We start from the raw sequence: 72,089 nt of genomic DNA on the forward strand, positions 1-72,089 counted from the left end.
TATTACATTGTTCGCATTTCGTTATGATTGTCGCTATCGGTTCTTACACATAGTAAGTCTTACCACGGTTTCTTGTGCACTGAACTTCGTAATTATGTATGCATCCATAATTACGTAATTCCTTGCATAGTCACGTAGTGCATCTTAGAATGTGTAGGGGAGGAAGACAATGAACGAGCCTGTGATGCTTGTGATTTGACCACACTGGGGTCCTTTTTAATTGAGTCAATAATTGATCTCCAGACCGCCAAGAAGTCTTTTCAGCTTATATCATCACATGTCATTCTCAACCAGATCTTGAATCAAACCTTTGACTAAACCACTCAAAGGGTCTCTTTTTGAATCATGGAATGGTACTATATAATCCAAGGGTCTTGACTATCACGTAGAAGCCCAATAAGGAATTAAGGTAGTACCTTTTGAATATCCTACTACGAATCCCTCATATGAAGATATGGAAGGTTCTATGAGGATTTGGATAACGAGTATCCAGAGTATTCAAAAACACAAAAATTGCATAAAAGAAAACATAAATTGCATAAACACATAATCACATAACCATAAAATTGTTTATCTTGATTTTATATTTGTCATGATTTAATTTGTTCTGCTAACTGAGCACATGCATTTAAAGCACACCAGGTATCCAATCAGTGGATTTTGATTGGTGCTTTAAACATTATCAAGAATCCAACTATGAAGATAGAAAGATCTTAAATAGGAAATTCGATTTCGATTGGAAGGAACCGAAATGTTCGAATTAAGATACACAAGAAATCCAATTAAGGACTCTGATTTGAATGATAATTAACCACAAGGGTCTAATTGTAAAGATAAAAAGATCACATATGGATTTTAGAAGTTGAATATGTTTTGAAACCTTGCACTGGATGTGCTTTAAGTCAAAACATGAAGTAAAATGCTTATGAAGTTGAGATGCTGGATATGTCATGGCGACATATGAAGCAGAATTTGAAGGTTAAGTCAATGAATGAAGAAAATATTTTTGAAAACTATGCATGAGGTTCAAAAAATGTGTTCAATGTTTTTGAAACCTTATATATAATACTTTTGAAATCCTAAAGTAGGTGTATTAGGTAGGTATATTTATAAAAATGTTTAAAAATCATGCGGGATGAATTTTGAAATTATGTGTAAGGTCTTTGAAAACATGAGTGATGCTTTTGAAATCATGCACTTGATATAAGTAATTATATTGTATTAATAATAGTTTGAAATCATGAAGGTCGTTTTTGAAAACATAGGCATTGTTTTTGAAATCATGGAGGTTGTTTTGAAAACTTATGTTATGCATGTTGAAAAATCAGAACGTAATGAGTATGAGATTTGAAAATACCCTTAGTTATCTAACCAAGGATTTGGGGGCACAAATGTGCAGAAGCACGATTACTCAAAATTTCGCTTTATTTCTTGTACTTTGTCTCATAGAATGAAACGAGTAATTAAAATTTTTTGAGGAAATCATGAGCGATCACTTGAAAGGGAGAATCACAAGAGTAGTTTGTAAGGAACATAGTTCCTTGATGTAGGTATCATAGGAAAATGCCATACACACATGTAACTACATTTGTACATCAGAATTGCAAATAGCAACTTTTATTTATGAACAAGGCAGATTGTTTCATAGTACAAGAAAACAAAAGAAACAAAGGCATAAGACAGCAACATCTTTTACTCAGCCAAATGCTCATCCAAGGGTCAGATTTGCATTAGCATGCTTTGGGCAATCCCCTCGGAAATGGCCCATCTCGCCACAGTTGTAGCAAGTACCAGATGGAAAATGAGCTTGAGTAGGGTTGACTTGGAGTTGGGTAGCAACAAGATTTGCAACAGCTTTGTTCTGGATAGCAAAGCGGCATATGTTAATCAAATGTCCCAACCGTCCACAGTAGGTACATTTAGAGCAGGGTATGAGGTTTGAATGATGACGGTTGCATCGTTTGCACCATGGGGCAGTTCCTATGTACGGTTTCCTAGCTGGTGGCGCTGCCACTTGGCTAGGTCCCGCTTGATTAGGTGTAACTGCTGCGGGTTTCCTTGAAGCCTTACGCTTCCTTGATTTTGGTGCAGGCTTGACTTCTGCTTCCTTTGGTGACGCTTGAGTGGCTGCATTTTTGAGACGAGACATGGCAATGCCTAAATCCACAGACTTCAGTATCACTTCGCCTATTTGCTAGGCAAATTTGGCTGTTTGCTCGGACATTTGACCGTTGCCGAGTTAAAGAGATATTCCAGAAGAAAATGAAAGACATAGGAAGAAACAAGTGAAAGGTTATCGGGTGATCAAAACAAAATGACAACGCATAGAAATTGTGATCATTTGTTTGTTACCTAAGGCAAACAAATGAGATGGTGAAGAATCAAAGTAAGCGGGTCATAATAATGCATCGCTGAAGACATGCTCGCCTATAAGTGAACACTCACCCCAAGAGTTCCCAGGTAAGAGTGATTGGTCCAATACTGCGGATTTGTACGAACACTCTAGCCTTAGGCAGAAAACTCAGAGTACAGGCATTCACTCTTCCAGTTTGCACGTGTTCACCTCATTTAGACCCAAACTTTGACGGGATTTTGAAAACTCGAAAGGCACTAAGCCAAATATGAGTTAAACTGGAAGGGTTCAAAACCTTATAACAAAGGGTTCAAAACCTAGTAATCAATCATCCTAGAACAGATGATTAGTCTTTTAAAGCGGATCAAATTTATGTTCTTGTTGTGGTTGTCACCTAAGGACAAGTGACGGTGTTGTTTTATGACTAAACGCAAGTAAACTCGCGTTAGGGTCCTAGGAAGGTTATAGACTAGGTCAAAGCATTACTAATAACCTAATTCCCTATAACCATGAGCTCTGATACCAACTTTTCTGTCACACCCCGACCACGTAAAACAACAAAACGTGGCAGAATCGTCGGGGAGCGTTGTAACAGAATCATTGTTTCATAACACATGGAAAATTGAAATATTGTTTTATTGATTAAAAGAGTTACAATGTCTTAACAAACAAATAAGTATAACATAATTAACTAGTCTTGCATCCTTTATTGTCACTAAGGCCCAAGTCCGCCTATGTGTATCTTGATCAATCCTATGCATCATCTCCTGAAACACATGTGAAAATAGGTACGTCAGCATAAAATGCCGGCGAGTACATAGGTTTTATTGATTTAGGATTCATGACTTATAGGTTTAGAAACAGTTGTTTAACAAAAAGTTAGTCATGATCCTTGTAAAATGTTTTGTTTTATAAATCATTTGAAAAGCGATGATAGATATGTATATTTAAAAGAATAATGTAAGGTTAAATGAATAACCAAGTAAAATGAATTTGTATAAAACAAACTGTTTTGTAAAACAATGTCTTGTGAAAAATATGTTATTTGTATAAAATGTATAGGTCCAAATTGAATGATTTAAATAACGCTACAACATGTAATATAATACAAGCACTTATATATAGGAAGTACCAGCGGCGTATCCACCATGCTTGTATCACATTACACACGTCTCGTTACTCAAATCACTTACCCAAACAAACCACCAATGTAAATTGCCCATGTCTAAACCATTTGTCAAATGTCTTTGTGAAAACCATGTCAAAATGTTTATGTCAGAGTGTTTATGAAATGTATATGTCAAATGTCAGTCATGTAATGTGTAAACAAAATGTCATGTATGGCAAGTGATATATGTATTAACTAAACCATAGGTAAAAATGCACAAAACAATGTATTGAAGTAAAACGTGGTTTAAATCAATGTTATGTTTTGTGGAAATGCATGCTATACTGAATACGGACATTTTTGGGGTATTGTGAAAATGCATACATTCAAGCCTTGCAACTGTGGTGATAAACCTTTAAACAAATTAAAGGTCTATCTGTCTAAATGTTTTAATCGAATTCGGTCATTCCTTCCATCCAAACATACCCAGGATGTCAGGAACGGGAGTTGTCAATTCCTATGGTACCATTACCTACTAACGAGCGGCGTGATCAATGTTAATGAATGTATATGGTCCCACTTAAACAAACCAAATGTCATACCCAAGATGTAAGCATGTAAAACAATGCACTAAGTATGATGAACATACATAGCGTGAAATGTCATGTAAAACAAATGCACTAAGTATGATGAACATACATAGCGTAAAGATGTCAGGTAAAATAAATGCACTAAGTATGATGAACATACATAGCGTGAAATGTCATGTAAAACAAATGTACTAAGTATGCGCTAAACGAACATACGTAGCATAAAATGTCATGTAAATCGATGTATTAATGAACATAGCAAGTGTATGATATGAAAGCATGAAATCATGAAAGTAACAAGTAGGCACATGTGTTTCACCCCAAAACAGTTTGAAAAAAGTAAAAGAGGGGACTATGTACTCACAGTAGTGCGTCTTGAATCGAATCTCAAACCCTGTCCGCTACACGACAACCTACAACGTACTAATGTCTATTAGACGAGCGGGTCGTGCCTTGGCTTAGAGTTTAGTGTTTTGATTTGCGTTACTTAGGTATTATTTTGTTAAAACAATAATAATTATTTTAACTTAACTATCGATATTAGAAAAATAGTTAGACAACTATTTCGTACCTACTTTCTCTAATATTTTACTAAGTGTTCGGATTCTCGGAAAATTTCGGTAGGGTATCCTCTGTAAATAGAGGTGTCCATGCTTTAATAGCATATCATTTTCTTTTATATAAAACCAATAGTTCATTTTCAATCACCAAATCGACATATTGACAAACAAAACGTTGCATACTTCATTTCAGCTTTATAACTCGAAACCAGACTGTTTTCAAGGATTTTTATAAAATAGTTAACCTTTTCTAAAAATCTCCAATTTTTTACAGAATATGACATATGTTCCAAAATTTATTGTGTAAAAATATCAAAGTCCAATTTGTTACCCATATTTTATAAAAAATCATTTTCTCGACTGCAATCAGATTTGTTACCATTCTGATCGCAGTTTACGGAAATATTCACTAAAAATCAACCGTAAGTCCGTTTGACGAAATTCCAGTTGAAGGGCCGTCCTGACAACGGTGTCCATCTACTGTAAAAATTTCATGGGTTGATTTTATTCAGGTTTTAAGTTGTGACTCCGAAAATGTCCTACTTTTTTCTGCAATAAAAATGCAGCTTGAGCTGCTGTCCAAAAATAACCTTTTAAAAATAGTAAACGGTCTCGAAAAATTATGATTCCAGTGCCATTTGCTTAGTTATTCCAAAACACTCATTTTAGGCTTTAGAAATTCCGTTTTTCGACTTAAAATGACCCCGTTACAGCCTGTTGAAGTTGGCTGGAAATCCAACTCAGCAAGCTGTTTGAGTTTTTGTGTGTGAAAAACAATCAACAATCGAACAAGAATCGAAGTGAGACAAGAGTATGAATGGACTTACTACTAGCACAAGGCTAGGGTAGAAATTCTAGTGAAGATGATGGTGAGAAAGATGATGAACAAGACTAGAACAAGGCTCCTTTGAATGCCCTTCAACTTGCAATCTCCATGGATCACCTTCAAAGCTTTGAATGAAGAACAAGTCTTGAAGATTTGAAGGTAGAGAGAGAGAGAGATGGGGGACGATTTTGAGGAGAGAGGGAGAGTTAGGGTTGAGATGAATGTGGTTTGAAGGAGGTGGAGTGTTATATTTATTATCCATACAAGATCTAACTCAATCTTCCATATCTTATAATATCTAGACAAAATTAAATTAAATCTAAGTAATATCATTATAGATCTTTGTAGGATTTTAGAAATATTGGTGGGGCCATCATAGATATGACCGTAAATTGAGAGGGGGGAGGGGGTCCATGCGTAATTTTTTATATAAACATGCTATATGTAGGCTAAAACGGGTGTTTAATTGGATACCGGGTATTTTATCTAGCGTTTAAATCCCGGTTTATGGCGTTCTAAATTATTTTTATTTTTCTATATAAAAAAAAATAAACTCGCCAAAATATTACTGAAATAAATTTCAGTTGCTGAGACTGGCTGCGTTGTCCGCGTTTTGCAGTATAAGCACTGTGTTGCGCAGAAACACGCGGTACGCGCTTAAACTAGAAAAGAACGTTCTTAATCGTTTTAATTTATTTTTCAAAATGAACCTGATTAAAAATAAAATTTCAATCATAACAGAATATCTTCTGGATTTAATTATTATCCGGGCGGTCACCAACGTTCGTTTCGCAGTTTTGTCGTAATTAGTTCTTTAGTTCAAATAGTCATGTTTTTGCCATACCGAATCCTTCAAAACTTATTTCTAAGTTATGTAAAGGATATTTAGGGTATGTTTAGCTTATGTCACAGTTCCGGAGTGTACGTTGCGTTAAACTGATTGCATTTAAGCACCAGTTTGCGTATAACCTTCCAGAAGGTGATCTAAAGCTTGAAATCGGAATCGAATCAAATTGTAAAATTGTCAAACACTAATACACATATATTAACACTAAAACACATAATAACACCAAAGCGTATTGTTTTATTGATAACCAACATTGTTTTACATTATACGGTGCTTACAGAACACAGTTGTCACAGGTGTTTAGGCGTCGACTGCCCAAGGTAACTCAACTATACCCAACAAGTTCTTGCACGCACGTTGCCTTAGAAGACTCACGCTTCCACTGGGAGGCAGCTCATGGCATTCATCTTCCCAGTCATCGCGTGGCTCAAGGTATCGTTATAGTCGAGTCCTTGGTGAGAGCTTTTGAAAACCATTTTATAGAGAGTGGAACGGTGTATTAAGATATGGGTTTCACCCATGACTTAATTACTTCGCTCCTAGCTGTGGTTGTGCTCTTCGAATAAATTCGGGAGCTCCACTGGATTTTGAGATGGAGACTTTCGTTGAGATTCGAATGTCACTCCTTGCTTATCAGAAAGTTCTCGTGCTAGAAAAATGCGTTGAGTGAGTAATCCTATCGAGAGTTCTTGGTTTTCACACCTGGTCTCGACTGGATCACTCTGTTGTGTTATGCGAGTATTTTTGAAAACGTGTGTATTGTGTTGGTCTTATGAAAGGCTAAGTAGTATTCTAGCCTTAGGAAAGGCTCTTCGTGTGAATTTGTAGTATTCGGTGTTCACACGAAGTAGTAGTTTTTAGCGAATTCGATCGAGAGTATCAATTAGGCCCGTACAATTACCTACTAAGTTCGTACGAGTCAGCCCGTTGGTACTTAGACTATTGACTAGGTCGTTTCTAAGACATTGACCCGGACTAGGTCATGTCTTTCCTAATTCCCTATAGTTATGGCTCTGATACGAATCTTTCACACCCCAACCGATGGCGGAATCATCAGGGCGCGACACTAGGCGGATCAGATTGCTCAAAGGAATCCATAACAACTATATTGCGACAGTATTTAATGCGTTCATTATCCCATACTAATAAACAATACATTCACATAAGTTATCACAGATTTCTTGTTCTTTCGAACAATACAAATCCGACAACATAGATTTTAGGTGAGTTTCTAGACTTCCTAGCTTGATTTGATATGGACATCGACTAAACCTGCAAGATACGTTAAAACAACATCAATACAAAAGTATTGGCGAGTATACAAGTTTTGACAGAGTAGCGAAAGTAGTTAAAAGTGCTGCGAATTACCAAATACATAAACGAGATACCTCAACATACATGCACATAAGACAGATACTACCAGCTAAGTCACTCGAGCTGCGATTGCGATTGCTACTCATCCTAACTAGACCCCGTCGGGTTCTATAGTACTATACTAGTTAAGGCGAGACCTCGTGAGTATAAGTCCTAACACATATATAACTAGCATCACGTGTAAATATGCATATCAGTTATTCGCAAGTAATAAACAGTTTAATTGAATAATTCATTTGATAAGTTTGATTTGATAAAAACATATGTTACACCCAAAATGCGATTATAAAGGGGTTCGAGTATACTCACAGTCGGTGTTCGGCAAGCAAACACAACTTGGTTGAATTGAAGGGGGCGCGTATGAGATTATCCTGATTACAGATCGATAGCGTAAGCGTTGAATAGTGCGTTAAACGGTGTAGGGTGAACCGAGTGTCGGATGGTAATCCGATCGGATGGCCAGTCGTTCGGGTGGCAATCTGTTTGGATGGCCATTCGATTGGACTGTCACCTTGCTTGGTGAAGATGTGTTTGTGTATGATGGCTTTGAACTTTGAAGTTTTCGTTGTAGCATTTTGAAAACAGAGAAGTATCTCTACCTTTCAGGTCGGTGACGACAATCCGATTGGTAGGACACTTTAGTAAGCACAAATTCACAACAGTTTGTCACTCGATCGGGTGGCAATCATGTTGAGAATCATTTAAGTGTTTGAAGTTCAAAACATCACAGGGTCGGATGGCCGTTCGATCGGGTGGCAATCCGATTGGACGGCAATTCATTTTGATGTTTAAAACCTTGAAAATTTGAAAATAATGTTTAGTGGTGGAACCAAGTGCAATTCGCTCGGATGGCTGTCCGATCGGATGGTAGTCCGATCGAATGGCACTCCGATCGGACGGCAATCCGTCCCAACGATCCGATCATCTTTGGCACTTGATTATTGTGAAGGTTTTGCGGTTTTGATCGAGACTGTGCTATGACGTGCTAAACAACAGAAACCCCGTCTCGAACCAAGTGACCCGATCGGACATGAATCACCCAAATCTGTCCGGTTTACTGGTTTGTGACGGTCGTTCTTGGTTAACCTGAAATCGGTTGTCTCTTTGATAGAAACCATATCTTGAACCGACTCGACACTGAGAATGAGTAGAAGGTCGGTAGAAGCTCCGATTCTATCGGTTTTGAGTGCATTGAGTGTAAAAGAGTTGAAAGAAAATTTGGAAAACCATCTTTCAATCCTTTTAACCATGAATAGGTGTAGATTTATGCGAAAACATTGTTTAATCTTGTGGAAATCCTTCAGATCTGAGTTTTTCTTGGTGGAATGAGGCCAAAGCTTGAAGTTCATAAGAACTCCATGATGACATCATCCTAGAACACCCCAAATCCACTGATTTCACAGTTAGAAGTTAAGATTCAAAGGTGAAAAAGATGAAGAAGTGTGCGTAGATCATAGAAGTACAAGATTTAGATTGAAAACTTACAAGAATCGCGAGAAATCGAGAGAAAATGGCCCCAAAGCGTGCTGGTCGAGTGAGAGCTCCACATCAGGGTAAATGATATGAGAGTGGGGGTATTTATAGGCAAGAGAGGAGAGGAGGCGGTGCAGTGAATCAGATCGGATGGCTATTCGACCGAATTGTCATTCGATCAAATGCCTCCGGCGAGTTGAGTTTTGGCGTTTCATTTCGATCGTTAAGCGTTACGATAGTTTGGGTACTCATTTTCATCCACATTTTCATATATTTGTAATTAGTCACATCGGGTCATATATACATATCCATATTCCAATCTTACGATAATCGAGTTACGGGTGCCTGCGAGTGCGTTTTTGAGTGCTGTGCTACATTGCGACACATCACGACTATCAAGGAGGGTAGAATTGGTCCTCACTCGACATCATCGTGGTTGTCAGCAAGTGTAATGTGTTGTGATAGCGATAAACTATGCGAAAAATACGGTGAAATAGCGATATACGCGATATAGTTACATTATGATCCGAATCTTTGGTGCTAGGCGTAACGAGTAAAACTAGTAGTAACAACGCACGAACATGCGGGTTGTTACAACGGTCCATGCGAGCAAGGCTTGGATTGCCAAGAAGATAAAGTTAAATGTTATTTTGTAATTCGAAATAGTTTGTAATTATGTAGTAAGGTAGTTAGGTAATTAATTATGGCTATTCGAGTAGGAAGAAGTTATATAATCTTATATATACTTAATGTAATTAGTTTTTGTGGTAAGATTTTCTGATTAGTGAGAATTGGGAGTTAAGCCAATATAAATTGTGTAAATCATTTATCAATTTATAAGTTTATTTGGTATCATAGCTTTGAGAAGGGACCAAAAAGGAGCTGCAAACTTGTCTTGACAAAGGATCAAGTAGCAACCTGTCGAAACTGATAATCACCAAATCACCGATAGGAACCGGAGAATAAATCCAGTCGAGTTCAAAGGTTCAAGTCCTCTACTACCACAACATATAGCCGCAAGAAAGGTAAATCGAGGATGGTGGAGACGTCAACACAACCTGCGACAGCCAAGGAAACTAATCCAACATTGTTCCAATATCTAATGCTTTTGTCTACAAACCACACAATTTGGGCCATTTGTATGCACATGATATTTAATGTCCATGGAGCCTTGGAGGCTAATAAACAAAGTAACAAAGACGCCACGAAAACAACATTGCAACCACGTTGTTATTCCAATCAATTTCGAATATTAGATTTTGCATATTGGTAATTGAACAAGCATTGAAGATCTGACATCCGGGAGCCAATCGGTGAAGGAAAGTAGGTTGTGTACCTTGATGACCGGGTTTAAAGGGATAAGGAATTTTTTGTTTTTATTTCTTAAAAACATAATACATATATATTAGATTATCGACCTACAAGTGTCCTAATTGTGATGTTATATAAAGCGGCGTATAAGACCGAATCCGTAAACTCGCACAACATTTTTTATGATAATAATAATTGAAATAAGTATTTATTTCAAGTAAATACTTATTTCAATTATTATTATCATAAAAAATGTTGTGCGAGTTTACGGATTCGGTCTTATAGTAATACTTATTGTTAACAACTTCAACTACAATAATTTTCTGTAGTATCTGCATTTTGTATTTTTTATGTCATCTAAAATATGATGTTTAAAAAAATGAACATTATTGTTTGGTTCGTACATGGATTCCTCGCTGCAACACATGGTGGGAAAAATCCTAGTTAACATAAAATTTAACATCGGTTAATTTCAATAACTAAACGTGTTACCAGGGATGTTCGTGTTTTGGTTTGACCACTTTTGATGAAGATTCAGGGCTGAACAACCCGCTATGGTTTGGAAAAATAACAAACTAAACTGACTGAGGTGATGAATCATACATACTACAATTAGTTTCTATTAGATGTTTTAGAATGGTAATCTTGGCTCACAAATCACAATTACAATACATATATAACTACATTTGAAGAAAACATTTATTTAAATTTAATTTAATTTAATTTAAATTATTAAATTAATTAATTAATTAATTAAATAAATAATAAAACACATCTTGCTGCTACAATAGATAGACAACTCTTCATATCAAATTAAATTACAACAATGCCATTACATTTGTGAATGAGGATTTGTGTGAAGTAAGGATAAACTAGGATTTGGCCCGCCGCGCGTTGCGGCGGTGCACAACAGGTGGAAACATATAGTAAGACACAACATGATTCGTAAAACGCAGTGCGTAAAAGACAATTAAAAAAAGTGTAAATGACAAAGGAAGACACAAAGCGTACAACACAATGCCAAAGACATTTCAAAAAACACAATGCATTTGCAAAAGTAGGAGTTGTAGTCTAGGGGTTACAATTGCAATTTCTTTTAAGTTTGGCAGGTGTAAAAATGGAGTAATAGTGCAAGGGGCAAAAAAGCAAAGTCTAAAAAAGACAAAGTATAAAAGTATAGAGGTGGTGGCGGAAATGTGTAAGAGCTAAGGGGTGTTGGTGGAAATTTAAAAGAAGAGGGTTGGAGGCATAACTGTGTAAGAGCTAAGGGGGTGATGGTGGAAAACCAAAGTAGACGGTTGGGGCTGACAAAGTTTGAAAGATGAGGTTGTAGTTTTGGAAATCCAAAGTAGAAGGTTTAGGGGCTAAATTTGTCATTTTATGAAACTTTGAAGATACCAAAGTCAAGGAGCTAAAATTGCAACATCGTGAAAGTATGGGGGCAGGGAGGCAAAGCCGGTGGGAAACTCGCGTGCGTTGCAGCGCGAGTACATTGCAAACATCGAATAGATTAGTCGAAGCGTTATGTAATGCGTTAAACATGTGAAAACGCACATTTTGACGTATCTGTAACATCTGTCAAAAACGGATATCCAAAATTCGACCCATTTTGAAAATCCGAATTCTAACCGTTGAAACCTCAGAATTTTTTCGCGAAATGAATAATCGTTGAAAGATTTTTTTTATCCTAATTTAATTCGTTTATAAATATGGCTATTTATTTATTTGTTTAAATAATTAGACTAATTAATTTTTTTTACCATTAAAAGTTTTTTTACCTTTATAAAAAAAAATAAACTAGTTAATAATTTAAAATAACATAAACTAACCAAGTTAGTGTTAGATTGAGCTAGGTTAGTTAATTAATAAAGTGAGGGACTATTTGTGTATTTACTTAAAAGTATAAAAGAAACTTGGTTAAAAAAAATAAAACATAAACATGAAGGACTGTTTTTGCATTTCTCTACAAATTATAGTTAATGTTCCTTTGAAAACCAATTGCCGCCAAACCGAACACATCGAGCATGCAAGCTGTGTTTCCTTATTTCTTTGATTGAAGTTTCTCTTTTTGGTTCACGCTCATTTCTCGAAATGAAGACTTTCCGCGTTTCCTTTTTAATACAAATCACGAACCTAGACTCATTGTAGAACGCATACGATTCAATCACGATCTGTTTCCATAACTTGCGGGTCGTGCGAAGACTATAAAAACCGAACTCTTCACCACGGTTTTACCCACACACTTCGACACACCACCCCTAGACCTCCTAATCACGACTGCGACTTACCGGAGAGACACGGAGATCGACGGAAGCCATTTCGCTTTGTTGAAGTAAGACCTACCGCAGAACCGTAGACGCCGCCGGAGCTCGGGAAGATAACCGGAGAAACCCGCGGCGGTTCTTTACGTGTTCGGTATAACTCCTTATTCTTTCTTTTTGGTTGACTCTTCGTTCAATCCAGATGCTACACATCTCAGGCTAATGTTCAAACAAATAAAATTTTTGAAATCATAATCAATGAAACAAATGGTAACATGTTCCTTTCGTTGGCTGTTATGAAAGTATATGTTACTGTTTGTTTGTTTTATTTTTCCTACCTATATATATAACATAACTAAAACAAGGAAAAAAAAAGATTTTAAATCTATGCAACAATTTACGTATGGTACTTTTACGAAGAAGATTACATTCTGTTAAGTGTTTCATTTTTAATTCTCTCTTTTATAATTCAACCCTTACATCCATATTTAACTATTAGGTAGGTTTGTTTATTTTCTTTTTAAAATTTAATAATAACACAAATAGTTAATAATTTATTTGTGTCAATAAAGGTTACGAAATAAATTATAAGATGCAAATAATCATTATGTAAACAATATCACCTAGGAATTTTATCTAACTACAACTATTAATGAGTTCGTTTGTGTTATTCTAAATCTCTAGGATAACCATCTTGTTCGTTCTTTGGAATTCCCGATTTTACTCGTGCGTTTTACAAGAAATCGCAACGCAATCACCGTGAGTATACTCGATCCCATTTTCGTTTTAAACACATTTGGGTGCAACATGTATTCCATATTCAAATTACACAACACTTGAGTCTTGTTTTTAATCACACTCTATCCACATTTAAACATGAAACAATTTGATGCTTCTTAATCTCTTATGCTATGCAAGTTGAACGTGTTAATCTCAATGCCCTTGAGTCTTGGGGTATTGCGATGTTGAACGATATTTGAACGATGTTGAGCGATGTTGAACGATGTTGAACGATATTGAACGATATTGAACGATGTTGAACGATATTGAATGGCAAAGTAGTAACATGTATCATTTTATTCATGTTGGATATGAGCACATTTAAACATTTTATTCTACTATGCTATGTATCAAACTTGTATACTCGCCAACGTTTTTGTTGATTGTACTTTAATACATGTTGCAGGTTGATAGATGAAGAATTCAAGAATCAAGTTAGGGTGGACTAGAAACTCACCTAGGAAATAAACTATGGTTGAAAGATGATTTATGTTTTAATCATGTTGAAACAATGTATTGTTCTTTAGTTTTAATAAAATGATTTAATCTATATTGTCACAATTAGTGTTATGTTGTTTTGAGCAATTTGTTCGTCACATCCCGATGTTTTCGCCATCGGTTGGGGTGTGACAGATTGGTATCAGAGCCATAACTATAGGGAATTAGGTAGGATTGCCTTACTTTTGCCTAGCCTATAGTAGGAGTACTCTGATACCAGATTGGTATCAGAGCCATAACTATAGGGAATTAGGAATGCCTTGCCTAGTCTATAGTTTAAGAGCTTATTCACTATGTGTTGCTTAAAACAACTTCCTTTCTATCTTCTTTGTTTCCCTCTACTTTCTTGGACTCTTAATATATATGCCTTTCCTAAGGCTAACACAATACACTTGGAGGCTTTGAAGACACTCATGTAAAACAATCGAAATGACTCACCAAAATAGGGGTGATTCCCACATTTGGTGAAGACTTTCACTCAGCTATACTTTGAATTTTGCATGAAATCTACCCTCAAGTTAGGAGTGATGTCCAAATCTTGAAGGGAGTTTTCCATTTCATATTCTAGTGGACCCTTATCTTTTGACAAGTACCAACCACACTAGGGTACGATGTTATCAAGTTAGAGGTGAAACTCGCATCTTGTTCAACTAGTCTCACTCCTCGATTTTCAATCTCGTCAAAGTTTCGATTTTCCTAATCGATTAAGGACGTGTAGTAACTGGAAGGACAAATATCGTTAGTCGCTTCTCGATGAGAGTATTTGTCTATTAGGCCAAAGCACGTTTCCTTAATTCGAAATGGACTTCGATTTACTTTGGAGTAGTCGTATGTTACGTTCCGTGACAATCCATTTTTTTATGTTAATCTCTTTTATGCTATCTCAATTTTCATGTGTATGATATATCATTTCAATTTAATACATGCATGCTACTATGTTATATTGGATTCGTGATTACTGGGTTATTCTTATGTGATGAACTTGTCTTTTAACCCACACCTTAACATGTATAGCACTATGCGTAGTGCTATAGGAGTAGCGCCCGCCCGTATTCTAGTGGTCATGTTAAATTAACAACATTACACCCTCTTCGTTGCGACGATGTTGGGTAGTCAACATTGCGGTACACGATGGGTCCATGCCAGTGATACGTTAATCTTGTTAACTAAGTATGTCATGTGGATTGTTCTATTTTTTATGCTTATACTCATATTCCTAAAAATGGACGCTTATCATTAAGATAGGAGTGATTTCCTTACCTTGACGATTAACTCCGCTCACCTTTCAACTTCACCAATGAGCTAGGGGTGATTTCCTTACCTCAGGGGTAGTTGCCAACTCTTTTTCGTTCTCAATGAAATTTTATATTTGAACGTTACTTTCATTTCAAGCTTGGAGACACGAATCACACTACCTTCGCAATCTAAAACAAATAATAATAAGCTCTCATGAAGGAACTATATTTACGATGCTTTTATTATCTATGTTACACTACGTGAAATTCATAATTATGCTATGTGAAACTAGTTGAACCTTTTACATGCTATGTGAAACTATCTGTTATGTGAAATTATTTGAAAACTCTATGCTATGTGACACATTCATGAAAACAATTTCCTAAAACAAAACATTGGGATCAAAACTCATCTATTCTCTCTTTTGAATCTTTAGATATCATCTTTTCTAAAGTCTTCCTCTTAGATTTCGAGGACGAAATCTCCTAAAGTAGGGGAGACTTTAACATCTGTCAAAAACGGATATCCAAAATTCGACCCATTTTGAAAATCCGAATTCTAACCGTTGAAACCTCAGAATTTTTTCGCGAAATGAATAATCGCTGAAAGATTTTTTTTATCCTAATTCAATTCGTTTATAAATATGGCTATTTATTTATTTGTTTAAATAATTAGACTAATTAATTTTTTTTACCATTAAAAGTTTTTTTACCTTTATAAAAAAAAATAAACTAGTTAATAATTTAAAATAACATAAACTAACCAAGTTAGTGTTAGATTGAGCTAAGTTAGTTAATTAATAAAGTGAGGGACTATTTGTGTATTTACTTAAAAGTATAAAAGAAACTTGGTTCAAAAAAAAATAAAACATAAACATGAAGGACTGTTTTTGCATTTCTCTACAAATTATAGTTAATGTTCCTTTGAAAACCAATTGCCGCCAAACCGAACACATCGAGCATGCAAGCTGTGTTTCCTTATTTCTTTGATTGAAGTTTCTCTTTTTGGTTCACGCTCATTTCTCGAAATGAAGACTTTCCGCGTTTCCTTTTTAATACAAATCACGAACCTAGACTCATTGTAGAACGCATACGATTCAATCACGATCTGTTTCCATAACTTGCGGGTCGTGCGAAGACTATAAAAACCGAACTCTTCACCACGGTTTTACCCACACACTTCGACACACCACCCCTAGACCTCCTAATCACGACTGCGACTTACCGGAGAGACACGGAGATCGACGGAAGCCATTTCGCTTTGTTGAAGTAAGACCTACCGGAGAACCGTAGACGCCGCCGGAGCTCGGGAAGATAACCGGAGAAACCCGCGGCGGTTCTTTAGGTGTTCGGTATAACTCCTTATTCTTTCTTTTTGGTTGACTCTTCGTTCAATCCAGATGCTACACATCTCAGGCTAATGTTCAAACAAATAAAATTTTTGAAATCATAATCAATGAAACAAATGGTAACATGTTCCTTTCGTTGGCTGTTATGAAAGTATATGTTACTGTTTGTTTGTTTTATTTTTCCTACCTATATATATAACATAACTAAAACAAGAAAAAAAAAAGATTTTAAATCTATGCAACAATTTACGTATGGTACTTTTACGAAGAAGATTACATTTTGTTAAGTGTTTCATTTTTAATTCTCTTTCTTTTATAATTCAACCCTTACATCCATATTTAACTATTAGGTAGGTTTGTTTATTTTCTTTTTAAAATTTAATAATAACACAAATAGTTAATAATTTATTTGTGTCAATAAAGGTTACGAAATAAATTATAAGATGCAAATAATCATTATGTAAACAATATCACCTTGTTGTGTAATAACTAGAACCTATTTGCAATGTATAGAAGAGAATGGGAGTACAAGAGATGAATTTCTTATTGATATCACATACAAAATACACGAGCCACTATATATAGGCTATAACATTAATACAAACATAAATATGACATGGAGGTTGGAATGTGGATAGTTACTAATAATGGATGCATTCATAACACTCCCCCTTGACTATCGACATGATGATATACTATTCTTTAATATGCTTGGTGATGCTGCCTCGTTAAAAACCTTGCTAGGAAAACCCAGTGGGACAAAACCTCAGCTAAGGGAAAAAGAGTGCAGCGCGTATTGTCTCCCCCTGATACTTCTGGATCAGGTATGTTGCCTCATTAAGGAAAAAGAGTACATACACTGTGTATATTATGGGTACATTACTCCCCCTCAATTTTACTTGTATATCTTGATGATGTTGAATCCAATCTTCTGTGACAATTGCTTGACTTGATATTTGGCGTAGTGTTCTTTGATTTAAGTGTTGTTGTCTACATTGTCTTCATACAGTATGGCTTGAGCTTCTCTTGATCAACTCTAATCTACATACTTCTTAAATATGCTGAAATCTTCGACCTTCATACCTTGTATCTGGATTGAGATCGAACTCTATGCAAGTCTAATATATATCAATCATAACCCAGGACGCCATATTGTTCTTGTGGAACTATCCCGTGTCTCGAGATTGTAAATATGTCAAATAATTATTTAATGCGCTTTATAATTCTGCCTCGTTAAAAACCATGCCAGGAAAACCCAATGGGACAAAACCGTAGCTAAGGGAAAAGAGTGCACTACGCATTATACATAATTAACAACATGATTTATGATGATGTTAAATTAGTACTTCGGGACCTATGAGATAAACTGATACTACTGGATCAGTTATGTTGTCTTGTTAAAAACCTTACCAAGAAAAACCCAATGGGAAAAACTTAGTGAAGGGAAAAAGAGTGCAACATTTGAGATTAGAACTGTAATCTTACCAATACAACGTAATATCAGATCGCAATTAAGTATGGTACTTCTTGACTAAGTAGTTCAACATCCTTTTCTTGGGGTTGATAAGAATAATTTTTCTATGTCAATCGATCAGACAATCGTTCATGTTCTCAACGAATGAGCTTTTTCTATATAACATCTTCTAGATGTAGTCAAATTGATGAGCAAAAATAGTGCATATATACTCGAAACTACAGGTCGAGGATAACTACACTTTGTAAAGGTCATTCAAAATTTTCCTCTTTAGTTTGAGAGTTCCCTCTCGATAATGTTTACATTATCACTGTAAGGGTGAAATCTTGTTAAATAGATCTAGCTCATTTTATCAAAATTATACCTCTTTTTTCAGAGTATAGTCGAATGTACCATATATATAACACATATGGGGTTATTGTTTCATAATGCTTTGAGCATTTTTAATCCTTCAGGGGTTTTCATACAGATGCCATTTGCAATTGTCTCGTACATGTATACGGTGATGACATCCATAAGTTGTTTTATCTGAAGTCATTATGAGATTGCGAGGCCGCTTAAACATCTAAAGATTATCGCATCCACTACAGGGGTATACGTTTCCTCATAATCAACTGCTGGGATTTGGGAAAATCTTTATGTTAAAATGCGTGCCTTACATCGCAAAAACTCATTATTTACGTTTCCTTTTATTTAAAGACACCCATTTATAACCTACTGGTTTGACGTCTATGGGTGTTCGAACTGCTGGTTCGAAAACGTTTAGTTTGTCGAGCAAATTTAGTTCAACCTTAAGTCATGTAGCCATTTTGACTATTTGTGTGTGTACACTCTTGCACACTTTCTATATATGTAATCCTTTTCTTCATTGATTACATCTATTGCTATAGCATAATCAAATATATCATTTTACACGTGTTTCATTACGGTTCCATAGTGTACTTATTTTGTACATAATTCATCGCGATCTCATATTTGTTTGGTACTAGAGTTTCTTTTAGAACTCCATTAGCCTCTTTTGGGGTTTTGATAACAACCCTTTTTAAGGTTTAGTATGCAACCACTTCTGGGGTTTTGTATGCAACCACTTATGGTGTTTTGTGTGTCACCTCTTTTGGGGTTACACCAACTGCGTTACTCTGCTCTTTTTGTGTTTGTGGGTTTTATCTTTTTGGAACCGATTTATCTCTCACAATTTATTAATATGATAATCATTTTGTGAGTACTTCCATTCGAGCAGATAAGTTTAAGCTGGTATATGTGACTTTGTCACCTTATTTGTGTTAGTGAATGCATCTTGTATTTCATTTGTTATTATTTGCAAATACATGTTCTTTCTTTTGGACTTCAGATTTGTATTGACCACTCCAGGGGTCGATATATAATATGATGCATTTTTTTTATGTTACCAGTCTTTCATTTTCTTGTCTCCCCCTAAGACTGGGAATGCGATGTACATATCCCATTTATATGTTATGGTGGTGCTACTGGTACATAGGTTGCACAACAAAATATATAAAAAATGGAAACTTGGTTCTCTTCAGGAGACCAGTTGTAATGGGGAGTATTTGTGATAGGCAGTTGGTTTTAAATTGATATAATCAATCGATGAATTCTGTCTCGACTACGTATGCGTCTCATTATATTTCACATTGTGCCCAACAATGGTCCCTACAATTGGGTTGTCAAAGAACAGTGTTAAACCATGTAAAAAAACAACGTTCCATAGTGTTGGGCATATGCTACATACGGGTAGCTAAAAACTCACATGTAACCATGTATGAATGCCACAATCCACACAACTGTACATTTCAATGGTCCCATATAAGAGGGATTGTTTGTAGGAGTCTATTGTTTGGAAGGGCATAAAAAATTATTTGCCACAAAAAAAAAACTAACTAGACATGTGATAAGGCATTTTGGGAGCAATGTTTTTAGATTACTTAGAGGTGCTAAGGTACCAGTTAGCATGTTTGATTGTTTAGCATATCATGATGCTATCTTGATGACCTATTTGGTCATGCCATGTGGTGAACATATAAATATTCTAGTAACTTCTGGTTACTCACCATATTTGATTTAATGGAATATTGTGGAAAATTAGTATCATTTCTAGTAACTTCTAATATAGTCTTCTGGCCATATTTGCTATATGATATATTTTAGATATTTAATACATTTTCTTTTACACCATTCCAAGGTGATGACTTTTCATTCAAACATAGTGGAAACTTAATAAATTTCTTCGGTATACATTATAATATGATGCATTATGAATTACAAAATTCGATATCAGCGGGTAACCTATCGATGCTCTTTTGGAGCATTTAATATGCTATTAACACGTGAAATAGTATCAATAGCGTCTCTAACACGTGAAATATTATAGTTTTAGCCTTTGTTTAGAGGGAAAACATGTACTATTCATAAGGTTTTCCATCACTAGGCTATATGTTAGCCAAAAAACGCCAAGTGCGATGAACTAAAGTTTGGGTTGAACTTGAAAAATCATTATTAAAAACAAACGGGACTTTGTATACATTTGGGAGAACTTCGGGTTCTCATCTTTGATTTAGTATTCATGTGAGCATCAACACTAACTCAAATGAATTATTATCTATCAATTTAAGTAACTAACATCAGAGTAGTTTACTTAAGCTAAAGTCCACTAATTATTTTCATAGTTATTTTTCATCATTTTCATGTGAGGGCACATTTCTAATGACTATATCAATGCCTATTAATATTTGTTTAGCAACAACAAGCAATTAGAAGAATAACCATACAATTAATTATGTTGACTATGCATAGCATTGTAAAAAGCTGAAATATCAAATTACTAAAGCATAGCAATGTTTATCTCAGCGTAGTTGTTTTGGTAACCAACTACCAATGAAATTTGTATTAATTTATTTAACACATTTAACTTGTCAAAAGGCAATACATATAACATATATGTTATATAAAACAATGAGACCAACAGAAATATTGCTAAACAAATGAAATCCGTAATATCTACCCATAAGCAAGTCATATGCATGTTAGTTATTCACAATTTATATGCATATCAATTACATATATAAATCACACACAATCCTAGGACATTATACATATACATATATGATTAAAAGATATTAATAAGAATCAATTAAATGGGAAAATGATATTTAATGATTTTATTTTCTAAGCATTAACCAACATCATATATATTAATATCCATGTTCATAACTCCATATTATTTAAGATTGTAATTAAATGGATATTAAAGGTCATTTAAAGTAACGTACCCATTTGTTTATGACATGTTGTGTAATTTATGCATAAATGTAACATGATATAGACAATCACAAGTATATCATATATACACATATTCGTCACTATAGTTTAAAACATAAACAAATGTCACTATCAACTTTCTCGATCATATAATAACATATGAATCTTTATTACTCGTAAATGAGCTTTCTTATACTAATAAATTTTGTTGCTCAAGAAAATATAACAGGCATCTTGAGTGTCATGTTAATTTGCAAATAATATATTTTACCACACAAATATTTCATAGAATCAAATCATATATTTAAATATCAAATAGCAACTAAAAGGCTTATACAATTGCAATAACAATGATATACAACAAAATTAACTAAGTTGTTGTCATATTATAACATATTATCATATAAATATGTGCATTATTGTAATACCAATTGTATTTTGGTAGTTCATCATAAATTGTCTAAATACTAATAACAAAAACTAATTAATGGACTAATCAAAACTCATAACCATAATAATAAAAGCACATAATGATTTAGAATTTGTAATGTCTCTTTGAAACCCCAAAATCTAATTAATGGACCAATCAAAACTCATAACCATAATAATAAAAGCACATAATGATATCAAAATTCATAACCATGATAATAAAAGCAAATAATGATTTAGAATTTGTAATGTCTCTTTGAAACCCCACAACTAATTAATTGACCAACCAAAACTTATAACCATAATAATAAAAGCATATAATGATTTAGAATTTGTAATATCTCTTTGAAACCCCAAAAACTAATTAATGGACCAATCAAAACTCATAACCATAATAATAAAAGCATATAATGATATCAAAATTCATAACCATAATAATAAAAGCAAATAATGATTTAGAATTTGTAATGTCTCTTTGAAACCCCAAAAACTAATTAATTGACCAATCAAAACTTATAACCATAATAATAAAAGCATATAATGATATCAAAATTCATAACCATAATAATAAAAGCAAATAATGATTTAGAATTTGTAATGTCTCTTTGAAACCCCAAAAACTAATTAATTGACCAATCAAAACTTATAACCATAATAATAAAAGCATATAATGATTTAGAATTTGTAATATCTCTTTGAAACCCCAAAAACTAATTAATGGACCAATCAAAACTCATAACCATAATAATAAAAGCAATTTATCCCACAAGTAATAAGTTGATTACAATTCAAAAACCAAAACTAAATCTTCCAAGAGTTATTTGACATACAAGTAGAATTATATTATTAAAATCTTTAGAGTGGTTTCAAAATGAACAATTGTGGAGATTTGTATATATATTGCATATTTGGGACAACTAAATTAACGCATAAATTCACTAGATACTTCAACTTTTCAAACCGTTAATGAAACATACCTATTCAGTTTAGTGTACCAAAACTTCTCTTGAAATCCAATAAAATATTTAATGATAAAAGGGAGATAACCAAGAGGGGTAAGAAATTAGCTACAATACTGTAAATAATCAATTAGATAAACTAGAAAAACCATTGTGTTTCTGGTTTACTTTTACTTTCTTTTCTTCACATCTCAATGTTTTTCATAGGTGTTTGTTTGTGAAAAGAAAACTATTCAGATATGTTAACACATAGTAAAGTAAACAAAGAAGTAAAAACATTATGATCCTGGTTAAATAAGGATGATATCAATGTTGTTCATGATAATTTTAATCTTAAATCATAACCAATAAAAAAGATCAAGAAAAGCGTAAGTTAATTTTTAGAGTTTTATCATACCAACAATCCCAACAATCGATGAGAAAAGAGGAAGTAAAATTAAAACAATTAAGGTTTTTCATACCAGATCAACAATTTTGTCTTTTATCTCTTTCGCCAACGTTGATACGACATGGTGTCTTGTGTTGATACAATCCAACTTCAAAAGCAATTCGTGCTGATAACGTGTTGTGTAATAACTAGAACCTATTTGCAATGTATAGAAGAGAATGGGAGTACAAGAGATGAATTTCTTATTGATATCACATACAAAATACACGAGCCACTATATATAGGCTATAACATTAATACAAACATAAATATGACATGGAGGTTGGAATGTGGATAGTCACTAATAATGGATGCATTCATAACAACCTAGGAATTTTATCTAACTACAACTATTATTGAGTTCGTTTGTGTTATTCTAAATCTCTTGGATAACCATCTTGTTCGTTCTTTGGAATTCCCGATTTTACTCGTGCGTTTTACAAGAAATCGCAACGCAATCACTGTGAGTATACTCGATCCCATTTTCGTTTTAAACACATTTGGGTGCAACATGTATTCCATATTCAAATTACACAACACTTGAGTCTTGTTTTTAATCACACTCTATCCACATTTAAACATGAAACAATTTGATGCTTGTTAATCTCTTATGCTATGCAAGTTGAACGTGTTAATCTCAATGCCCTTGAGTCTTGGGGTATTGCGATGTTGAACGATATTTGAACGATATTTGAACGATGTTGAGCGATGTTGAACGATGTTGAACGATATTGAACGATATTGAACGATGTTGAACGATATTGAATGGCAAAGTAGTAACATGTATCATTTTATTCATGTTGGATATGAGCACATTTAAACATTTTATTCTACTATGCTATGTATCAAACTTGTATACTCGCCAACGTTTTTGTTGATTGTACTTTAATACATGTTGCAGGTTGATAGATGAAGAATTCAAGAATCAAGTTAGGGTGGACTAGAAACTCACCTAGGAAATAAACTATGGTTGAAAGATGATTTATGTTTTAATCATGTTGAAACAATGTATTGTTCTTTAGTTTTAATAAAATGATTTAATCTATATTGTCACAATTAGTGTTATGTTGTTTTGAGCAATTTGTTCGTCACATCCCGATGTTTTCGCCATCGGTTGGGGTGTGACAGATTGGTATCAGAGCCATAACTATAGGGAATTAGGTAGGATTGCCTTACTTTTGCCTAGCCTATAGTAGGAGTACTCTGATACCAGATTGGTATCAGAGCCATAACTATAGGGAATTAGGAATGCCTTGCCTAGTCTATAGTTTAAGAGCTTATTCACTATGTGTTGCTTAAAACAACTTCCTTTCTATCTTCTTTGTTTCCCTCTACTTTCTTGGACTCTTAATATATATGCCTTTCCTAAGGCTAACACAATACACTTGGAGGCTTTGAAGACACTCATGTAAAACAATCGAAATGACTCACCAAAATAGGGGTGATTCCCACATTTGGTGAAGACTTTCACTCAGCTATACTTTGAATTTTGCATGAAATCTACCCTCAAGTTAGGAGTGATGTCCAAATCTTGAAGGGAGTTTTCCATTTCATATTCTAGTGGACCCTTATCTTTTGACAAGTACCAACCACACTAGGGTACGATGTTATCAAGTTAGAGGTGAAACTCGCATCTTGTTCAACTAGTCTCACTCCTCGATTTTCAATCTCGTCAAAGTTTCGATTTTCCTAATCGATTAAGGACGTGTAGTAACTGGAAGGACAAATATCGTTAGTCGCTTCTCGATGAGAGTATTTGTCTATTAGGCCAAAGCACGTTTCCTTAATTCGAAATGGACTTCGATTTACTTTGGAGTAGTCGTATGTTACGTTCCGTGACAATCCATTTTTTTATGTTAATCTCTTTTATGCTATCTCAATTTTCATGTGTATGATATATCATTTCAATTTAATACATGCATGCTACTATGTTATATTGGATTCGTGATTACTGGGTTATTCTTATGTGATGAACTTGTCTTTTAACCCACACCTTAACATGTATAGCACTATGCGTAGTGCTATAGGAGTAGCGCCCGCCCGTATTCTAGTGGTCATGTTAAATTAACAACATTACACCCTCTTCGTTGCGACGATGTTGGGTAGTCAACATTGCGGTACACGATGGGTCCATGCCAGTGATACGTTAATCTTGTTAACTAAGTATGTCATGTGGATTGTTCTATTTTTTATGCTTATACTCATATTCCTAAAAATGGACGCTTATCATTAAGATAGGAGTGATTTCCTTACCTTGACGATTAACTCCGCTCACCTTTCAACTTCACCAATGAGCTAGGGGTGATTTCCTTACCTCAGGGGTAGTTGCCAACTCTTTTTCGTTCTCAATGAAATTTTATATTTGAACGTTACTTTCATTTCAAGCTTGGAGACACGAATCACACTACCTTCGCAATCTAAAACAAATAATAATAAGCTCTCATGAAGGAACTAAATTTACGATGCTTTTATTATCTATGTTACACTACGTGAAATTCATAATTATGCTATGTGAAACTAGTTGAACCTTTTACATGCTATGTGAAACTATCTGTTATGTGAAATTATTTGAAAACTCTATGCTATGTGAAACTATATGCTATGTGACACATTCATGAAAACAATTTCCTAAAACAAAACATTGGGATCAAAACTCATCTATTCTCTCTTTTGAATCTTTAGATATCATCTTTTCTAAAGTCTTCCTCTTAGATTTCGAGGACGAAATCTCCTAAAGTAGGGGAGACTTTAACATCTGTCAAAAACGGATATCCAAAATTCGACCCATTTTGAAAATCCGAATTCTAACCGTTGAAACCTCAGAATTTTTTCGCGAAATGAATAATCGCTGAAAGATTTTTTTTATCCTAATTCAATCCGTTTATAAATATGGCTATTTATTTATTTGTTTAAATAATTAGACTAATTAATTTTTTTTACCATTAAAAGTTTTTTTACCTTTATAAAAAAAAATAAACTAGTTAATAATTTAAAATAACATAAACTAACCAAGTTAGTGTTAGATTGAGCTAAGTTAGTTAATTAATAAAGTGAGGGACTATTTGTGTATTTACTTAAAAGTATAAAAGAAACTTGGTTCAAAAAAAAAAATAAAACATAAACATGAAGGACTGTTTTTGCATTTCTCTACAAATTATAGTTAATGTTCCTTTGAAAACCAATTGCCGCCAAACCGAACACATCGAGCATGCAAGCTGTGTTTCCTTATTTCTTTGATTGAAGTTTCTCTTTTTGGTTCACGCTCATTTCTCGAAATGAAGACTTTCCGCGTTTCCTTTTTAATACAAATCACGAACCTAGACTCATTGTAGAACGCATACGATTCAATCACGATCTGTTTCCATAACTTGCGGGTCGTGCGAAGACTATAAAAACCGAACTCTTCACCACGGTTTTACCCACACACTTCGACACACCACCCCTAGACCTCCTAATCACGACTGCGACTTACCGGAGAGACACGGAGATCGACGGAAGCCATTACGCTTTGTTGAAGTAAGACCTACCGGAGAACCGTAGACGCCGCCGGAGCTCGGGAAGATAACCGGAGAAACCCGCGGCGGTTCTTTACGTGTTCGGTATAACTCCTTATTCTTTCTTTTTGGTTGACTCTTCGTTCAATCCAGATGCTACACATCTCAGGCTAATGTTCAAACAAATAAAATTTTTGAAATCATAATCAATGAAACAAATGGTAACATGTTCCTTTCGTTGGCTGTTATTAAAGTATATGTTACTGTTTGTTTGTTTTATTTTTCCTACCTATATATATAACATAACTAAAACAAGAAAAAAAAAGATTTTAAATCTATGCAACAATTTACGTATGGTACTTTTACGAAGAAGATTACATTCTGTTAAGTGTTTCATTTTTAATTCTCTTTCTTTTATAATTCAACCCTTACATCCATATTTAACTATTAGGTAGGTTTGTTTATTTTCTTTTTAAAATTTAATAATAACACAAATAGTTAATAATTTATTTGTGTCAATAAAGGTTACGAAATAAATTATAAGATGCAAATAATCATTATGTAAACAATATCACCTAGGAATTTTATCTAACTACAACTATTAATGAGTTCGTTTGTGTTATTCTAAATCTCTAGGATAACTATCTTGTTCGTTCTTTGGAATTCCCGATTTTACTCGTGCGTTTTACAAGAAATCGCAACTGCAATCACTGTGAGTATACTCGATCCCATTTTCGTTTTAAACACATTTGGGTGCAACATGTATTCCATATTCAAATTACACAACACTTGAGTCTTGTTTTTAATCACACTCTATCCACATTTAAATATGAAACAATTTGATGCTTGTTAATCTCTTATGCTATACAAGTTGAACGTGTTAATCTCAATGCCCTTGAGTCTTGGGGTATTGCGATGTTGAACGATATTTGAACGATATTTGAACGATGTTGAACGATGTTGAACGATATTGAACGATATTGAACGATGTTGAACGATATTGAATGGCAAAGTAGTAACATGTATCATTTTATTCATGTTGGATATGAGCACATTTAAACATTTTATTCTACTATGCTATGTATCAAACTTGTATATTCGCCAACGTTTTTGTTGATTGTACTTTAATACATGTTGCAGGTTGATAGATGAAGAATTCAAGAATCAAGTTAGGGTGGACTAGAAACTCACCTAGGAAATAAACTATGGTTGAAAGATGATTTATGTTTTAATCATGTTGAAACAATGTATTGTTCTTTAGTTTTAATAAAATGATTTAATCTATATTGTCACAATTAGTGTTATGTTGTTTTGAGCAATTTGTTCGTCTCATCCCGATGTTTCCGCCATCGGTTGGGGTGTGACAGTATCCAATTTAACTCAATAGCATTGTAGCTGGATAAAAATGTGAAGTATAAAATGTGTATCAAGGGAAAAATAACACATGTAATAAAAAGTGATATTCATATCAACGGAAAAAATTATACCCTTAGCGTGTTGCGGTAGGGTCGAAACGTAGAATTGGAAACGTACATAAAACAATAAAAAAACAAAATATATTTGACCTTACTTGTTCCCCAAAACAGTTTACATCGAAACGTATACCAACTCGAATTTATACCAACACATAAATTTTAATGTTCATAATACAACCCGCGGGCGACGCGTTGTGGGCACATTGCAAACAGATTAGTTCAAGCGCTATGTCATGCGCAAACCATATGAAAGCGCACGTCTTGACGTGTTCAGTTCAACTCAATGTATGGTTGAATCTAAACGTTTAGTTTTTAAAAAAAGAAATTTAGTGAACGAAAATAATTAAAGAAAACAGTAAGCTAAAAATGTATAGATATACGGTACAACGATAAAGTTGAAACATTATAAAATTTTGAGATTAAACCTCAATGGTCTAATATTGCAATGTAATTGAAGTTTAACTTGGAAAGGAAATGGACTCAAAACACAATTTAACAAAACTAAAAGCAAAGGGCCAAAATGTATTTTACTCAAAGTATGGGTGAAAAATTGAAGTTTAACTTGGAAAGTAAAGAGACTCAAAACGCAATTTAACAAAACTAAAAGTAAGGGGACAAAATGTATTTTACTCAAAGTATGGGTGAAAAGAGAAAATGTCGAAATAGACTCAAAACGCAATTTAAAAAAAAACCAAAAGCAAATAGCCAAAATGTATTTTACTCAAAGTATTGTGTGAAAAAGGGTTATTGCGTTTTGCGAATTCTTTAACTTCTAATTGCACCGATTTGTGTAGAAAATACACTACTTTATATTGTTTATATGTTTTGGTTTTGTAGGTATCAAGACGACACCTGGAAAACGACAAATTATTGAGCAAATGGGAGACCTTGCAATTGGCTGGAATCAAAGAAGACAATTGCATGTGGGCTTGAATGTAAGCAAAGTCGGTGGAAACCCCACCGACTTTTTCCTTTAAGATTGTACGGGTGCAAAAATTAAAAAGTGAATATGAACAAATCAAATAGCGGCGTAAAACTTGTATTTTCCAAAAGTGGTGGTGGAAAAGTGGAGGACCATTTGTGTTAAAGTTAGAAGAGAGAAGGATCATTTGTGGGCTGGGCTGGAAAAAAAGAAAGGACTATACTTGTAAAAAGGCACCGACTTTTGGCTTTAAAATTATAGATAACTAGGGATATTCGTTGTGTCGCGCGTTGCGCGACATTACATATTAGATTTATTTGCTTCGTTGTTGATGCTAATAAACGATTTTCCAATAGTTAATCACAGTGCTATTTATAGACGCAACGTACAACATACAGCAGTCTAGGCATACACATTACTGAGTTTAGTATGCAGTTTAGCATTAGTTAAAAATAGTTCCAAAGTAAGCTATTACGCTGCCTATATATGCAGTGTAGTTAGTAGGCAGCCATGGATGTGTTACTGCTTTAGCTGTGATTTGTACAAAAGGTATGCGTTTAGCGATTATACTTTTAGGCTCAAATCCCACCTTTGCTTCTTCTTTTAGGTGGACAAAAGTGACATCTTCGGTGAGTTTAAGGCTTCAAGCCTTTGCTAGGCTTTTTTGATAGTGCATCGGTGTCTGCAAGCAAAAGCATGCTTTATGTCATTATTTGTATTATTTGTTTATGTACGTAAATTTTTTTGTTAGCTTACCAGGGAATTCCAACTACCTCTCCACTGTTGTTTCCATGTTTCCTTTGTAGGCAGGGGTTGTTAGGTGGGGTGCCTTTACTGCTGGTGGGGGACTGGAATTGCTTGCTGCATCGGGCTTAACTGTCGTTTAAGAAGCTTAGTTAACAACACATTTCATGGTACGCGTTCTCCTGTCATAATGTAATTGGATACACATGACTGCTTCCTTCCCGATTACTGGGCACAATGTTTTCACCGGATCTTCAGTTGAAGCCAGCTCTTCACATGTCTTACCTAAAAGTTGTTTGCCGGCGCGGTTGAAAATGACTGCGGCGATGCTACCTGTGTTATCTGAAACAGTTGCTATGATTCGGTACCTGCATATATCGTTACCAGAATCCAAGTATAGAGGTTATGAAAGGTTATAGTAGTAACAGATTAAGAACTGAGTTAGAATTAGATTTTAAATGATACGGTACTTACATCATTTTTGCTTTTATCTTGCGGGCTGTCACGCGTGCAAAACCATTCAGTGTCAACTTCCAAGATGGACAGACCGCATCTGGGGCACGCTGTGTAAGACTATCCTTTGGTTGCTTAAGTTTTTACTCTGCATGTAAATTTGTGTATGTGAGTTGCTGTTTGGAATGAGATCACTTACTGCTATCTCAGTATCCTGAAGTGGCACAAGGTCAGATATGGCGACATAATTTTCAATGATATTTTGTGCCGCAGGATGTTGGGCATCTTGACTTTTCTACCTGCGAGCATGCAATATGTTACTATCTTTACATTAAAGGTGTCTGTAAGATTCGATTTAGAAGACTTGTAATTTTTTATGTCATATTTTCCACTTAGGTAGACCGGCCCTGAAAATTATTGACTTTTCGGTTACATTCTCTTGCTTAGTGACAGGTAATTGACCAAAAAAAAAAAAGAAAGTTCTAAGAGCACTTCATTTTTTTACGTTTAACAAACATGCATACTTAAGCCCACTTCAATTTATAATATCTATTTTTTTTAAGTGTAACCAAGTTGCATGTTTATACATGTTCATAAGTGTGTATACTTTTTAAATAAATCTTTAGCGTCAAGAAGTCGATATTGGTGCTTAATTTACTTCATGATGGTATGACTAATGGGTACACTTGGCAAAACGGGTGGGTCGGATCAGGTCGGGTGGCAGGTCAAAATAGGTTCGGGTCAAAACGGTTTGGGTCAGAACGGGTTGATCCAAAGAAAGGGTTGTTTTGGTTCGGGTTAGAACAGGTTTGGGTCAGAATGGGTTCAAGTCAAAGCGGGTCCGGGTCGCAACGGTTTTCGTCTTGAGTTGGCTTAAAAAGGTTTTTTATTTGAAAAAGAAAATAAATATTCATCAACTTTCCACTATCAAGATTACTCAGTAAGACTTGCAATTTGAAAAAACAAAAAAAAAAAAACAACAAAATACTCTCGATTGACCATTTTTTTATTACATATCAAAATACCTTCTCATTTGAACATTTGGGGAAAATCAACAAAACTACATCATGAAATTGCTTTAACAACCTTTCAATGGTTTTTGGATATGAGTTGTAATGGGTAGGGCAAGATTTCCCATGCCAGTTATGACCCGTTCGACCCGCGCCTCTAATTTCTCACTTTTTGTTCAATCCATTTCCACCCATTGTAAAAATAGCACTTAACCCAAATAGCCCAGAAGCTTTTAATTAAAGTTCAAAATGACCCAAACGTAGTGTATGGGTCAAGATTTCCCGCCCTACTAATAGGTTTTCGAATAAAAAATGCAAAGCAACATATGAAATCTTAAGGTGGTTTTGTAAAATGTCTCCTTTCAAAACAACCAAAATACATATACATTGACAAAGGACTACTTTCTTTTTATCATAAAAAGCTTTCAAATGTACTTAGCCACTCAACAGCTAAATCACACATACAGCAGGTGTAAAGAAATTCCTTCTTTTCAACAGTTCCAACTCTTTTCAGTGTATAATTCTCTAAACTATAATGACATGCAACATGAATAAAAATCAACTTAACAATACAACTATTAAAAAAACCCTATGTGATCATCACAAACCCTATCCGCATCTCAATAATCCAGAAAACAAACAAACAATCAAAATAATGAAATAAAAGTTACCTGGTTAACATAATCACAAACACAGGCGTCAGCCCCGCATCAGCAACCGGAAACAAAATCAAACATCTATTAACCATCTATTGAAGGCAAAAAAAAAAGCTCAATAAAACGGGAAGAAGTTTGTACAGAAAACACTACAAGCATATCTAACAAATCCTCTCACAATGAGCACCAAAACCCACAAATCCCCATTAAAAAGCATAAAAAGAAGATTAAACAACCAAATCACAATTCTAGATCTGAAATGCAAGCCCTAATTTTGAAACCTCCCAAAATGAAAATGAGATGAAGACCTTGAACTCACTTGCCAAATGGGTGTCACGACCACAAAAACACCTGGCAAAATAGCACACATCCAATAATATCCAGGTCACAAACCCAACCAACATCACAACATTCAATAAACAATTAATCAAGCATTCTGGAACATGAAAGAACACATACATGCAGAACAACTTAACACCTGCAGCTGCAAATCCTGTCCGCAACAACTGAGGAAGAAATCAGAACAACTATTAAACACACCACCCAAATCGGAGATGGAAAACACTTGAAACAAAATCCTAAAAGGAGACAATAAAAGCCTGAATACAAAATCCCACCAAGAACACCTAATTCCCTTACCAACAGAAGCCGATAATGCAAGCCCTAAAATTTTAACAATACGAACGAACCTGAAAAGCAACACTGAATCCAGAAAGCCTGAACATGCAAAAAAGGCAATAATAAAGGAGAATGAAATAAGCAAACACCTCACTGTACACTTGTCCTCCATAGATCTAGTAAAAGAAACACCGTAAAATAACCAAAATTTACCAAAAACATGAAATTAAGAATCGACGGAACCCTAATCGCCGCCTTGTCTCCGCCCCTGCCCTCTTTCCCTCTCTCTCATATCGTTTTGATCTCAAAGACAAAGGATCGCTATCTCAGTTCGCCGATGCTGTCGGCAGTATGTCTTCTAGAAGCCACTGCCGGCGGATCTGGTTTCAAGTGACGGAGGAAAACGATGAAGACCGTCTTCTGCGTTGTAAGCCGCTGCCCTCCGTCGGTCGTCCACCGTGCCAACCACCTCTCTCCCTTCCTCTGTCTAGATTATCTCTCAAGAACCTGTGTAAAAAGTGGTATGAAGAAGCCAAATAGCAACTGATATGTGTTGAGGGGGAAATCAAAGAAGACACAGTTGAGTGGCAGAAACGAAAAGTTGAAAAGATTTCTGGCGCAAGTAGGCGATGTAAATTGATATATATAATAATAATATGTCATAAAAAATATTGCTTTGCATTCTTTTTCTATATTTTTCTTTTTTATTTATTTTTATTATAAGGATAAAAATGTCATAAAAGATATTGTTTTGCACTCCTTTTCTATATTTTTCTTTTTTATTTACTTTTATTATTTTTTAGTTTTTTTTATAAAGTGCTATAATAAACACACAACTCTTCATTTCAAGTTTAACTAGTTATTTTCATCTCACGCGTTGTGGCGGGACCCAATGACTACAAAAGGCGTGTCAGCAACGGCAAACAGATACCGAATATCAAAACATAAATAAAATGACGTGGTAAAGATAGTCACTCCGTCATAAAAAAAACGATTTTAAATAACCTAATATATAATAATAGGACCCACACGTCCTACACGTTGGAAATTCGGTTGTTTTCAGCTCAGTTATTACGGTGCTAACACGTTAAAATATGGATGAGCTCGGTACCGGTAACGACAGCGAAAGTACCGATCCAGAAAATCATCGAAATTAGGTACCGGCACCGAAAATGTTTGGTACAATACGGTATGGTATTTGAAGGTAAAAATCAATAAATACAGGTATGGTGCTAGACCGGTGTCGAACCGAAAGTAACGATTCTGAAAACGCCAAAATGTGGGTACCAAATTGGTACCGAAAATGATTTGGTATAGTAAATTTGGTACCGATACGATACCAGTTCGTTTACAGGATTTGATACGATTTGCTCATCAATATTCTAAATATCCAAGTTAATTTTACATGCTACAATTCATTCATTACAGAAAAAGACAAAAAAGAAAGCAAAATAAGTTGTTGTGTATATAAAACCTCATTCAAACGAAATACCGTTTACTTACTGTGTGTATGAAAAGTAATCTAAACGGTGCAATTACTTGCATTGTTGCGTTGTTACAGGATTTGATGAGTTCGTTACCAACCGGTACCGAAAATACCGTTACCGAAATCCCCATAAGTGGGTACCGGTACCGAATATACCTAGTATGGTACGGTTCGGTACCGGTCGGTACTGGTACGGCACCGGTATTTGAGGGTAAAAACCGGTGAATACCTGTGCAGAACCGGTACCGAAAATATATCGGTTTGATAAATTTGAGACCGGTACCTATACCCGATACCTTTTGCTCATATCTTAATGATGTTACTATTCATTCCATTCTAATTTTAAATAATTATAATTCTAATCTAATTCTAATTCTAATTTTAATTTAAATACTAAATCCCTGTTCATTCAGTTTATTTTTTATCATATATAGATTACAAAAATGGTGTTACATTTTGTGAATGAGGATTTGTGTGGAGAAATGTCATAAATGAGAATGGGGTTCACTCCTAATTTGTATTTCTTTTCTATTTTGTTTTTTAGTGTTTTTTTATAAAAATCATAGTTACAAATGAATTAAAATACAAGAGAAAATAAATAAAAGAGAAATTCTGGAAAAAAAGTATGAAAATTGTGATTTAATATAAAGCGGCGTATAAGACCGAATCCGTAAACCTGCACAACATTTTTTATGATAATAATAATTGAAATGAGCATTTAATTCACGTAAATAACAATAACAAGAGAGATTAGGGCTTGATTCTGTTTTAAGGAAGAGTAAACGACATGTCTGGGGGGTTTAAACCCTAAATCGTGATGGAGAAAGACACGTATCGGGGCACTTGGCACTTTGTAATCAAGTTTATAACTAAAACCATCATCAAATAGACACGCTATAGAACAACTGGAGATCTACATACAATAGCTGGCAATCCTACTCTATTTACAACAACTTATACAACCGGTACTACATATATATTCACAAATTAACAATAATGCAGGCAGTACAACCACATAATGCATTACAATGTTTTAAATTAATAATATATAAATAAGTATTATTAACAACTTCAACAACAATAGTTTTTTTGTAGTATTTGTATATTGTATTTTTTGTGTTATTTAAAATATGATGTCTAAAAAAATAAGTATCATTGTTTGGTTCATACACGGATTCCTCGTTGCAACATGCGGTGGGGAAATCTTAGTTAAGCTAAATTTTAACGTTCATTAATTTCAATAACTAAACGTGTTACCAGAGATGTTTACGTTTTGGTTTGATCAATTTTGATGAATATTTAGGGCCGAACAACCAACTATGGTTTTAAAAAATGACAAACAAAACTAATTGAGTTGATGAATTAGACATATACAATTAGTTTCTATTAAAAGTTTTAGAATGGTAATATTGGCTCACAATTACAATACAAATATAACTACGATTTAAAAAAAGGAAAAAAAAACTTTTAAATTACAAATGTCAAGTGGCCGGTTAGATTACACAACCAACTTGCTTCTTAACTCTCTATAAAAATCTCTATATATGAGTCTATTAACCAAATCTATCATTTCTAAAACTTTGAAGCAAAACCATTACAACCAACCAAACTCAAAAGAGTAAAAAAGAAATAATAATAATAATTAATCAAACTCAAAATGGTAAAAAATAAAAATAAATAAAAGTTACTAAAAAATAGGCTTTTGAGTTTTGAACAACATGATGACAGAAAGGCCGACCAATTGGAGCAACCCAACAGTATTTTGCCCTCTTCCCCTTTTTATTTTCCTTATTATTATTATTTTTTCGCCGGAGATTCAGCTGCCGATCACTTTCAGCCGGGCCACCCCCAATCCCTAATTCCACACTCTCATTCCGCTTTCTTCCACTTGCATGACCGAATTCTCCTTCTAGGGTTACTCATAACCCTCCCACTTACTCAAATTCAAACACGCAGAGATGTCTCGGCAAGCCACCACCACCGCCTTACATAAGTCCAAAACCCTAGACAACAAATATGTAAGCATTCTTCCTTATTTTGCCCAATTTATGCTCAATTTATATGTTATTTCTCTTGTTTGTTTCGTAATTGGATGCTAAATCTTACATCTGTGAATGTAATTTGATGTATTGTTTGGAAATTTATGGTGAAATTTCTTAAGTACTTTAAACTAGGGGTTTGCAATAACCGAACTGTTAACCGAACTCGAACCGAAAACTGACAAAACCTAACCGGAATTAACCGAAAACGAATTAATCAACAATCGGTTATTGGTTATTTTTTTTACCATCTGTTAACCGAAAGTAACTGAACCGAACCATTTATATTTCTAGCTTTTATACCTCTGTTTTATACTTTCAATTCATGTATACATACCTCCATTTGATTTATTTATACCTCCATTTCATGTAGTTATACCTCTATTTCATGTATTTATACCTCCATTTTATTTATTTATACATCCATTTCATGTATTTATTCCTCCATTTCATGTATTTATACCTCCATTACATGTATTTCTAAGCAAAAAAATTAGCCCTTGTCAGATTTGGTTATTAACCAAAATTAACCGAACTGAACCGAAAACCGACAAATTAACCGAATTAACCGAACCAATTAACCAATGACTTCGGTTACGGATACGGTTAATGCTAATAACCGAACCGTGCAAACCCCTACTTTAAACTGTTGCAAGTAATTAGATGGAAAAACGCTGGTTCTCAATTTGCAGCACATTTCATCACCAACTGTAGTTGTGTGAATGTTAAATATAGTTGATTCTGTTTGTGATTTAGCAATTTGGGGACGTGTGTAAGTTGTTTGATATTGTAGCGTGTGTTTGGGAACCGGTATCGCGTTTGTAGACTTGGTTAATAAGCTTAGCAATATTGGCAAAGTAGTTTGAATGGTTAGAAGTTTACCGGATGTCGCTTGAGATCTCATGACTGGGTTTTGTGGTGGTGTGGTTTCTATTTGGATTATGGGATGGTTGGAATGAGTTTGTCACTATTTTGTAAATGTTTGTAGCGTTTGGGCTTTGGACTATAAATGGTAGAATGCAAGGATATCAATTTTAGTATTTAACAGTTATATACTCTCCGCTGATCCCATAGGTTTTTCTCGCCACCTATTATGTGCTTCCGAAATTATATAAAATGATCTCAGGAGCGCTGGCCGCCATGGCCCGAACTAAAGTCAAAAGACTTCTAGCTCATAGTTTAATTGGACATGGAGGTTATATTCGTACGGGTTTCTCATGTGTAACCATAGAAGGAGTTCAGTCACTACTAATTGGTATCTTTATTTATGCATCAATGACGATAGATGCATTCGCCATAGTTTCAGCATTACGGCAAAGCCGTGTTTGAGGATAGTTAGACAAGTGAATCAACATTATGACAAATGCTACACAAAAGTAAAGTATCGATGTTGAACCTGTTAAAAAGTAAAAATTGACTTTTTTTTTTTCGTAAAATACACCAGTACTTTGTTTTGCCTTGGGCAAAATTAACTTTGAAACCAACTCTTTTAAACCCACAGGCTGTGTGTTTGATTCTTATTCTGAAACAAGGGGTTGTGAGGTTGTTGCCATTTCCAAAAAGAGACCACACAACTGAGTGAGTGTTTTCTTGTAACTAGCAGATACCCTTGTTAGGGGCACCTTGTGTACCAAGACCAATTATGTCTATTCGAATTTCCAAATGGTCGTCTTTTGGTATGGTTTATCTTGCATGTTGAATTTACACATGTTATATATTTGGACTTTGGAAGATGCTTGGAGATGAGATTGGGAAAGGAGCATATGGTCGAGTGTACAAGGGCTTGGACTTGGAGAATGGAGATTTTGTCGCAATAAAACAAGTTTCTTTGGAGAATATTGCACAAGAGGATCTTAACATCATCATGGTATGATTAAATAAACATTTCTACATTTCAAATGGTGTATCATAAGATGTTCTATCGGTTGATTAGCATGTTGTTACACAACTACCTTATTTTATATTTACACCTTTTTTTTGCTTTCTATGTGCACAAATACTGGATCAATGGTAAATTCTCAGCAAGAGATTGACTTGCTTAAGGTAATCCTCTTATTTTGACCACTTTGTAAATTGTAATAATATTTATAACTTAATCACTTAGATAATGCTTCTGGTTCATGAAACCGATGACTATTAAAATTACCCGAATAACGATACTTCTACATTTATGGTGCAGAATTTGAACCACAAAAATATAGTCAAATATCTTGGATCATTAAAGACAAAGACACATCTTCATATAATTCTTGAGTAAGTATTGTAGTTTTTATTTTTAATTTGTATATGTTTATCAGTGGTCTCATTTGAAAGCATTGTTTAAATGATGGTGCTGTCTTATTCCTTAGATATGTGGAGAATGGTTCACTTGCAAACATCATCAAACCGAACAAATTTGGGCCATTTCCCGAATCATTGGTGGCTGTTTATATAGCTCAGGTTTGTTACTGGCCTTCAGTTTTATTATTTGAACTATAATCTGGTATTTATGACTTTATTATGCTGGCAGGTTTTGGAAGGCTTGGTTTATTTACACGAACAAGGGGTAATTCATCGGGATATTAAGGGTGCTAATATCCTGACTACTAAAGAGGTAAGTATATGTTTCCTTAGAACCATCTGGTTCATAATGTACTATTAAGATGTCTTAAAGTCATTGCTTACTATCAACTATCCTTTTCAGGGTCTCGTTAAATTAGCAGATTTTGGGGTAGCCACAAAGCTAACTGAGGCTGATGTTAATACACATTCAGTTGTTGGCACGCCTTACTGGATGGCTCCCGAGGTATTAGCTCCTATATTTATAGTTTTTAGGGGCAATTTCATATATACCCCTACGAACTTGCAAAATATCATCATATAAAAATATCATATATACCCTTGCAAAATTATAAATATCATATCTACCCTTAAGAGCATTCACATCCATGGCATCAAATTCTGTGTGTGGTGTTTTTAAAATATAAAGAGTATAAAAAGTGGTTGTGAGTGGAGGAGAGAGAAAAGGTAATGATAAATGTATAAAAAATATTATTTAATTGAAAAGGAGAGAGAAAATGTAGTGTTTTTTAGTGTAATTTAGGGTGAAAATATGGTGGGATGGACGTGAATGCTCTTACAAAGTAGTTGAAATATCATATATACCCAATTCATTAAAAACCGTTTAATAAATGACAATTTTACCTTTATTTTTTTAATTCTTTGAAATCTCATATATGACCTTTAAATTCAAATTTTATATTTTCTCATTTCTAGCTTAATTTATTTAGCTTAAATATTATATGTGAAGAATACTATTGTTTATGAAAAAACAAAAGAAAAAAATGGGTAAAATCAAATTTAAGCTTAAAATGTGTTATATAAAAATATGAAGTTAAAAGACGAGCATATATGAAAACTTGAAGTTAAAAAAAATAAGGGTAAAATGATTATTTATTAGATTGTTTTTAATAAATTGGGTATATTTGATGATTTAACTATTTTGTAAGGGATATATGATATTTTTGGGGTTGCTTGGATATATATGAAAATTTTCAAGTTTGTAAGGGTATATATGAAATTAATCCTAGTTCTTAATTAGAACCGTGTATTGGATGACACGAACTAGAGGTTTGAGTTTCTTCATTATCTTACTTATGTGTGACAGGATATTGAGATCTTAATCTCATATAGCAAAGTTTACATTCATGTCTTTATTAAAATTTTATTTTTCAGGTCATTGAAATGTCAGGAGTTTGTGCTGCATCTGATATATGGAGTGTGGGTTGTACTGTGATTGAGCTACTTACTTGCGTTCCTCCTTATTACGATCTTCAACCCATGCCAGCTCTATTTAGGATTGTTCAGGTTTTGTTACCGTAAAGACCTCTGTTAGTGAACTTTTGTCAATGTTCAAACACTCAAACTACCATAACTGAATTTCTCAATTTTTTTTCAGGACGAGAATCCTCCAATACCAGATAGCTTGTCACCTGGCTTAACTGATTTTCTCCACCAGTGCTTTAAAAAGGTAAGGTGTAATCTATTTTATTTTACTTTTGCTTTGTGCTCGCAAATTACCATAATAACCTTGTGATACTGTGATATTGTGATACTGTGTTATTGTGATAATGTGAGGAGATACACCCCATATAACGTTTTAATACATGTTTCAGGATGCTAGACTGAGACCTGATGCAAAGACACTGCTTTCCCACCCTTGGATACAAAATTCTAGGCGTGTTGTATTGCAATCTTCACTCCGGCATAGTGGCACACTTAGGTAATTATAGGGTGTGCACAGTTTGGTTTTCGGTTATTGAAAACCGTTCGGTTTTGGTTTTTTCGGTTTTCGCAACGGTTAGGTTCTGTGTTTCATTTTTTGGAACAAAATTACGTAAGATTTAAAAAGAAAAAGTATAATCCAAGACTTAATAATCCTTCTTAGGTGTTTACATTTAAGTTATTATGTTTAACCTTTTTAATTAATATCGTTCACATAAACCTAACTTCTAATCTCTTTTTATGTTTCTCCAAAGTTTTTATCAAGACATTTTCTTTTATAATACTTTGAAAATCATGCAACTTTTATGTTAAATTTTGTTATTTCTTGTACACAATGGATAAATCATTTTAAAGATAACTAAGTATGTTAATGTTTATATTATAAATACTTAACATTTAAGAATAAAACTAATAATTCCTAAATCATTACATAACAAACATGAATTTTTTTTAGGTTATTCGGTTCGGTTTTCGTAAAATGCAAAACTGTAACCAAACTGTAAATTTTGGTTCGTTTTTTTTCGGTTCGGTTGAATCGGTTTCGTTTTTTTTTGGGTTTCTGCTCACCCCTAGGTATATGATTAACTTCTAACTGAAACAAACAGTCACATGCATAGTTATCGATATCGTCCATAGCGGATGCTATTGTGAATCACCGCTACGAGGTGCACAACGACCACATATCGACTATCGAGCATATAGCGACTCCGACGGCGAATTCCGGCGAAAAAATACCACTCCGGTGATGCTTTCTGCCGGAAACCAGGAAGAAGATGAAGAAGAAGATAGCTGCTGGTTATTTCAGCATGTTTAGGCTTTAGGGTTTTAAATAACTTTATATCTTTTAACATTTAACCCCTCTATCTTTCACAAGTTTCCATTTAATCCCTAAAACTTGTAAAAATTACTGAAAAAGTGTAAAATTAGTTTGTATATTTGTACATTTAACCCCCTTTATTTTCGCTACTTTACATTTGCTCCTTAAGTTTATAAATTTATACATAAAAGGGTATAAAATTAACATTAGATATGTAAAAAATTATAGATTGCTATTTTTATTTCTTAAAATTCTAACTACCTTATCGCTATACACAAAATAGCGAGCGCTATCTCATCGCTATCACTACGTAGCATATAGGTAGGTACCTTATCGCTATTTGTCGCTATTCGCTATCGATAACTATGGTCACATGACTGCGCGGATCATTTTTTATCTGAAGAGATGTTTTTCTTTCAGAAATATTGATGATGATGGTTCAGTGGGTGTCAAAAGTTCAAATGCAGATGACCTAAGCACTGTTGAGAACCTATCTGCAGAGACAGTTAAAGTATGTACTTATAACTGGAACTAATAAATACAGAATTTCTTAAGAGGCTGGTATTTCCTTTTACTAATTGAAAATTTCAAATTCAGGAAAATAAAACAGAGTTGCTATTAGCTGAGGTTACACTCGCTGGCAATACTTACGAAGAAAATAATTCTACTGTTGAGGTAAAAGAAGATGCATCTGAAGACGTGTCAGCAGACAAAGTTGCCACCTTAGCGATTCATGAAAAGCCACCGTTAGAATCTTCTGCTACCGATGAATCACCTTATCAACCAGAGGTCAACGAGTCATTAGAATTGAATCCTACTGACGTACCGATAAATGGTGAATCTGGATCTACATCAAAGTCAAAAACCACAGTAGACAAAATAGTCAAAGAAAATGGAAGCAGTTTACATAATTCTGGGCGCAAAGTCCATGACTACAGTCCTCGCAAGGTATATATATCACATTAATATCTTTCATGAAAAGTTCTAAATTCAGAATCATATCACGTATGCGTTCTTTTCCAATTTTTGCATATAGAATGTGAAGGCTGGAAGAATAAATGACGGAAACGGGCTCAGTAAATTTAGTGACACACCTGGAGATGCTTCATTGGATGATTTATTTCAACCAGTAGATAACAAGCATCTGGATGATCGGTCAGCTGAAGCTTCAACATCTGCTTCCTCATCACACGTGAATCAAGGCAACACATATGCTAACGATAGTGGAAAAACCGACTTGGCTACACAATTACGAGCTACTATCGCTCAAAAACAAATGGAGAATGAACCAGGCCATTCTAACGGTGGAGATATACTTCATTTGATGATGGGCGTTTTAAAGGAGGATGTAATCGGTATTGATGGTCTGGTAAGTTCAGTAATTTTATGTTGTTGACTTCTTCACTATAGGCCTTTGACTTATTTTATTTTCTTTTGCTTATAAGGGTTTTGATGATAAACTACCTGCGGACAATCTTGGCCACCTTCAGGTACCATCTATTATGTTATTAGTCATTGAACTAGTGGGTTACCACCCGCGCTCCGCAGCGGGTTTGAAACGTAGATAAAATAAGCAAATCGCGAGAGTTAAAGTTGTTTGATGTTTTAGTTAAGGGGCTAAACATGTCATTATTAAAGTTGAGGGGCTAAACATGTCATTATTAAAGTTGAGGGGCTAAAGTTGTTTGATGTAGTTAAGGGAAAAACATGTCATTATTAAAGTTGAGGGGCTAAAGTTGTTTGATGTAGTTAAGGGAAAAACATATCATTATTGAAGTTGAGGGGCTAAACATGTCATTATTAAAGTTGAGGGGCTAAACATGCCATTATTAAAGTTGATGGGCTAAAGTTGTGGGGCTAGAAGTTGTTCAATGTTGACAAAATAGCATATTTATAATATATGTAATTAGGTTATATTGTGTACAGTTATTTATTTCAGAAATGAATCTGTAGGCTGTTGAATTCGGCAAACTAGTTTCACAACTGAGACCAGAAGAACCCGAAGATGTGATCGTGTCATCTTGTCACAAGTTAACTATGTTTTTTCAACACCGACCCGAGCAGAAACATGCCTTTATGACGCAACACGGGTTGCTTCCTCTTCTGGAATTGCTTGAGGTCCCTAGGACACGGGTATGCAAATTTAAAGAAGCTTGCTATTTTGTATTTTCTTTTTAGTTATAAAGTAGATATTTCGTAATGTAAATTACTGCTATCCTGTAGGTGCAGGTTATATGCTCTGTGCTGCAGGTTTTAAATCAAATTATCAAGGATAACACCGACTTTCAGGAAAATGCTTGTCTTGTTGGCCTTGTAAGTACTTTGTATTACAAGTTGTTAATTATTTATGTTCACGTAATTTAATGGTAAGATATTACTTCTATTTATTCTAATAATCTATGCAGTTAATATCGGTGATATATCGGTCCCCATGTAATATATACCGTGTCAAATGTCGGTACCGATATTTGACCAATATATCATGGATTTTCCCGATATCAATACCTTTCTTCTTAGTTCTACCATTTCCTTTCTTGTTATTGCTACTATTAGTGTTAAATTGCTATATATATAAATTCTGCATGATATTAAAGTTACCGATATCCCACCGCGATAACCTGTATCTCAAATATCGGTCCTTGACCGACATCCGATTTTTTACCGCATTAACTGCATAATTAATAATCGTTGATGTCTCCAGGTCCCTGTTGTTATGGGCTTTGCGGTGCCTGATAGAACACGAGAAGTTCGTATGGAAGCTGCTTACTTTTTGCAGCAACTTTGTCAGTCAAGGTGTCCAATTATCTCAAGTCTTGCTAACTTGCATAAGCATAATTGTTTCCCCCCGTAAAAACCTGCATAAATCGTTGTGCTTTACTATACGTTGATTTTGGATTGAGGTGGAGACTTTTTTTTTTGCTACAGCTCATTGACATTGCAAATGTTTATTGCTTGCCGTGGGATACCTGTACTTGTGGGATTTCTCGAGGCTGATTATGCAAAATACAGGTTTGTTACTTGCGTATAAAATTTCATGCCAACACAAATTGTTAATTTTGGGTGCATATTGAAAAATACGAATCAATGTTTGTTAAATTTTAGGGAAATGGTTCACCTAGCTATTGATGGCATGTGGCAAGTATTTAAGCTTCAGAGATCAACCCTGCGGAACGATTTTTGTCGAATAGCTGCAAAAAATGGAATATTACTCAGGCTTATAAATACCCTTTACAGCTTAAATGAGGCAACAAGGCTAGCTTTAATATCTGGTGTCGGTGGTTTTTCAATGGACGGTTCAGCCACGCGCCCCCGCTCTGGCCCGCTAGACCCTAATAATCATACTTTCATCCAGAGCGAGAGTTCAACCAACGGCTTGGATCATTCTGACTACCATAAAGTCAAACATTCTGTAACCGATCATCCTCAAGAGTCTTCTAGACTTTCATCTTCTCAGTCACCCGATTCAAGATTCTTCACACTAGAAACAGATAAACAACATCAATCAAGCAACACTAGTGCTGAAGCTCCAGTTACTTCAAAATCACCAGATTTTACTGACCCTTCACAAGATGCAGAACCTAAACAAAGACTTTCTAATTTCGGAAGGTTGTCTATTGACAGGCCTAGAAAATCTATGGATATTGTATCGAACGGGCATTCTGCTACAGCTCAGCAAGAAAACGTCAGACCACTTTTAAGTTTGTTGGATAAGGAACCACCGTCACGACATTTTTCAGGTCAGCTTGAGTATGTTCGGCATCTTACGGGATTGGAGAAACATGAAAGCATACTTCCTCTTTTGCATTCTTCTAATGAGAAGAAATCCAACGGTCTAGATTTCCTGATGGCTGAATTTGCTGGTAGACTTCTTTTCTTCCCGAAGTATTTAAGAAAATCACCTTTAATTTTCTTTTTTGAGTAAAATGCCATTTTCGTCCCTGAGGTTTGGCCAGTTTTGCGACTTTCATCCAAATGTTTGTTTTTCCGAATTTGGATCCAAAAGATTTGAAATCTTGCCATTTTCATCTGGCTCGTTAACTTCATTCATTTTTCTCTGTTAAGTTAGGGGTATTTTCGTCTTTTTTGTTTAACTTAAAGGGCAATTCGGTCTTTTTCACTTTATGAACAAGCATTTTGCATAATGTTCAAGTATTTAAAACCCTTTAAGTTAACAAAAAAGATGGAAATACCCCTGATTTAACGGAGAAAAATGGATGGAGTTAACGACCTCAATGAAAATGGCAAGATTTCAGACCTTTTGGATCCAGATGCGGAAAACAAACACTTAGACGAAAGTTGCAAAATCGGCCAAACCTCAGGGGCGAAAATGACATTTTACTCTTTTCTTTTTTACACCACTTTATAATTTGCCAGTGGAACTTGTTTTCATGTTACTACTATACTGATTTTTGTTATGTTTTGTGGCTGTACCAGAGGCTTCGAGTCGTGGACGAGAAAATGCTAACACTGAGGTGGTGACTAAGACCACACATAAATTCGCTAATAAGAAAACGACGGTGGTGGCATCCAACGAGGTAGGGGCTTCCACATCGGGAGTCGCATCTCAGACAGCATCAGCTGTACTCTCGGGTTCCGGAGTTCTTAACGCTAGACCAGGGAGTGCCACGTCATCAGGACTCTTGTCCCACATGGTATCACCATGGAATGCTGACGTGGCTCGCGAATATCTTGAAAAGGTTGCAGATCTGTTACTTGAGTTTGCCGGTGCTGACTCAACCGTGAAGTCCTACATGTGTAGCCAAAGTTTGCTTAGCCGACTCTTTCAGATGTTCAACAAAATAGAACCGCCTATCTTGTTGAAGGTGAGTCAAATTTGTTTTGACTTTTGACTTTCTATTTGTTACTGTTTAACCTTATTGTTAACCTGTTTTTTTCTTGCAGTTATTAAAATGCATTAATCATTTGTCGACCGATCCACACTGCTTGGAGCATTTGCAACGAGCGGATGCAATTAAACATCTTATTCCGAACCTTGACCTCAAAGATGGTCCTCTCGTGTCTCAAATTCATCACGAGGTTAGTGAAAAGATTAGGTGGATGTTAATAATAATGTTATAATATGATATCCGAGTAAATTACAAAGATGGTCCCTGTGGTTAACCAAAATTTTGGATTTAGTCTCTAGCTTTTCAAAAGTACAATGATGATCCCTATGCTTTGCACTTTATAACGCATTTAGTACTCAACTTTTGCCAAAAGTACACAGTTGGTCCTTATGGTTTGTACTTTGTAGCGCATTTAGTCCCCAACTTTTAGTGACTAAATGGCTAAATGTGTTACAAAGTGCAAACCACAGGGACCATCCATGTACTTTTGGCAAAACTTGAGGACTAAATGCGTTACAAAGTACAAACCACAAGAACCATCCGCGTCCTTTCGGAAAGCTAGGGACTAAATCTAAAATTTTGGTTTACCACAGGGACCATCCGTGTACTTTACTCTATGATATCCTATTTTGCAAACGTCTAATCTGTTTTTGTTCATTGAAGGTCCTCAATGCTCTGTTCAACCTATGCAAGATAAACAAGAGGAGACAAGAACAAGCAGCGGAAAACGGAATAATTCCACACTTAATGCGTTTCATAATGTCGGATTCTCCACTACGACAATACGCATTACCTTTGTTATGTGATATGGCCCATGCATCGCGTAATTCAAGGGAGCAATTACGCGCTCATGATGGGATGGACGTTTACTTAAGTTTACTCGAAGACCAACTTTGGTCTGTAACAGCGTTAGATTCAATTGCTGTTTGTTTGGCACACGATAATGACAACAAGAAAGTGGAACAAGCTTTGCTCAAAAAGGACGCTGTTCAGAAATTGGTCAAGTTCTTCCAGTGCTGTCCAGAACAGTATTTCTTGCACATACTAGAGCCCTTTTTAAAGATTATCACGTATATATATCCTTCACTGTCTCTATCGCATACAATAGACCTGTGTTCTATGTGGGAATTTCATAATTTTTATGATTTTATCTATATAATTTGCAGGAAATCATCTCGAATAAATACTACTTTGGCTGTTAATGGCTTGACACCGTTGCTCATAACAAGACTTGATCACCCGGATGCCATTGCTCGTCTCAATCTGCTCAAACTAATAAAGGTTTGAAATATATTTTGCTTATATAAACATTAATACAATAAAATTACTTAAATAATGAGTAAAATGCCATTTTTGTGCCTGAGGTTTGGCCAGCTTTGCGACTTCCGTCTAAAGGTTTGTTTCTCCGCATCTGGATCTAAAAGGTTTGAAATCTTGTCATTTTCATCCGTCCATTTTTCTCAGTTAAGTCAGGGGTATTTCCGTCTATTTTGTTAACTTAAAGGGTAATTCGGTCTTTTTCACTTTATGTACAAGCATTTAGCATAATGTACAAGTATTCACTTAAAGGGCAATTCGGTCTTTTACACTTTATGTACCAAAATACCCCTGACTTAACGTAGATAAATGGATGGAGTTAACGAGCCAGATGAAAATGGCAAGATTTCAAACCTTTTGGATCTAGATGCGGAAAAGCAAACCTTTGGATGAAAGTCGCAAAACCGGCCAAACTTCAGGGACGAAAATGGCATTTGACTCTTAAATAATAAAATCTGATTTTTTTCTCCAATCGTTGTTTATTGTGACAGGCTGTATATGAACATCATCCACGTCCAAAGCAACTTATTGTGGAAAACAACTTGCCTCAAAAACTTCAAAATTTAATTGAAGAACGCAGAGACGGTCAAAGTTCTGGAGGTCAAGTGTTGGTGAAACAGATGGCAACTTCACTGCTAAAAGCGCTCCATATCAACACTGTTCTATGATGCAGGCCGATCGGCCATTTATTTGTCGGCCTTTCTTTTATCTTTTCATTGCACATGTAAATATAATTTTTGGTGTGTGATGTAATTAGGTCTGCCTTTTCATTTCTTGAAATCACTTTGTTGTGTGTGTGTTTTTTTTGTATTGTGGTTATTTGTCTTCCATTAAAATTATCTACCATGTATAACAAAAGTGTATAGATTTATTCTTATGAGTGCTGAAGAACACCACGCTGTATTTCTACTATAATTAGTTTGTTTTTCACTATCCTTCTCTGCTTCTAGTCTTTAATGTTGAGTGTATGCTGTACTTTAGTACACACGTATTATGCATGCACGTGTTTGGGGGCAGATCCACCCTTTGACGAGGTAAATTCTTTTTAGTAGCATTCGTTTCATGGAATTTAATGGAATTGGAATTTGGTTAGAAATTGGAATTTGATTTGGAATTTAGGTGTGTTTGTTTCATAAAATGGAATTATGAACTCATAAGTCATCATACATGGTGGTATAATTGTTATGAACTCATCATACAAAGCCTACTAAGGTAAGTGTACTTATGGAATAATTACAGAAGATTGGCCATGGTTAGGGCTGTAAACGAATCGAACGAACACGAATAAGGCTTTGTTCGTGTTCGCTCGTTAAGGAAATAAATGCGTTCACGAACGGTTCATGAACACTTACCGAACGAGATTTTATGTCCGTGTTCGTTCATTAAGGAAATGAGCGTGTTCGCGAACGGTTCACGAACACAAATAAAATTAGCAAACGCGACGAAGGATAAAGATAGATGGCCCGGAGAGTAGCACTCGAACTTGAATCCCTTATTGTGGAACGGAGGTCGATTGTATTCGTGGATGTAAATAATGAGAAATGAAAGGGAAATGATGCATAAACAAAGTGAAAGTGAGTTTTCTAGTTTAATTGTCAGGGAAATAAAATAAATAAAAGTTCAATAATATAAAAAGTACAAATAAAATATAAGAAAGTAAAAAGATCTTCAATTAAAACACAAACATACGAGCATAAACGAATGCAAATGAACGAATGTTCACGAACACGTTCACGAACACCTTACCGAACGTTCACGAACACAATCGAACGAATGAGACCTCTGTTCATGTTCGTTCATTTAACTAGTTGAACGGAATTTCTTGTTCAGATTCGTTCGTTTATTAAACGAATGAACATAAACGAACTTCCTGCCGAACAGTTCACGAACTGTTCGCTGAACATTCAGTTCGTTTACAACCCTAGCCATAGTTGACCTAATAGGACTTATTGGGTAATACATGTCTTAACGAGTCATTTAAGTCCCAATAAGTCTTAATGAACCATAATGGTTGCTTATGTCTATGACCAATATTAACATCATTGATCATGTTTGATAAAGGTTAACTTCATAGGACATATTGAGTAGGGGTGAGCAATAATCGAACTGTTAACCAAAATCAAACCGAAAACCGACGAAACCAAACTGAAATTAACAGAAAATGAATTAACCGAAAGTCGGTTATCGGTTATTTTTTGTACCATCGGTTAACCGAAATTAACCTAACCGAACCATTTATATATTCATATATTTCTAGCTTTTAATTATACCTCAATTTCATGTATTTATAACTCCATTTCATTTATTTATATCTCAATATCATTTATTTATACTTCCTTTCAAGTATTTATACCTCTATTACATGTGTTTCTAAGCAAAAATTTTATCCCTTATTAGATTTGGTTAGTAACCGAATCGAACCAAAAACCGACAAATTGACCGAATAAACCAAACCAATTAACCGATGACTTCAGTTATGGTTTCACTTAATGCTAATAACCGAACCATACACGTCCCTAAATTATTGAGTGCTACATATATTAATGTCTCATTTAGGTTGTAATAAATTTTAGTGAGTTATAATCGGTCAGTTATATTTATACATGACCATCATTGATTAGATTTGACCATTTGTTGGTCACTTTACGTCCTATCTCCATGTAACAAGTTTTATCTTTTTTTTTGACCAGCAAGAGGAGACAAGTTTTATCTGAAGCAAGGTATTTTAGTTAGCTTAATAATAATATTATTATTTTAGATGATCCTAAAATAAATGAAAAAGACATATTCAATAGTTATATATTTTTTCTGAATTGTTTTTCTAATGTTTAATATATGGTATGTATAAATATCATTTATGAAAAGCTTGTGAGATGAGTAATATTATTGTTTTATATTATGTGTAGACCGGTGGAATAAATATTGCATTTAGATTGAATTCGTTAAAATTTATATTAGTGTAAAATCGGAAATATATAGAAGCAGTGAACGAAAAGGAAAAATTTAAAAAAATAAAATCCAACCAAAATCGAAACATAAATCTAAACTTAATCAATCTCATATATCTAGATAGAAAAGAAGAGCGGCAAATAATTAGGAGATAATGATACGGTGTTGTGATGGTTAACGAATAATAATGATACGATCACGTAGCCAAGTTCGCCTCGAACAATGGCTGGACCATTAAGGTCTAAACCGAAAGTCAAAACATTTATCGAAAAAGCTTGACTTTTTGGCTTTTATAAGCCTATAAACGAAAATGCAGGAGGTAGGAACACTTACAAGTCCTAGCTCGAACTTGCACTTAAGAGGAGTCTCCTTTTAGCTGAGAATCTTCAAAGAGAGCAAGAAGTGAGTAAAGAAGATGCAAGGATAAATGGTGAACCTTGGCACCTATTTATACTAGTTGAGGGCTTGAGGAAGTTGCAACAGGTGTTATGGGTAGTTCTAAGAGGCCTACAAGTGTCCTAAGATGTGGCACAACTGTTAAAACAGCCCATGGTTTCGATTTGAGTGGGATTTGGCTGTATGTGTGGGCTGCACGCCAAAAACCGCCCAGATACCTCTCTCGCGCCCCGCGACAAAGTCGACCAAGGGTAGTCGCGGCCCGCGAGCGCCTCAAATAACTTCCAAAGTTTGGCAGTTTTAGCCCCTCAGCCATAAAACTCAATATAACTTTCATTAATTGCACTTTTAACCCTTTCAAAGTCATTATTAGATATTCTCGAAAGTATACCCGCACATCATAAAGCTTCGGGTTCGTTAAAAGGTCACTCATAGGTATAAATTAACATGTTGACGTTTTTAACCATTCAATTAACAATCTATTGATTAAAAACACAAACGGTTCCTCTCATCCAATAAGTGGCTCATTTGAGAATATGGATGCCGTTATAGGTCATTCAGAGGCTTAGTTTGAGCATGTTGACAATTTTAGTCCCTCTACATTCATACTTTTCATTGTTTGGCAACAATAGTCCCTCCTAGCCAATATTAGGCACAATTAGGTTTAGAGACACGTGTCGATGCATTATTGGACATGATTTTACGAGTTGTTACATGAAGATGGTGATGTTGATGGGGGATGACGGTGGTGACAGATTCTATTTTTGGTGGTGAGATAGTGTGGTGGTTGTGAAGTTGGGGGTGGTGGTTACCAAAGGTTGGAGGTTGGGTTGTGGAAAATAACAGTAGTAGTGAGAAAAGCGGCGATTTTTGGCGGTGTTGGTGGCTTTAGTCGGCATGGTGGTGGTGTTCAGTTAAAAGCGAGAGAGAGTTGTGGTGATGGTGGTTGTTGGTGGGTGGTTTCAGATCTGGTAATGGTGGTTGTTGGTGGGTGGTGGTGGGTTTGATGGTGGTGGCTGTTGGTTTGTTTAGAGAGAGAGAGATCAAAGTGAGAGAGAGAGAGAGAGAGAGTAAAAGAGAACAGAGGTGTTTATATTTGATCTTAAATAATTAATTAAAAAGACTAAACTGTCGTTAAGTGAATAGACTTAACTAAAAATTTTAACCTGGTTAGTGCTAAGGGGCGAAAGATGTACTAAGTTTTCCAAATAAAGGATTGTGACTGTAATTATTGAAGTTAAAGGTTATCCATTGCAATCTGATACAAACATAAAGGACGAAAATTGTAATTTACTCTTATTATTATTATTATTATTATTATTATTATTATTATTATTATTATTATTATTATTATTATTATTATTATTATTATTATTATTATTATTATTATTATTATTATATGGCCTCTTATGTAATACTAAATACTTGTCTATCTGGACATAAATTGTGATCAACCTAATACACCAATTAGCTATTTAACATGGAATGACACAATAGTATTTGGGGGTCAAAGCGTCTAGAAATCGGTCTCAAAAGATCAAATGACCGTTTTCTAACGACTAGAACGAACTTGACGGGTAAAACCGGTTCAAACCGGTTTCAAGTGGTTCGGGCTGAGACAGGTTTGGGTGTGAAACTATTTCTATTTCAGTGTAGACCGGTGAAATACAAGCAGTGTGAACAAAAAAAAAATTTAAAAACTGAAATCCAACCAAAAACGAAGCAGAAACGTCAACCCTAGTCAAACCAGTATGATATTATCCGGATAGTAAAGAGGATCAACGAATAATTAGGAGATATTTAATGATAAGATTAATGACCGAAATCATCATGGTAGCAAATCCGTTCTTGATCCATGAACACATGCCAAATTGCATCAAACACACACACTTGCAAACCAACAACACCTACATATCTATATATTAATCTTGCCCTCCCCTTAAAAAAACAACAATACATATATATTTGAAAAAAACGCAAAACTGAAAGCCGAATAACAACCATAACCATGACCATAAACATGTATCGATCGTTAAACCATATACAACCAACACCTAGTTACGCACAACCTAAAAAATCACATAAACAGTCGCCATTCTTTCGCCGCCAACATCAACTCCATATAACACCGTTCCTCAGCCTCCAACTGCGCTTCGGCCGCTATCAGCATCAAACCGCCACCCTCCACCACCTCCTTGTCCAAATCTTTTTGAAGCCTGTGGCGCGTCATGTGGCCGCCCAACGCAGGCCCCGTCTCAAACTCCTTCATGCAAATCTTGCATCGGTGCAACGCCGCCTTTGGAGCCAAGAAATTCAGAGTTAACAAGGTTCTTTCGTTAATATGATCAACCTTCCTGTGGATTCCCTGGTGGCCGCCGAGTGCTTGAAAACTTTGAAACCTTTTTCCGCATGTTTTGCATTCGAAAGTACCACTAGTGTTAGAAGAACCTGTAACCATTTTCTCCATCTCAATACTCATGGACCTATTGGATTATATAGGTACGTACACTTGAACGTATAACCGAATGTGTGTTTGTGTGTGTGTGTGTGTGTGGAGAGAATGAATGAAGTTAATTATGAGTGGAATTTATAGTTGTTTTGGTAACTTAAGTGGCATGTATAAAATTCAGGTCGGCTAACTAATTAATTAGAGTATCCTTAGGTTTTTTTACTTGCATGGCTGCATGCAAATCTTTTAATTTTGTACACCTTTGGATAACTGGATAATAACCGTATCTATAATTCTATGTGATTGATTTCTTATGTGCGTATATTATGGAAACGATATCCAAAATCCAACTTAATTTAGTTTTTCTTAATTAAAAATAGAGCTTATTTAATTTTTGTCCTATCCGTCCGGCGCATGCTAGTTGCATTTAATTTTATACTAATTATCTTTGATTTTTTTTATCCTGATAATTTTGTTTTTCCTTGAGTCCCATTTATTTATACTTATAATAGAATTAAGATGTAACTCATTAGGTTGTACAAATGGTCAAAATCTTAGGTTGCAAGTGTAGGGAGGAATCTTAATCACCATATTACTGTGATCTGTAGTTGAGATTGATGCAACGGTGTTTTTTAAATATAGAGAACTTTAAAAGTATTAACAGAGATAAAATGGAAAGATCCAACAAAAATGTTGCTCAAACTACATGTCGTTTCCTCCATTTGAGCGGGATATATTTAATTAGCAGCCGACCCCCCGAACTTTTCGCTCAATAGTGGAGAGTATAGTTTTCGTATAGAAATTTTTTGATATATATGTTTTCGACCCTCCGGTCGGAAATCTCAAACTTCGCCAGTGTTTTAATAACACAGCTCTAAAACGAATCCAATTGAAAGGCGTAGTAAGATTATCAGCCGTTGTTTTCTTAGCTGATCAAACCCCTTGCGAAACCCCCAAGCATTCCTCATCTACCAAATAACCGTATGCCAAAGTGCTGCAATTAACAAGCTTAGCATTTGTCTTTGAAGTCGAATAGCTGGTCTTTAATTAACAAATTGAACAACTCAACTCGATTTACAAGACGTTTCACACCCAACTAAAAAGCCACTGCCAAATCTGATAAGAAAACGTACACCACGTCATCTACCCCATCATCTACATTGCTGCTGCAAAAAGAACAACCTTGTTTGAAGAGGTAACGACCTCGTCGGCCGAACCAACAAGCTACGACCCATACCCTCCGGTTGTTTCATGTTATCGTAACTCATCATGGGTCCCACTGGATCACTAGTAAAAAGATTTACATTGAATCGCCCATTTTCTCTCTTTATATACGTCCATCCATAATTCACGCCAGAGTATGCTCACAAAGAGACCCTCTCTATGTGGCGAGTCTAACTGGTTCCATTTTGCTAGTTTCCATTCCAATTCTGTAATGGTCCCGGATCTTTCTTTTCCATTGCAAGACTAGTTTTTGGATCTTCTTCGCCTCAGGTTCAATAAGAGAGGGATTCGATTACGAATCATTTTCTACGCAAAGCAATTCTTCTTAAATGGCACCCAATTCGTCTTAAATGGTCACTTTACGTCCTATCTCCATGTAACGAGTTTTATCTGAAGCAAGGTATTTTAGTTAGCTTAATAATAATATTATTATTGTAGATGATCCTGAAATAAATGAAAAAGACATATTCAATAGGTATATATTTTTTTTTCTAAATTGGTTTTTTTAATGTTTAATATATGGTTATAAATATCATTTATGAAAAACTTATGAGATGAGTAATAATATTGTTTTATCTTATGTTTATACCGGTGGAATAAATATAGCATTTAGATTGAATTTGTTAAAATATTTATTATAAGTGTAAAATCGGAAATATATAGAAGCAGTGAACAAAAAGGAAAAAAAAATTAAAAAACAAAATCCAACCAAAATCGAAACAGAAATCTAAACTTAACCAATCTGATATATCTAGATAGGAAAGAAGAGCGGCAAATAATTAGGAGATAATGATACGGTGTTGTGATGGTTAAAGATAATAATGAGCGGTGGAGCATCCCTTAAAGAATAATAATCGAAACATTTCTGGTAATAATATTGGTACTAGAACTTTTATTCCAAGGATCAATCTTTCGCTCTCTGACAAACGAATACCTTTCAAGCTTCAAAGAAGGCAATTCCCGATAGCTGTGTGTTTTGCAATGACGATAAACAAAAGCCAGGGACAGTCATTATCGAAGGTTGGTTTGTTTCTAAAGCAGCCTGTTTTCACTCACGGACAACTATATGTTGCAGTTTCAAGAGTCAAAAGCATGGATGGTTTAAGGATGTTAATATTAGACAATGATGGGAACATTACTAATAAAACTACAAATGTAGTGTATATTACTTTCCAAGTGTATTTTTATTCCTTGTTTTTTTTCCGATATTCATCCTTACTTTTTACTTCAGCTTATTTGGTTACATTACATTTGTAGTACATCTTACTTACAACTTATATAAACAATCCGAATCATATATAAAGAACCACAACTTAGTTTGTAAATATATCTATTTAAACATTGATAATCAACAACTGTTTATACACGATACCAACTATTAATTACATTCAAAAATATGGTACGTGGTTGGATGATATAATACTAATTGTCTTTAACCTTAAACTACCCCTAGGAACAAAATAAAACATGATAACCATAGATTGCATGTCCAAAAAAGAGGAAACATAAAATCAGTAGCACAAAAGAGTCATGATTTCGTCTACACAAACACCTTCATCATTAGATTACTTGTTAACCTGCATTAACCCCATCCACGTGAAATAAGATCAGGAGATTTCCTGAACTTACAAATGTGAAATGCATTGTGTCACCCAAACAAAGGCCATTCTCCTTCATGAACATCGGCCAACCTTCGATTGCATACCTTACACCATCTCCATTCTTCTGGCGCCTAAGATTCATATCGATGGTTTTTCCATTCATGTTCGTCACTTTTAACTCATGCACTTTATCTCTGAATCCGACAAATCTTACAACATCAACAGGCATTCTCTGCATGAATGCCGTAATTAACAAGTAAATCAGCCTTATGCATATTATAGTATTTCTGTTTATTATTGACTAGGTTAAAAAAACATACCATGCGGTTTTCTCCCTTCTTTGTGAATTCATATTTACCACTTTTCTCAACAGCAATTGTCCTTGCAACAACTTTTCATTCAACATCCAATATCTTCAATGCATGACCATATCTTTTTTTTTTCGTTTACCTTATTTTTTAGGACATACATTATATTTAGACTAATCTCTTAATTTATAACAAATATTGATCACTAAATGTTTTTAAGTTATGCTATACATACCAACCGGCTGCGAGTTCTCTGTCCAACTGTTGAGATGTTTGGCATTTCGACTTCTGTTCCGCATATCAGTTCCTTACTGTCGTCCGCATGACAATATGCCTCAACCTATTTTCCTTTCTTCTTAAGCTGTTAAGACAACCACTAACGTTAGATAACAATAACCAACAATTATTAACTAAATATGTCTACATATATTAATGAAACTAATCATCTATTATTATGTTTGAAATAATTACATCATCTTTTGTTGGTTGGTTTGTCTCTTCTCTCATCAAAATCTTTGTTTCTACCTTCGACTTTTCTTTTCCACCAATGTTCTTATTCACCTCCTCTTTGTTACTACCTTCATGAATCTGTGTATGATAGTTAATAAAATGACAAAATCTGATTGTAATGTATTTTAATCTACAAAAATGTAAGGTTAGTACCTCAGAAATCAACTGATTTATCGAGTCATCATCATCACAGAATGTGTGGTATACAATAAGATACGTAAATAAGTCGTATTTTTTAGTAAACCGTTATAGTTTAGTTGAAAATACTTACAAACTGAACGTTTTTGTAGTATGTGTCTTTAGGTATTTCCAGCAGAGAGTCATCTTCACTTTCTTCTTTGTTGGTCAAAACAACCTCAACTCCTCGACGATAAATTTTTAACTCAAATGTGTTGTTGTCCGTCTTCATCAACAACAATATATCATCATCTTCTATCGCAAGATCATGAAATAATTTCGGACAACCTTTTGTAAAAACATAATTATCATTGATTTTGTCCGTCTCAACTTTCCAAATCTGACCTGCTGCATATATGTTAGTTGACTGGCGTGTAAGAGTAACATTTTGTGACATAAGCTTCTGGAATCACCTGAAAAGTTATGTAGCATTTTATTGTCAAATACATATGTATACCATTTATTTTACAACTATAACAAAAAAAATCGATTCATACATATTAGTATACTTACTATTATCTTTAAAACGCCGTAACGATTTACTGTTAAAAAAGATTCACCACACATGTTCTCGATGAAACAATCCATTTGAATATTTTTATCTTCGATTATCCTTAAGCGCAATAACGTCTGCTTTGTCAACTGAAGATCCCTTACCACATTACTCCATCCGTCAGTGATAACAGATTCCCCGCTTACACTTCTCAAAGAAACTGGCCAACTTCTTCGACTTTCATTATGTATCATTAATTTAGTTCTTTGCCAATAATCACCATATACACTCTTAACAAAGTCAATTGGCAGCACCTGTGGTTAAATTTATGTTTTAGATCGTATCTAACACAATTTATATATACTTTTTTGTAACATTTGTAGCATACCAGTTTTAACGAGGATTGCTCATCTAACACAGCTACGCATGACGAACTCATTTTTATATACCTGTAACATAGCAACAACTGTTATAAACATTTAGTATTCAACTTGAATGCATACATATATGTTTATAGCAATAACAAAATTACGTCTTAAGCAATACTAGATACACATTTTTTTTATAAATATGCCTTTATAGCAATAATCCAAATTCATAATCTACATAAAATCTGTCTATGTAGACTTTAAACAATAACAAAGGAACTGTTATCAGATCAATGTATTTGATTACAAGTAAATACATACTCAATTTAGTTGACATACCTCTTTTTTTAGTGTTGAATCTTATTGTATACATATATTCTCATAGATAAGGACAAATAAAAGTATATGACATCAATGTAATCCTATTTCAATATAAGTCAACAAAAATATTCTCAATCTTAAATTTTATGTGATACTGATAACCTATTCAATCATCCAAATAACAATGTTAACCAAGAAATTCTATTTTTTCACAAGAAGATCCACAAAATATATCAACCAAATAACATTATTAACCGAAATTCTATACTTTCAAACACATTCAATACAATCTAATCCCTCTTAGATACACATCACATACACAACATTCAATTTTATAAAAACCTAAAACCCCATTTCACGTCTAAATTTTCAATAATAGCCGGAAACAAACACCTTATGAGTCAACAAAAAATATGCTCAATGTTAAGTTTTATGTGATACTTATAAGCTATTCAATCATCCAAATAACAATCTTAACCAAGAAATTCTTTTTTTTTTCACAAGAAGATCCACAAAATATATCAACCAAATCACATAATTAACCAAAATTCTATACTTTTAAACACATGCAATAGAATCTAATCCCTCTTAGATACACATAACATAAAAAACATTCAAATTCATGAAAACCTAAAACTCTATTTCACGTCTAATTTTTCAATAATCGCCGGAAACAAGTCGGTAAAGTAACTCAAAGGGAAGATTGTGGTTCAAGTGCTCGGAAAATAAGTGTGTAAATCAAACCGTAGAATGCCGTTCAAGTGATCGGAAATTAAGTCGGTAAAGTAACTTTACCAATTTGTTCAATCGTCGATTGTAATTTTCTTGAGCTTTGTGATTGAAGATGATATGAGTGTTGAAGGAAGTTGAGTTGATATGTTATGATTGCATTAGATTTTATAATATTTAAATATATATTGATCTTTTTATTTGCTATATCCGTTTCTTTCAGTATATTACATTAACTTATTTTTTTCCCATTATTTATTTCAATATTTTACATAAATAGATATAGGGTTTTTTGTTTACCTTTTTATTAAACGTTTAATACTTTAGATCAAGTATTTTTCAATATATTTACAAGTATAGTAATGAATAAAAATGAATATACTCTAATGAAAGTATTACGATTTGTTATATTTTTCAGTACATTCATTAGGAAAATCTTTGAGTATGCATTATCTATAACTAAACTAATTATATATTCTAATGAAAGTATTACGATTTGTTATATCTATTACAATGATTTTTGTTATTTACTATCAAGATTTTTTAAATCTGTTAAATTTTTATTACACATTTACAAAAATTTTTATTTTTTTGGCCAATATTCAGTTGAATAATAATTTACATAAATAGTTATAACAACTTTTGATTCTATTGTATTTTTAAGAATAATTTATCAATTTTCTCTTATAAATACATACTATAAATTTTTTCTTTCATTGTATGTGTTGCAAGTACTATTCGATTGTTAGTCTTCTTTCTGAATTTTTGTGTTTGGGTTAACATGTATCGTCATGGTCCGTATTTTATCATAACTATACTTGATCCGCTATCTCTTCAACAGGTACATACTTTTCCGTATTATTTTTTAAAACTAATGATTTGTATTGTTTTATCTTAATTTTATTCGAAAGAAATTTGCCTTTTCTTTTTTTGGTTTTCAGGCTATACCTATATGTATGAGTAGATTTATATGGATGAATAAGTTAGAATTTTCAACTCTTAGTCTTAAATTTGATGAAACGCATTCATGGTCAGTTGTTATCAAATTAATAGAAGATGTATTTTACTTTACGGATGGATGGTGTGAGGTTTTAAACTACTTTGGCCATGAATCTTTCTTCATGATTTTCAACTATCTTGGTGATCGTACTTTCAAGTTCAAGCTCTTCTCTCATGATCCAAATAAAGAGTATGGAAAATCGTTTTGTAAAATTATTCAAAATCCTTTACAAAGTCCAACGGTACGTAATTTTATTATAGATTTTAATTTTTTATTTATTGTTATTACGATTTATTAAAAAACCATAATACGCATAAATTTGTAATAATTATTTTTTTACAGGTTCTACCAAATACTTTTATTTCAAAACATTATGATTATCGTTTACCGGATAACATGGTTATACTTAACGTATCCGAGAATCATCAATGGGAAGTCCGTATTAGAAAGATTGGTCTAAATTATTGTTTTGCTGATGGTTGGTTAAAATTTATTGATGATCTAAGGTTAAATCCTGGGGATATTCTGTGTTTTCAAATAAAGGACGTGAAACATTTTAATATTACCATATTCAATAAACATGGTCGTCAAGTTTTGTTAAACAACACTCCTTTGATTGAGCAAGAATATGAACATATTAGCAATGTGGAAGGTTATCGACAAGTTAGTGACGATCCTAACTATCCTTTTTTTGCAATGACAGTAACTCATCAATTGGTATTATACTATCCTGTTTTATGTTTATTTTTTTTATTTTTAGTGTTTTTCATTTAATAACATTTACATATTTTTAACGTTCTTACAAAATGTAGATCCTTCAAAGTTAATTACTGACTTAAGTGGTTTAAATGAGTTTTCTGAACTAAAGATCAAAGTTGTTAAAGGAAATACTTGGGTTAAGAATCTTTGTACACACAATATTGATGGTCAAAGAAGGTTTGTCAATCAGTTTATTATCTTAGTTATTATTTATCTTTTACCCTATCTGTATATGTATTACTAACAAATTTTTTCATATTTTATCTACCATAGGTACGGTGTTGTTGGATGGCATGATATACTTGAAGCTGAACGTATTTCCTTAGGTGACGATTGTTTTTTCAACTGGTCTAAAACGAATTCGAAGTTATTGGTTACGAAACTCCAGCAAGCAGAAGTGTTACAGTAATGGAGTTTCAGTTTATAATGAAAACCCGAAAAACATATATCTTACATTTACTTTTCGATCCCCCTTTATTTACGTTTGTAGTACAATGCGTTTGTTTTTTTTAGTATTTTAAATTCAGATTGCCATTATAATTTTATCCGTACAGTCCGTCTATCAGAAGTATAAACATATCATTTTTCAACACCGCGAAATTCGCGGGTATTAGCACTAGTATGGTTATAAATATCATTTATGAAAAACTTGTGAGATGAGTAATAATATTGTTTTATATTATGTTTATACCGGTGGAATAAATATAGCATTTAGATTGAATTCGTTAAAATATTTATAATAAGTGTAAAATCGGAAATATATAGAAGCAGAGAACAAAAAGGAAAAAAAATTAAAAAACAAAATCCAACCAAAATCGAAACAGAAATCTAAACTTAACCAATATGATATATCTAGATAGGAAAGAAGAGCGGCAAATAATTAGGAGATAATGATACGGTGTTGTGATGGTTAAAGAATAATAATGAGCAGTGGAGCATCCCTTGGTAGTCTTGCCTACACGCATGGACTCTAAATCCAACACTACTAGAAAACTGAACAATTGCGACCATAGTTAATAACAATTGCGACCATAGTTAATAAATTAAGAAAAAAGGAACGACGGATTTGCAATAGAGATCTGTAACACCCCGAAAACGGGTTTGGTAGTCAAACCACGTTAGTACTAAAAGACGGATGAAATACCATTAATGGTAAAATTAACCCATCGAGTATTAGGACTTAAACAAATAATCCTAATATTAACTAAAAAGGAAAATAAATGCTTGAGTAAATAAAGTTACGAAAGGCCCGAGTTAACGGGACTTAAAAATAACGGGTTATAACTTCCCGAACCCGCTAAAGTAACAAGGAATAATTAACCTAGTTAGTAGCATGTGATTAAGTGACTAATGGTGAGTTACAACTTCATTTGATCAAAAGGAAACATGAGGGATTAGTATTGTCAAGTGGGGAAACTTGTTTTATTAAAACAAAAGTTAAACACCAAAACACACACTTAAAGTGTGTGTTCTGGTCGAGATATCCACAGGAGCCAAGAACATCTTGAGCTCAAAACCCTAACAAGCACAAATCAAGAAATTGAAAGGCTAATTGAAGCCCGAATTCGGATCTGAACACATAATAACGATCACCTACTCATGTGAATCAAGAGGTATGTCGAAATTCATATTTCGATGATACTTGTGAAATTTGATAATCATGCATGAATGTTGTTTGGATGAAATTAGAATGAAATAGTGTCTAGGAATAAACCCTAGTCATTAGATCGTTGAAATTATGCTCAATACTTGAGAATTCCATAATCACCATTGAAGGTGTTAAGTGGGTGATGTAGAAGTATGAAGACACTAGGATTATGATAGTTGTACTAGTGTAATTTGAATTCTATAGAGCAATTTCAGGTTTGTTGATGTTAAAATTGATGCGAAATTACCAAATTGATGTTAACTTTGGTAAAAATAACTAGTTATGAACTAGTTAGTAAATATGTAAAATTATGCACACTAGGTGTTTGTTAAAATGCCTAAATGAAAACTAAAGTGCTGAAATTGTAAATGAAATGCTTGATTACCAAACTCGATTTATCCCGTATGATATGGGGTAATATAAACTCTAATCGTGATGTTGATTTAATGTAAATGATACTTGCCATATGAATAACGGTAGTTAACTTTTAGAAAGTTAAACTAATCAATGATGAAGTCGAATGGTAGATTCGACATAAAATTTGTAAGATGGAATAGTCATAGCTAATAATGACTAAACTAACCGTCTTACGAATTATGATGATAGTTTGACTCCTAACAAGCTAGGTGGAAGCTAGTGGATGAAGCGGGTCAAACGGAGCGAGTACGGAAAGAAAAGCGTGGCATGGATGCAAGGTAAGTATATCTTACACTAGTCATATAATTTAGAATATTCTTTCGTCTTATTAGTTACGAAAAAGACAAATACCTAATTGAGATATGGTGTTCCGACGTGTGGTCGTACGGAACAAGATAATCAAATATGATAAGAAAACTTAATGATGGCTAAAACTGAGTTAAATCTGAAATTCGATCATGTTATGACGAACAAAACATGTACTTTTAATGGTTATCATATAAGTTAAATCATAATAACCATTAAGGGCAAAATGGTAACTTGACAATTTGACGATGGTAATTGGTCATATAGACCAAACAAGTCAAAAGGTGAAATTATCACCCTTTGACAATGTCGGCTAATGGGTTGTCAAGTTATATGATTTTAGGAAATAAATAGCACAAGAATGCTTACATCGCTATCAATTTACAGCCACTAAGGAAAGGTACTGAAACGGGTCAATATATTGATCCGATCCAGGTATGTATAGTGATACAACTCATCATGTAGAATTGGGAGTTCTATAAGAGTTAGACAAGGTTAAAGTATAGATATTTGGTTAACTTTTAGGTAAACCAAATAAATTTAGTCATGATTATGACATTTTAGAAACATAATGGTTCCTAAACAAAACTATAGTTAGAAGTCGGACTTTTGGGTCAAACAAGTACTAAAAGTCCTTCGTCGTAAAAGAAGGACTAAAATTTACTAAAACGCCCTTGTAAGCGAAATTGAGCAAATAAACCATAAAGGTTGTTTGGAAATAAGTGATAGGATGAAATAAATACTTTGAATGAGTATGAAAAGTGAAAGATGTAAAATATTGGTCAAATGACTCTATAAAGAGTCTTTGCCGTAGAATAATGGTTTGAAGGGTAAAATTTGGAATACATAAATCACCACATTGAATCCACCACAACTATATTTGTGGTGGGAGGTCATTTGATAAGAAATGTGGACATATGCATTTAGAAACGAATGAAAGAGACTGGTGCTTAAAATATGCTTAAATACCCTTAACGGTATTAGTCAACCCATTTACTCGGCCATTATTATGTCATTATTTATATTATTCACCTTCCATATAATTGTATAGAGATAATAGGAAGGAGCATAATTAGAGGAGGTTAGGTAGGACTCTCATTCTTTATATATATTTGTATGATGTACGTGAATAGAATCTCAACAATAATATTCAAATCAATATGGTATCAGAGCATACCCTCTGATTACCTTTTTCGTCGCCACCTTTCAATTTTTTTTCACCTTCATTTTTTTTGTCTTCTGCCATGGTCGATCAAGGAGCACCAGCTGCCGATAACCCACCAGCAAGGACCCTTCACCCTGTTTACTCCGTAACGAACATTCAAAATAAGGTTCGTATACTTGATGGCGACAAGGTAACATACTCCGACTGGGTCAAGCTTTTCCGTCTTCATGCCCACGGGTATGACGTGCTCAACCACATTGATGGTTCCGGCCCTCCTGCTAAATCCGATCCGTCTTACGAGGCGTGGTCCAAGATTGACGCCATTGTCCTTCAATGGATATATGGCACTTTATCCGATTCTTATCTCAAACGAGTAATTGACACCGATTGCACGGCCCAACAAGCTTGGGATCGTTTACACACTGTTTTTCTCAACAACAAAAACGATCGTGCCGCCACTCTTGAACATGCTTTCACCACTACCACCATGGCATCATGCTCTTCTCTGAATGCTTATTTCCAGCAGATGAAGGACCTTGCGGAGCAACTATATGACGTCGATCACCCGGTAAGTGACTCTCGCCTTGTGTTACAAATGGTTACGGGTCTTCCCCAAGAATACGACACAATAGCTTCTTTTATTATTCAAGCCGACAAATCGTAGGATGATGCACGGTAAATGATTGAGCGCGAACAACGGCGACAAGCCGCTAGACAAGCGGCTCTCACAGCCCATACTCCACAACCGAGCAACCCCACCAATCCCACAAAGAACCCGAACCCACCCCCACCATAACCGTATCACCCTGCCCAAACCTATGAAACCCGTAACCCAATCAGGGGAAGAGGTCGTGGCCGCAACTCTTATCGGGGACGCGGACTGTAACACCTCGAAATTTTACGTCCAATAATGTATTGACACGTGTCTTGAGTTTACACGTGGTATTAAATACAGAGTAAAGGACTAAAGTTGATAAACATGGAAAGTATGTAAATTCGAGGGTTAAGAATGTCAACGAGGGGTAAATACATTGTACAGTAGCCCTAAATGATGCTCGTACCTTCAAACGGATAAATCATGGATCGTACGGAACGAAATACGGAAGAAAGTGAGAGATTACAAACTACTGGGTTAATTGTGTCAACATGTTTAAGTTATACCTCTGAGTGACCCTATAACATACCCGAGGCTTTGTAACAGTAAATTACGCTCACTAGAATATACGATATAAATTTCACGAAGTTCCGTTTTGAAACGAGAAAGTTATGATCAACTCCGTATGCGAGGGGTTAGAAGCGTCAACAATGAAAGATAAGGCTTTTCGGATAGTAATTAAACTAACCGGGGACTTAACAATGCGGGTAAAAGTCGTGAGGCCCTTATTTGTAAATAAACGAGGCCCAAAACGCAAAGTTACCCCTTCGGAACCGAAAGGTCAGGCTAATCATGGTAAAAGATTTGAAAATCTTGATTTACAGGCCTCAAGCGGGCCGCGTTAGAGAAACAAGCAAGCTAATGCGGGCCGCAAGCCATATGAAGATACGGTTCCTGACATAAGGATTCAGGCGGCCCGCGTGAGCCTAGCCTGAACCTTAATGCGGGCCGCGTCAAGGTGCCAGATGCAGAAAACATCACAAATTCACTATTTGATCTTGTAACCGACCTTGGATGCATTAATTGAAGCATGGGCGCCCCCTACATGTCCCCTAACACTCAGGGACAGCTGCTGATCATCCATGAGCAATTATAGGTTGAGTTGTAATGATATTATGCCCAAAATTTCACTATAAAAGGCAATGTGGTGCACCATTGTTCATCACACCTTCAAACAACTCATCTGCTCATTTCTGGAGCTCAAAAGCATTCTTCTAACATCTCTGGTCGTGCACCAAGCTTCTGTAAGTTTGCCTAACCCTTTGTGGTTTAGTTTTTGCATAGTTTAGCTTAAAAGTCAATCCGTCGTAATTAACGATTGACTTTACGATAAATCATAAATGGTCCAGTGGTTTGTCGAATCAAAGTTAGTTATATGTTGGTAATCATGTGGGCTTTAAACCCCAAAAAGGGCACCCTCTGATTCCCACTCTAACTAGTCCGAATGTCGAGTCAAACGTGCTTAGAAAAAGTCAACAGAATGCTATTTTGCGAATTTATGCATAATTAGTAATGTAGATGGCGTGTAATATGTTTTAACACACATATAACATGATAATAAGTATATTAACTAGTCTAAGCTTGTTTGATCCGACCATTTACTGTTTTGACCCGGTTCGGAACCGAAAGTCGCAAAACTTTGACTTTTGCTTTGACTTCAGTTCTGACCCGTTATGGTATGAATTAGATATGCCTTAGGACTCTCTTAGGACCAGGTTACATGATGGTATAACCCTCTGTGACCGGTTCGATGTTTGTCCGAGTCTTTAGCACATTTCCGTTAAATGCTTAAAAGTTGACCGTAACGCCCTTTCCACTTTAAAACGAGAATTTTGGAAATGTGAGAGAGCAAAAATCTTTCTTACTGATTTATAAGCATGTCCCTAAAATTTCACGTCAATCCAAGGTCCAGAATAGGAGTTATGCTAAATAGCGCAACTATGGAAACTTTAGTAATTAAACGGCGCATTTAGCATAAAACCTATCTAAACCCAGATTTCGACACCAAACCTTTTACACACTGATGTAAAACAATATTTTGGGAATTTTAAAGATTTTTAATTATTTTTAATCTGCTCGTAACCTGCGGTTATGGCATCGGTTCGGTAAATACCGAATATACCCTTTTCGAGCATAACTAGACCCAATTCCAGTTGCTACTGATTTTAAATAATAAATAGAGTATTTTGGACTTTTTAAACTGTCCAGAAAACTCAGATTTCCTATAGAACTCAGAAATCTCTTTTATAATCTTTAAAATAACCGAAATACCCCTACGGGGCATATAATGGATTTAAACTCGTTACGGGCAATACGGAAGGTATCCTACTGATACCACAACCTCTTTAAAGCGTATTAACTAAGGAAACTTGTGTAGGACTCTTACGGTTACCCGTTACGCCTTTTGCACGCACAGTTCGGCTTATGTAACTAGTTTACATAGACTAACTGAAACAGGTCAAACCTTGTTGTTTTGACCTCAAAATCCAGAGTGTGGTTATATTACCCATGTAAAACAAGTCTTCGTACTTGTTGGGTCCAAATCACATTCCATTCCCGGTTTTCGCCTTTCACGCGATTAATCCGTAAATATCCTTTGAAACTGACCGGTCTAAGCTAAGGCTAAATTAAAGACCCGTTAGGATTCTAATAGGTTGATTTAAACCTTTGTTCCAGAATAGGAGACCAGTAAAAGAAACTTGCATTGCTTATTAAGGATTAATACTTGCTCAGGTAAATACTTTTAACTTATTTTCCCTATACGGGCTTGGGTTACAGTATATAAATTACCGCTTGTTTGGGCATTAAATCTTCCATCATATGTTGGTTAATTGAATAATTTAATCGGCCCGTTTAAATATGTTTTGTTGGCTTTACGCCTTTGGGAGCTTAATGACCATGTCCCGGATATCCTTGGCATTATTTTACGAAATGGCCACGACCCCGACACACGGGTGTAGGCGTACACCCGTAATGTGTCTATATTATTAAAGGTATAACCGTTGGTTTTCCCGCCACGGCTTTATGCTTTGTGGCGTGTCCATTAACCTTTAACCCGGCACGACCCGGGCGACCGAACGCATAGTAAACATGTAATTCTTTTGCAAGATTTAATTATAAATTATCCCAAGTTATAAAGAGTTTATGCCTTGTGAATTCAAATCAATTTTATAAAACATTTTACAAAAAGTGTCGGTTGAATGTATTTACCAGTGTAAACTGACGTATTTTCCCTAAAAAGATTAAATGCAGGTTCTAAGCGTAATTGGCTGGATATCTCTCCTTAGCATCAATAAAGAGTCTCGCAAGCTTAAGATGCCTACGTCTGTTGAACAATACTTACATTTTATTTTGATCCTCTGTGGATTATATTTCGACAATTGTGATACTTTGATATTACATTCAAAGGTTGAAATATATTTATCTTTATGCTTCCGTTGTGCATTTATATATTGTGTGGTTTGACTATATTGTTGCCAACTACATCACGGTAATCCCCCACCGGGCCCACCGGTGATACACGTGGAAATCGGGGTGTGATAGGTTGGTATCAGAGCCAACGTTGAGTGAATTAAACACTATCCTTAAGTGTTTAATCTCAATAACACAATTGCACATACTTGAGTCTAGACAAGAACATAGGACAAATTCGAATTTGTTATTCCAGTTTGTCTTTTATTGTTTATTGTTATTTAAAGATTTGTTAAGCAGGAAATATGCCGCCAGCAATTAGAAGATGAGGAAGAGGCAAAGGGCCGATCACTACTCATAATGATCACGAGGCCGGACCTTCGAACATGCGAGCTCCTTCCAGCACGAGGAGCGAAGAGCCTCAGAGACGTAGGAGAAACCTCTTTGAGCCAGCAAGACGGTCTACCTCGCATAGCTCGACGCCTTCATACCGCCACTCGTTTAGGCCAAATTCAGAGAATGATCCCAGTAACCCTCAACCCTCCTATATACCTCTCCAACGTTCTGTTTCGCATCGTTCCTTTGGCGATCCCACTCCTTTCTTCCAAGGCCAGTTCAACCCGGCTGACTATATCCAACAACCAGCGGGCTTTAACCCGTTAGGACCAGAAGATCATTTCTCCGAAGATAATGCGAAAGATATGGACGAGGACACGAATCCCATAGAACCTGCGCGCGGTACTCCCACGCACCCTATTGAGATCTCTGACGGATCTTCGTTCCACGGAACACCCTATCAAGGTCCAAACAGTTTTCAGGCGCTATTCAACCAGCATGAGTGGTATTTTACGCCCTCTCATCAAGCATCACAGCAGCAGTAGCAGCATGATCCCTCCGAGGATCCGCATTTCGTGGCAGTTACGCCACCACCTCCTCCGCCACCAGTTCAGCAAGCACCTCCTGATCCGCCTAGGCGTAGGAGATCAGGTGCACGTATGTCCACTAGTAGAGAGGAATTTCATTTCAGCACCCCTCGACACTCCAGTGGTAGCCATTATCCACCACTGCAAGAAGAAGGGCCTTCAAGCCCTGTCCAAGAGGCGAATTCTGCGCCGGTTGCACCAGTTGCACCGCCTTCGCCACCATTTGGGTATGATAACCCCATACCTGCGTACGCCGGTCCCTCAGCGTACAATCCATTTGAGCAGCCGTCTCACACGCACTACAATTATAATTATGAAGCCGACCCATATGTGGTAACGGCTAGGTACAATGCCCTCCATCCCGACGGAGCTTATGGAAACCTTTGGGGAACGGATTACTCAGCTCATGGGTATCCAGCACCTCCTAGACCTCCGGTTCAACAACCATCGCAGCAACCACGTTTTTCTCCACCTGAACAAGAAGAAATCCTCCACCGTTTGAATCGAGTGGAACGAGATTTTGAAGAGGAACGTAAGAATAACCGGGGATTCCTCAAGGGTTTAGCGAACCCGTTGAAAGGTAAGAAGAAACGAGATCATTAGTCTTTATGTATTCTAATGTAATTTCTATTTTAAATCCAGTCCCTGCGTGGACAACTGTCTTCCAGTCCCTGCGTGGACAACTGTCTTCCAGTCCCTGCGTGGACAACGGTCTTTCAGTCCCTGCGTGGACTTATCTTTTTGTCCCTGTGCGGACACCTATCCTTGTGTTTGGTCCCTGCGTGGACATGTTCTCTATAAACCTCTGCGTAGGTAGTTATTTATTTAAAAGTCCCGTTTAGGGCAGTGTGTAACCGTTATTATGATTAATGGAATATATCTTATAAATTTCATTTTGGTATTATATACAATGAATCAAAGATCATTCTTTTTAAATTAATCTGCCTAAATAAAGAATCTTAATAGTAAAACCTAGCCTGGTGTCATTATAAGACCCGGCCAAGATGGTAAGACTTAATTGAAAGATTCAGATTCCGGATAACCTCGGTAAACGTGTTAACGCTCTTGGCAGATGTGATTCGTTAAAATCGCACGTGTCATCCTTATGAAAGAATCCTTCAAAGGATTCCAAAACCCAACTTAATGAGTTGTAAATCAAGGGTTAAGTCGTCAATAAAGATGACCGATTATCAAACATCCATTAGTGATGAAGTGCCTATGGGCCCTACTTATTGCCAAATAAGACAAAAGACAGTTGTAGTCTATGACTCCCTGTCAGAAAAGGTAAAAGGACTACGGTTCAAACCTCCATGCCTTGATTCTCTGTAATCCCGGCTTATATTATAAAAACGTCCATGTGACTGGGCTTTTGTGCCACTAACATTATTATATGTAATTAGGACAAGTTATGTTCAAATCCTAAATAAAAGTGAGTAACAAATTAACCAGATATGGTCTATGTTTACCATGGTTAATGAATTGTCATAAAAGACAATTCCATAATAAAACTTCTGAATAAAACATTGTCATTATCTTCTGTAACAGATTCAATTGCGATGGCTGACCCAAGTGGAGTTAATAGTCATTCTAAAGAAGATGACAATGATAACGCCCAAATTCATTTAACGGGCGCTGAATTAAAAGCTCTAGTAGACAACGCTGTAAAGACGGCCTTAGATCGTCAATATGAAGAATACAGCGAATCCCGAAGCAGAACCTTATCTACACCACACTCAAAGCCAAAAACCCACTCTAAATCTCACAGCAAACCACCTTCAACTCCGTCTAAGCCAAAGAAGGACGACGATAGACACTCATCCAATGAGAATAGCGTCCACCCTAAGAAGAAAGTGGTCGATGACACACCTCGCGCCAAGGGTTGCATGTACAAGTATTTCGTTTCCTGCAAACCCCGGGATTTCACTGGGGAAAAAGGCGCTGTGGATTGTATGACCTGGTTAGACGAGATGGACACTGTGGTGGACATCAGTGGTTGTGCAGAGAGAGATTTGGTGAAGTTTGTTTCACAATCGTTCAAGGGTGAGGCCCTAGCGTGGTGGAGATCTTTGGTCCATGCCTCTGGGAAGGCTGTTTTATATAGCATGACATAGGAGGAATTTATGGCTCTCATCAAGGAAAATTACTGCCCTCAGCACGAGGTTGAGAAGATGGAGTCTGACTTCTTGTCGTTGGTCATGAAGAACCTGGATTGCCAGGCATACCTCACGACTTTCAACACTCTGTCTAGATTGGTTCCGTATCTTGTAACACCGGAACCCAAACGGATTGCGCGCTTCATTGGGGGTTTGGCCCCAGAAATAAAAGCTAGCGTAAAGGCTTCTAGGCCTGCTACCTTCAGATCCGTGGCAGATATATCTCTGTCTCTCACGCTTGATGAAGTGAGGCAGAGGTCGTTGAGGAATGCTGATAGTGAGAAGAGGAAGCGTGAGGATGATGATTCGCGTAGATCTAGCAAGAAGCATCGAGGTAATCGTGACCACAAGAGGGGGTCAGAGAACAAGAGAAATGACCGACAATCAGGCGACAAGCCCTTGTGCAAGGTTTGTCAGAAGCACCACTTTGGAAGGTGCAGGTTTGAGAAGAAATCCCCACCAAAGCCGTGTGGGATATGCAAGTCCTCTGAGCATAGGACACTTGAGTGCAAGAAACTCAAGGATGCAACTTGCTACAGTTGCAACGAGAAAGGGCAGATCAAGACTAACTGCCCGAAGATAGTGAAGAAAGCTGAAGATGGGAAAAAGACCAATGCAAGGGTCTTTCAGATGGATGTTAAAGAGGCTATCCAGAACGACAACGTCATAACCGGTACGTTCCTTATCAACGATGTTTTCGCAAGAGTCTTATTTGATTCTGGAGCAGATAAATCCTTTGTGGATGATAAGTTCTGCGAGTTATTGAAATTGCCTGTTAAAGCCTTGAATATAAAATATGAAGTAGAACTAGCTGATGGGACTTTGGGAACAGTCTCGACTGTTTTAGATGGATGTG

General features: G+C 35.2%; 2 protein-coding genes and 1 long non-coding RNA gene across 16 annotated transcripts; 2 read left to right on the top strand and 1 right to left on the bottom strand.

The window, feature by feature from the left end:
* Window positions 1–29,355: 29,355 nt before the first annotated feature.
* LOC110926287 lies at window positions 29,356–33,144 on the bottom strand. 13 transcript variants are annotated; one of them, XR_004886285.1, is made up of 8 exons: window positions 32,716–33,132; window positions 32,574–32,601; window positions 32,344–32,390; window positions 32,204–32,235; window positions 31,900–31,976; window positions 30,240–30,517; window positions 29,778–30,133; window positions 29,356–29,703 (listed from the first exon to the last, which is right to left on the bottom strand). It is a non-coding gene; the product is annotated as an uncharacterized LOC110926287 (long non-coding RNA). The 13 variants fall into 13 exon arrangements; XR_004886284.1 differs by having other exon boundaries at window positions 32,524–32,601; XR_004886286.1 differs by lacking the exon at window positions 31,900–31,976 and having other exon boundaries at window positions 30,240–31,899; window positions 32,524–32,601; window positions 32,716–33,144.
* A 2,585-nt stretch (window positions 33,145–35,729) lies between these two features.
* LOC110921925 (MAP3K epsilon protein kinase 1) lies at window positions 35,730–48,206 on the top strand. 2 transcript variants are annotated; one of them, XM_022166250.2, is made up of 24 exons: window positions 35,730–36,006; window positions 37,760–37,894; window positions 38,050–38,070; window positions 38,207–38,280; window positions 38,376–38,466; window positions 38,537–38,620; window positions 38,711–38,812; window positions 39,742–39,873; window positions 39,965–40,036; window positions 40,182–40,288; window positions 41,528–41,618; window positions 41,705–42,055; window positions 42,144–42,476; window positions 42,553–42,597; window positions 43,061–43,240; window positions 43,331–43,420; window positions 43,809–43,900; window positions 44,033–44,116; window positions 44,210–44,967; window positions 45,542–45,930; window positions 46,010–46,144; window positions 46,618–47,024; window positions 47,121–47,235; window positions 47,763–48,206. In XM_022166250.2, the coding sequence occupies exons 1-24, from the start codon at window positions 35,947–35,949 to the stop codon at window positions 47,937–47,939; spliced, it is 4,125 nt and encodes a 1,374-aa protein (XP_022021942.1). In that variant the 5' UTR covers window positions 35,730–35,946; the 3' UTR covers window positions 47,940–48,206. The 2 variants fall into 2 exon arrangements, with proteins under 2 accessions (XP_022021942.1, XP_022021943.1); XM_022166251.2 differs by having other exon boundaries at window positions 35,799–36,006; window positions 43,337–43,420; window positions 47,763–48,183.
* Window positions 48,207–64,170: 15,964 nt separating this feature from the next.
* On the top strand, window positions 64,171–64,755 carry LOC110923807. The gene has a single exon (XM_022167864.1). The coding sequence runs from the start codon at window positions 64,171–64,173 to the stop codon at window positions 64,753–64,755; it is 585 nt and encodes a 194-aa protein (XP_022023556.1).
* The last annotated feature ends 7,334 nt before the right edge of the window (window positions 64,756–72,089 follow it).

This window comes from Helianthus annuus, chromosome 17 (genome assembly GCF_002127325.2).
Source record: "Helianthus annuus cultivar XRQ/B chromosome 17, HanXRQr2.0-SUNRISE, whole genome shotgun sequence".
Lineage (NCBI taxonomy): Eukaryota > Viridiplantae > Streptophyta > Magnoliopsida > Asterales > Asteraceae > Helianthus > Helianthus annuus.

Coding starts and splice junctions, on each gene's coding strand:
- LOC110923807 (XM_022167864.1), top strand. CDS start 64,171: ATGGTCGATCAAGGAGCACCAGCTGCCGATAACCCACCAGCAAGGACC.
- LOC110921925 (XM_022166250.2), top strand. CDS start 35,947: ATGTCTCGGCAAGCCACCACCACCGCCTTACATAAGTCCAAAACCCTA. Junction 42,477..42,552: donor TAATCGGTATTGATGGTCTG/GTAAGTTCAGTA, acceptor TTTGCTTATAAG/GGTTTTGATGATAAACTACC. Junction 45,931..46,009: donor AACCGCCTATCTTGTTGAAG/GTGAGTCAAATT, acceptor TTTTTCTTGCAG/TTATTAAAATGCATTAATCA.